The sequence below is a fragment of the Ornithorhynchus anatinus genome, chromosome X1, assembly GCF_004115215.2.
Source record: "Ornithorhynchus anatinus isolate Pmale09 chromosome X1, mOrnAna1.pri.v4, whole genome shotgun sequence".
NCBI lineage: Eukaryota > Metazoa > Chordata > Mammalia > Monotremata > Ornithorhynchidae > Ornithorhynchus > Ornithorhynchus anatinus.
The window spans coordinates 111,536,019-111,596,966 of NC_041749.1; the positions used below are offsets into that span (position 1 = coordinate 111,536,019).

The 60,948-nt window shown below is 49.0% G+C and overlaps 2 protein-coding genes across 3 annotated transcripts; both read left to right on the forward strand.

Moving 5' to 3' along the window:
* Positions 1-2,239: 2,239 nt before the first annotated feature.
* FAM32A (family with sequence similarity 32 member A) lies at positions 2,240-11,037 on the forward strand. The gene is made up of 4 exons (XM_029049871.2): positions 2,240-2,377; positions 9,696-9,834; positions 10,345-10,398; positions 10,950-11,037. The coding sequence occupies exons 1-4, from the start codon at positions 2,304-2,306 to the stop codon at positions 11,016-11,018; spliced, it is 336 nt and encodes a 111-aa protein (XP_028905704.1). The 5' UTR covers positions 2,240-2,303; the 3' UTR covers positions 11,019-11,037.
* Positions 11,038-20,803: 9,766 nt separating this feature from the next.
* Positions 20,804-51,150, forward strand: AP1M1 (adaptor related protein complex 1 subunit mu 1). 2 transcript variants are annotated; one of them, XM_029050572.2, is made up of 12 exons: positions 20,804-20,965; positions 24,730-24,886; positions 28,195-28,262; positions 35,713-35,843; positions 37,000-37,147; positions 39,431-39,557; positions 41,747-41,889; positions 44,733-44,804; positions 45,429-45,587; positions 46,801-46,926; positions 48,008-48,083; positions 48,700-51,150. In XM_029050572.2, the coding sequence occupies exons 1-12, from the start codon at positions 20,924-20,926 to the stop codon at positions 48,720-48,722; spliced, it is 1,272 nt and encodes a 423-aa protein (XP_028906405.1). In that variant the 5' UTR covers positions 20,804-20,923; the 3' UTR covers positions 48,723-51,150. The 2 variants fall into 2 exon arrangements, with proteins under 2 accessions (XP_028906405.1, XP_028906406.1); XM_029050573.2 differs by lacking the exons at positions 20,804-20,965; positions 24,730-24,886 and adding an exon at positions 34,849-34,925 and having other exon boundaries at positions 28,202-28,262.
* Positions 51,151-60,948: the final 9,798 nt, after the last annotated feature.

A 60,948-nucleotide genomic window follows, 5' to 3' on the forward strand; every position in this document is an offset into this window, starting at 1 on the left:
GGCATTTTTGGAGCGCTTACTGCGTGAAAAGCACTGTACTAAGAGCTTGGGAGAGCACAATTTAAAAGAGTCGGGAGAAACGTTCCCTGCCCGGAACGAGCTCAGAGTCTAGAGAAAATATAGCAAGTCTAGCTATTTGTTGTCAGCTGGGGGTAGAGAGAAGTTGGGCTTTGTGTGTGTGTGTGTTTATGGTACTTGTAAAGCACTTTCTATGTGCCCAAAAACTGCACTAAGCACTGCAGTAGATAGAAGATCATCAGGTCGGAAACAGTCCCTGTTCCACATGGGGCTCACAGTCTAAGTAGAAGGGAGGACAGGTGTTGAATCCCCATTTTACAGATGAGGAAACCGAAGCACGGAGGAATTAAATGATTTGCCCAAGGTCACAAAGCAGCCAAGTGGCAGAGCCGGGTTTAGAGGTCGTCCAATTCCCAGGCCTGCGCTCTTACCACCAGGCCAGGAGGTGTCTCAGGCCCTCATTCATTCATTCAATAGTATTTATTGAGCACTTACTAGGTGCAGAGCACTCTACTAAGCACATGGAATGGACAATCACCACCACCCTTCCACAACCCCAACAGGAAGGCTTCCTCAGGGCTGAGGAGGCAGCCCTCCCCTTCCAAAGCACTCAATCACCTTGCTCCCTCCTACCTCATCCCCGCTACTCTCCTACTACAACTACAGCCGGCCCACTTCGCTCCTCTCACGCCAACCTACTCACTGTCCCTCGATCTCATCTACCTCGCCGCCAACCTCTTGTCTACATCCTGCCTCTGGCCTGGAATGCCCTCCCTCCTCAAATCTGGCAGCCAATTACTCTCCCCTGGCCTTCAGGGCCTTACTGAAGGCACATCTCCTCCAAGAGGCCTTCCCTAAGACCTCATTTCCTCTTCTCCCACTCCCTTCTGCGCCGCCCTCGCACTTGGATTTTCTCCGTGTATTCACCCTTCCCTCCGCCCCACAGCATTTACGTACAGATCTATAATTTTTTTTATATTAACGTCTGCCTTCCCCTCTAGACTGTGAGCTCGTTGATGATAATAATAATAATGATGGCATTTGTTAAGCGCTTACTATGTGCAAAGCACTGTTCTAAGCATTGGGGAGGATACGAGGTGATCAGGTTGTCCCCCGTGGGGCTCACGGTCTTAATCCCCACTTTCCAGATGGGGTAACTGAGGCACAGAGAAGTGAAGTGACTTGCCCAAAGTCACACAGCTGACTAGGGGCGGAGCCAGGATTTGAACCCACGACCTCGGACTCCCAAGCCCAGGCTCTTCCCACTGAGCCGCGCTGCTTCTCTAAGCTCTTCTCTGCTTCTCTAAGCTCTTCTCTGCTTCGTTGTGGGCAGGAAACGTGTCTACTGACTGTTGTATTATACTCTTCCAGGCGCTTAGTACAGTGAAGTGGATATAATTATAATTCCATTGATCTATTCTGATGGTGGTGACGGTCATCCACTTGTTTCGTTTTGTTGTCTGCCTCCCCCTTCTAGACTGTGAGTCCGTTGCTGGGTAGGGATAACCTATTTCCGTTGCCGAATTGGACTTTCCAAGCATTTAGTAAGAGTAATAATAATAATAATGTTGGTATTTGTTAAGCGCATTCTATGTGCAGAGCACTGTTCTAAGCGCTGGGGGAGATACAGGGGAATGAGGTTGTCCCACGTGAGGCTCACAGTCTTCACCCCCATTTTCCAGATGAGGGAACTGAGGCCCAGAGAAGTGAAGTGACTTGCCCACAGTCACACAGCTGACAAGTGGCGGAGCCGGGATTTGAACCCATGATCTCTGACTCCCAAGCCCGGGCTCTTTCCACTGAGTCGCGCTGCTTCTTAGTCCAGTGCTCTGCACACAGTAGGCGCTCAATAAATAGGAGCGAATGAAGGAATGCTCCGCCCACAGTGGGGGCTCAGTAAACATTCTATTTATTGCTATTGTTTTTGTCTGTCTCCCTCGATTAGACTGTAAGCCCGTCAAAGGGCAAGGACTGTCTCTATCTGTTATCTAATTGTCCATTCCAAGCGCTTAGTACAGTGCTCCGCACATAGTAAGCGCTCAATAAATACTGTTGAATGAATGAATGAGTGATTGACACTTCCTCACGGCTGAGGAGGCGGGAGGGGGCAGAAACCGGAAGTGGGCGGGAGTGACGTCACCGCGTAGAGCGTAAAAGCGGGTGTGGTTGCGGGAGTGTCGTCATCGCGTAGAGCGTAAAAGCGGACGGGGGGGTCAACGTCATCGTGCAGTGCGTAAAAGCGGGTGGGGGCGGGGCTGAGAGCCCGGAAGCGAAGGTTTCCGGCGATGGCGGAGTACGAGCAGGTCCAGAAGGGGCCGTTGAAACTGAAGGGGGTCTCCGAGCTCGGCGTGAAGAAGCGGTGAGTCGCGGGGTCCCCGGCCTAAACGGGGGGAAGGTTCCGCCCCCCCCCAAGCGCCTGCTTATTTGAGCCTGTCGAACTTGGGTCTCCCTCAGCCTCCTCTAAAGTCATCGTAATGATGAAAATAATAACAATGTTGGTATTTGTTAAGCGCTCACTATGTGCAGAGCACTGTTCTAAGCGCTGGGGAGGATACAGGGTAATAATAATAATTGTTAAGCGCTTACTATGTGCAAAGCACTGTTCTAAGCTCTGGGGAGAATACAGGGTAATAATAATAATAATGGTGGTATTTGTTAAGCGCTCACTATGTGCAGAGCACTGTTCTAAGCGCTGGGGAGGATACAGGGTCATCAGGTTGTCGCATGTGAGGTCCCAATCTTCAACCCTATTTTACAGATGAGGTAACAGAGGCCCAGAGAAGTGAAGTGACTTACCCACAGTCACCCAGCTGACGAGTGGCAGAGCAGGGACTCGAACCCATGACCTCTGACTCATTCATTCATTCAATAGTATTTATTGAGCGCTTACTATGTGCAGAGCCCTGTACTAAGCGCTTGGAATGTACAGTTCGGCAACAGATAGAGACAGTCCCTGCCCATTGACGGGCTTCCAGTCTAATCGGGAGGCAGACAGACAAAAACAATGGCAATAAATAGAATCAAGGGGATGTACGTCTCATTAACAAAATAAATAGGGTAATAAAAATATATACAAATGAGCGGACGAGCACAGTGCTGAGGAGAGGGGAAGGGAGAGCGGGAGGAGCAGAGGGAAGGGGGGGGAAGGGGGCTTAGTTGAGGGGAGGTGAAGGAGGGGGCAGAGAGGCAGCAAAGGGAAAAGGGGAAGCTCAGTCTGGGAAGGCCTCTTGGAGGAGGTGAGCTCTCAGTAGGTAATAATGTTGGTATTTGTTAAGCGCTTACTATGTGCAGAGCACTGTTCCAAGCGCTGGGGTAGATGCAGGGTAATCAGGTCGTCCCACGTGAGGCTCACAGTTAATCCCCATTTTCCAGATGAGGTGACTGAGGCACAGAGAAGTGAAGTGTCTTGCCCACAGTCACACAGCTGCCAAGTGGCGGAGCCGGGATTTGAGCCCATGATCTCTGACTCCCAAGCCCGGACTCTTTCCACTGAACCACGCTGTTTCTCTAAGCGCTTGCTATGTGCCAAACTCTGTTCTAAGCTCTGCGGTAGGTACAAGCTAATCACGTGAGGGGCTCCCAGGCTTCATCTTCGCGAGAAGCAGCCTGGCTCAGTGGTGAGAGCCCGGGCTTGGGAGTCCAAGGTCATGGGTTCTAATCCCGGCTCCGCCACTTGTCATTCATTCATTCAATAGTATTTATTGAGCGCTTACTATGTGCAGAGCACTGTACTAAGCGCTTGGAATGAACATGTCGGCAACAAAGACAGTCCCTGCCGTTTGACAGGCTTACAGTCTAATCGGGGGAGACGGACAGACAAGAACAATGGCAATAAATAGAGTCAAGGGGAAGAACATCTCGTAAAAACAATGGCGACTAAATAGAATCGAGGCGATGTACATTTCATTAACAAAATAAATAGGGTAATGAAAATATATGCAGTTGAGCAGACAAGTACAGTGCTGAAGGGATGGGAAGGGAGAGGGGGAGGAGCAGAGGGAAATGGGGGGAAAAGAGGGTTAAGCTGCGGAGAGGTGAAGGGGGGGTGGTAGAGGGAGTAGAGGGAGAAGAGGAGCTCAGTCTGGGAAGGCCTCTTGGAGGAGGTGAGTTTTAAGTAGGGTTTTGAAGAGGGAAAGAGAATCAGTTTGGCGGAGGTGAGGAGGGAGGGCGTTCCAGGACCGCGGGAGGACGTGGCCCAGGGGTCGACGGCGGGATGGGCGAGACCGAGGGACGGTGAGGAGGTGGGCGGCAGAGGAGCGGAGCGTGCGGGGTGGGCGGTAGAAAGAGAGAAGGGAGGAGAGGTAGGAAGGGGCGAGGTGATGTAGAGCCTCAAAGCCTAGAGTGAGGAGTTTTTGTTTGGAGCGGAGGTCGATAGACAACCACTGAAGTTGTTTAAGAAGGGGAGTGACACGCCCAGATCGTTTCTGCAGGAAGATGAGCCGGGCAGCGGAGTGAAGAATAGACCGGAGCGGGGCGAGAGAGGAGGAAGGGAGGTCAGAGAGAAGGCTGACACAGTAGTCTAGCTGGGATATAACGAGAGCCCGTAGCAGTAAGGTAGCCGTCTGGGTGGAGAGGGAAGGGCGGATCTTGGTGATATTGTAAAGGTGAAACCGGCAGGTCTTGGTAACGGATAGGATGTGTGGGGTGAACGAGAGAGACGAGTCAAGGATGACACCGAGATTGCGAGCCTTAGAGACGGGAAGGATGGTCGTGCCATCCACGGTGATAGAGAAGTCTGGGAGAGGACCGGGTTTGGGAGGGAAGATGAGGAGCTCAGTCTTGCTCATGTTGAGTTTTAGGTGGCGGGCCGACATCCAGGTGGAGACGTCCCGGAGGCAGGAGGAGATGCGAGCCTGAAGGGAGGGGGAGAGGACAGGGGTGGAGATGTAGATCTGCGTGTCATCTGCGTAGAGATGGTAGTCAAAGCCGTGAGAGCGAATGAGTTCACCGAGGGAGTGAGTGTAAATGGAGAACAGAAGAGGGCCAAGAACTGATCCTTGAGGAACTCCAACAGTTAAAGGATGGGAGGGGGAGGAGGCGCCAGCGAAGGAGACCGAGAATGACCGGCCAGAGAGGTAAGAGGAGAACCGGGAGAGGACGGAGTCCGTGAAGCCAAGGTGAGAGAAGGTATGGAGGAGGAGGGGATGGTCAACAGTGTCAAAGGCAGCAGAGAGGTCAAGGAGGATCAGAATGGAGTAGGAGCCATTGGATTTGGCAAGAAGGAGGTCACGGGTTACCTTAGAGAGAGCAGTCTCGGTAGAGTGGAGGGGACGGAAGCCAGATTGGAGGGGGTCTAGGAGAGAATGGGAGTTAAGGAATTCTAAGCATCGATTGTAGACGACTCGTTCTAGGATTTTGGAAAGGAAGGGTAGTAGGGAGATCGGGCGATAACTGGAGGAGGAAGTGGGGTCAAGAGCGGGTTTTTTTAGGATGGGGGAGACTTGGGCATGTTTGAAGGCAGCAGGGAAGGAGCCATTGGAGATTGAGTGGTTAAAAATAGAAGTTAAGGAAGGGAGGAGGGCAGGGGCGATGGTTTTAATAAGCTGAGAGGGAATGGGGTCCGAGGCGCAGGTGGAGGGGGTGGTACTTGCGAGGAGGGAGGAGATCTCCTCTGAGGATACTGCAGGGAAGGATGGAAAAGTAGGGGAGAGGGTTGGTGGGGGGGAGGGGAGAGGCGGAGGGGTGACTTTGGGGAGCTCAGACCTGATCGTGTTGATTTTCGTGAGGAAATAGGTGGCCAGATCATTGGGGGTGAGAGATGGGGGAGGGGGAGGAACAGGGGGCCTAAGGAGAGAGTTAAAGGTCCAGAACAATCGGCGGGGGTGACGGGCATGGGTGTCGATGAGGGAGGAGAAGAAGCTTTGCCTGGCGGAGGAGAGGGCAGAGTTAAGGCAGGAAAGGATAAATTTGAAGTGTGTGAGGTCGGCTTGGTGCTTGGACTTTCGCCAGCAGCGCTCAGCGGCTCGAGCACAGGAGCGTAGGAGGCGGACAGAGGAGGTGATCCAGGGCTGTGGGTTAGTGGAGCGAGAGCGGCGGAGGGAAGGGGGGCGAGAGAGTCGAGATGAGTAGAGAGGGTGGAGTTGAGAGCGGAGACCTGATCGTTGAGAGTGGGAAGTGAGGACAGGGCGGCAAGGTGAGGAGAGATGCTTTTGGAAAGACGGATGGGATCGAGAGAGCGGAGGTCTCTGTGGGGCAGTAGCGAAGATTTGCAGGGGGAGGGAGTGTGAGAGAGGAGGCAGGTGAGAAGGTTATGGTCAGAGAGAGGGATTTCAGAGTCGGTGAGGGAGGAGATAGTGCAGCGGTAGGAGATGACGAGATCGAGGGTGTGACCGAGTCGGTGAGTGGGCGTGGTATGGTGGAGGAGGAGGTCAGCAGAGTCGAGGAGGGATAGCAGGCAGGTGGCAGAGGAGTCGTCGGGTACATCCATATGGATGTTGAAGTCTCCGAGGATCAGAGTGAGCAGAGAGAAGGAGAGAAGGAAGGTGAGAAAGGGGTCAAGGTGGTTGAAGAAGTCGGAGGTGGGACCGGGAGGGCGGTAGATGACAGCGACAAGTATCTGGAGGGGGTGGTAGAGGCGAATGATATGGGCTTCAAAGGAGAGGGAGGGGGGAGGAGGAGGGATAGTGCGGAAGCGGCAACGGGGTGAGAGGAGGAAGCCGACGCCTCCTCCCTTACCGGTGAGTCTGGGGGAGTGGGAGAAGGAGAGGCCTCCGCTGGAGAGAGCGGTGGCAGAGACCGTGTCTTCGGGAGAGAGCCACGTTTCCAAAAGGGCGAGGAGGAGGAGAGAGCGGGAGAGGAAAAGGTCATGGACGAAAGGTAGCTTACCTGTAATAGAGCGGGGGTTCCAGAGGCCACACTTGAAAGTAGCTGTGGGTGCAAGGGGGAGAGGGGGGGAAGGGCGGGGGGAGGGGAGGGTTTGGATGGGAAGGAGGTGGCGGGGCCCTGGACGAGGAGAGGGGGATGAGGGGTGGCGGTGGGACAAGAGGACTGGGATGGGGCGTGGGTGGGGAAGAGAGAAGGGGCAGGGGGTGAGGAGGGGGTTTGGTGGGGGGAAGAGTAGGGGGAGGGGGAAGAGGGGTAGCGCTGGTAAAGTGGGGTTTTAGGGCGGGGGAGGGGAGGGGGGAGGAGACAGAGGAGAGAGCGGGAAAGAGCTGAGCGAGAAAGGGGAAGGGGAGGATAGAAAGGGGCGGGAGGGAGGAGGGGGGGAGGAGGGACATGGCGAGGCCAGAGAGGTGGGTGGCAGCACTGACAACAATAAACAGTAACAAACGAAATCGGTAATATAGCAACATGATACAGTATGATACAATACAGTAGTGCTAATATAGCAACCTGATACAGTATGATACAATATAGTAGTGTTAATAAGCGGGCGATGACCAGGGTCGGGGGTAGGCTCGATTAAGGGGCGACCTGATCAAACTCAAAGTCAGGCGGCTGGTGAGGCCAGAGAGGTGGGTGGCAGCACTGACGACAATAAACAATAACAAGCGAAATCGCTAATATAGCAACATGGTACAGTAAGACACAATACAATAATGTTAATAAGCAGGCGATGACCAGGGTTGGGGGACGAGCCGACCCTACCCGATCAGACTCAAAGTCAAGCGGCCAGTGGCCGAGAGAGTCCCAGAGCTCATGACCACATGTCCCTGTGGCGGCGGGGGGCGGGGGGGCCTGAGGTTGTCCGGGGTGGGTGGCGGCCGTAGGCGGCGGCTAAGGTAAGGTAACATGGTGAGAACAAGGACATCGTCGCCCGGGGCGGGGGCGGGGGAGATGAATCACCTCAAGGGGGAAGAGGGAGTGAGGCCTTCCCAAAATGGCCGCCTCGGGCGGAGTGGGGGAGCGGTTGGGGAGCACAATGTCCCCAGGCCCGAGCAGGGGGACACAATGTCCCCAAAGGACACAGTGTCCCTAGGGCCGAGCAGGGGAGCACAGTGTCCCCAGGGTCGAGAAGGGGAGCGCAATGTTCCCGGGCCCGAGCGGGGGGTGGGTGGAATGGGAGCTGGGGGCTGGGGGTCTGCGGGGGCGAAGATCCTTAGTGTCGGAGTTCCCGAGCGGGGGTGCGGAGGTCCAGGTTGGGAAAGGATGAGGCGGGCGCAGGTCCGGGCGGTCCGAGGCTCAGCTCCCCGGGGGAGGCGGAGGAGGCGCAGATGAGTCGGCGAGTGGCAGGCGAAGGGGGGGGCTTGTCGGGAATCGGGGCCGGGCGGGCCGAGGCTGTGCCTCAGGGGAGCAGAGATCCCGAGCCCACGAGGTAATGGCTCCAAGGGTCCGGGCGATGACAAGGCTCAGCTTCCCGGGAGAGAGGGGCGGTCTCGGCATGGATGAGTCGGCGATCGGTGGCCAAAAAGCCGCTAAAGTCGGTGGTCGGTGGCCAAAGGCTGCTAAAGAGCTAGCCTGGAAACGGGGGGCAGGCAGCCCAAGGAACCGCCGCCTGGGAGGAGAGCTCCCGAGTCCATGTGGTGGCCGATTCGGCTGGGAAGAGGGGGACCGGCAGTGTGAGACTCACCCCCAGGGGAGCAGAGATCCCGAGCCCACGTGGTGATGGCTCCAAGGCTCCGGGCGATGACAAGGCCCAGCTTCCCGGGAGAGGGGGGCGGTCTCGACGTGGATGAGTCAGCGGTCGGTGGCCAAAAGGCTGCTAAAGAGCTAGCCTGGAAACGGGGGGCAGGCAGCCCAAGGAACCGCCGCCTGGGAGGAGAGTTCCCGAGTCCATGTGGTGGCCGATTTTCATTCAGTGGTATTTATTGAGCGCTTACTCTGTGCAGAGCACTGGACTGAGCGCTTGGAATGGATAATTCGGCCACAGATAGAGACCGTCCCTGCCTGACGACGGGCTCACAGTCTACTCGGGGGAGACAGACGGCAAAGCAGAACAGAACGAAACAAAAGCAAGACATCCTCACGATAAATAGAATCAAGGAGATGTACACCTCATTAACAAAATAAATAGGATAATAAATAATATATACAAATGTGCGCAGGGCTGAGGGGAGGGGGAGGAGCAGAGGGTGGAAGAGGAGCAGAGGGACGGGGGGGGGGGGCGCAGTCTGGGAAGGCCTCCTGGACGAGCTGAGCTCTCAGTAGGGCTTTGAAGAGAGTTAGTTTGGCAGAGGTGAGGAGGGAGAGCATTCCAGGACAGCGGGAGGACGTGGGCCAGGGGTCGACGGCCGGATAGGTGAGAACGGGGGACGGTGAGGAGGTGGGCGGCAGAGGAGCGGAGCGGGCAGTAGAAAGAGAGAAGGGAGGTGAGGTAGGAGGGGGCAAGGGGATGGAGAGCTTTGAAGCCAAGAGTGAGGAGAAGCTGTGTGACCTTGGGCAAGTCACTTCACTTTTCGGTTACCACGTCTGGAAAATGGGGATGAAGACCGTGAGCCATAAGTGGGATGACCTGATTGCCTTGTACCTACCCCAGCGCTTAGAACAGTGCGTGGCACGTAGTAAGCGCTTAACAAATACCAACATTATATTATTCATCCCCATTTTTACAGATGAGGGAACTGACGCCCAGGGAAGTGACTGGCCTGAAGTCACATGGCTGACAAGTGGCGGGGCGGGATTAGAACCCATGACCTCTGACTCCCAAGCCCGGGCTCTTGCCACTAAGGCACTAAGTACCTGTGTTGGGTGCCCTGTTCAAAGCTCCCAGGCAGACACTTCCGACACCTTCCCCTCAGGAAGAAGAAAAAGGACAAAGATAAGAGCCAGATCCTGGAGCAGATGGTGCTGAGTAAGAAGAACGAAGAGGAGAAGAAAAGGGGGCTGGATAAACGAACGCCGGCTCAGATCGCGTATGAGAAAATGCAAGAGAAGAGGGTGAGTATTATAAATAATGATGGTATTTGTTAATAATAATGTTGGTGTTTAAGTGCTTACTATGTGCCGAGCACTGTTCTAAGCGCTGGGGGAGATACAGGGTCATCAGGTTGTCCCACGTGAGGCTCACAGTTTTCATCCCCATTTTATAGATGAGGGAACTGAGGCACCGAGAAGGGAAGTGGCTTGCCTAAAGCGACACAGCAGACAAGTGGCAGAGACAGGATTTGAACCCATGTCCTCCGATTCCCAAGCCCGGGCTCTTTCCACTGAGCCACTCTGCTTCTCTATCTAGACCTTGCTATAAAGATCTTTCCTTTGCACTATAGGAATCCTCCTCCCCGCCTCGCAAACTTCAGTCGGTTTGCAACTGCTGTTTTCGTGGCTAACTTGGGTTACTAACAAGTGACACCTAGCTAACGGTGACTCAGATTTGTCCCTGAAATGCAGCTTCCCGAGGAGTCTTTATAGAATGGGTTTGATCGGAGGATTGTTTTTCATTCTCTTTAGCAAATGGAAAGAATATTAAAGAAAGCGTCCAAGACCCACAAACAGAGAGTGGAGGTAAGATCCAGTCGTTGCTGAGACGCATTGCAGATGTGTGTAGTTTTAAAACTCTTTTTATGGTGTAAATAAAGGGTTTATACCTTGGGCCTTTCAAGTGTCTAGGAAGTGTTACGATAATACCTTGACCGGGTGATCGGAAAGAGCCAATTCTGGGGGTTATTTCAAACTAAAGGGAGAGGAGAGTGTTAAAGCTGAGAGAACTTGGTGATGCAAACATCCACTGTTATGTAATTGTCTACCGACATACTGCAAAACCGAGGAGAGCATAGAATTAGCACCTGATTTCCTTCGTGTTTCGCTTGATCGATTCAACAGATCAATATGGAATAAATCTGATCTTGTGCGTTGTGAAAGTTTGGTATTGAAAAAATAACTTGTGATTATAAAAGGAATTTACCTTATTTGGCTTTGTGGAAAAATGTTATAAGTGCTAAAGTGATGAAGCTTTCATGGGCAAAGTGTGAACCTAATACAAGTTGTACAGGCTTTTCTTTTGGAGATGTCTTTTTTTAAAAAATGTATCATTTTCTTCTCCCTTCTCTTTATAGGACTTCAACCGACATTTAGATACACTCACTGAACATTATGACATTCCTAAAGTCAGCTGGACAAAATAAACTTCTTCAGTTTCTTGAATGGAGTAACATTTATTTGAAGAGGGTGGTGATGTCCTTATTTTCACATTGACATTCTGTAAATGTATTTTTAAATACCTGTGCTTTTTCTAGCAAGACGTCCCTTTCCCAGGGCCATACTAGTCATGACAAATGCAGTGTAGCTCTTAATGAAATTAAACTATCATTCTTCTGCCCCAGTTTTTGGTAGCATTTGCATTCATAGTTTCTAGTCTTTAAAATGAAAAACATACATATGTCCCTTCTATACGTCAAAGGTTATGCCATAAAACAGCTTTAGTGCTTATGACTCTCCCACCTCCGTGTCCAGAAAGTGGTTTGCTCATTTTTCCCTTTTCTCAGAACTATATTTTTTTTCCCTAACACCATAGATTTTTTTTTTTTAATTCACAGATGTCACGTATTTTGAAGCAGCATCGATGTGAGCAGACTCTTTAGCCAACTAACCAAAGGGGTTTATTTTGTCACTAGGTTTCCGGGAGGCAAAGCAAGAATCCAGTGAGGTTACTTCTGCCTAAATGGACAATAATAATCATTGTGACACCGGAAAAGAGCCTACTGTGTGCCAAGCATTGGAGTAGATATAACTAGAAATAGATCAAGCACAGTACATGACTCACACTGAGGTTCAAGGTTGAAGGGGGAATGGGGGAACTGCCATTTACAGGTGAGGAAACCGAGGCATAGAGCAGTTGTGACTTGCCTAAAGCGACAGCGAACATCTGGCAGAACCTTGGAGTAGAACCAGGCCATGTAGCTTCTCATAAGCATTCACATTTGAGGTGCTCCCTATCCAACAAAATGACAGGGAAGCAGTGTTGCCCAGTAGAAAGAGCCCAGGCCTGGGAGTCAAAGGATCTGGGTTCTAATCCTGGCTCTCCCACTCTTCTGCCGTGTAACCGCCGGCAATGTCACTTGGTAACTTTTCTGTGCCTCCGTCCCCTTATCTGAAAATTGGGGATTAAATCCTCCTCCTTCTGACTTAGACTGTGAGCCCCATATGTCTCTAACCTGATTTTCTGGTAGATACCCCAGTGCTTAATACAATCCTTGGTACGTAATAAGTATTTAACAAATATCAAAGTGATGATGGTGTTTATTAAGTATCTTGGAAATGAAGGAAGCTTCCCAACAAGCCCGTAACCTTGGCATTATCCCCAACTTTCACTCTCATTCAACCCTCGTATTCAATCTGTCACCAAATCTTATAGGTTCTGCCTTTACAACATTGCTAAAAGCCGCTTTCCTCTCCATCCAGACTGCTCCACGCTGATCCAAGCAATTGTCCTATCCCACCTCGACTACCGAATCAGCTTCCTTGCTGACCTCCCTGCCTCCTGTCCTCTCCCCATTCCAGCAGGGTGTTCCCTCTGCTGCCCAGATCACTCTTTGACAAAACCATCCAGTCCGTGTTTCCGGGGGAAGAAAACTCCACAGACTCTGCAATGTGTTCAGAAGGGTAGGTCAGAGACAAGTTTATTGCTAATAGCACTTCTAGGACTATTGGGGAGTGGGGATTGATGGACAGAGTTTCCTCTGTTAATCAAGGCCAGCTCGACTTCAGGCAATGTGGAGTTTCTTTCTATACAGTTGGTTTGGTATCCTAGTTTTCTTAGGTCATAGAAGAATATGCCTTTAAAACAAACAGCAGTTAATTCTTCTTGGGGTAATTATTAGACCCTGCCTGGTTCTCTCCATTATAAGGATCTTGGGGGAAAACACTACCGATAAGCAGGTTAGGAATCCTGACCCGGCTTCATCCTGGCTCGAGACCTTAACAAATCGAACTTCCTGATAAAACAGATAAGATGAAAGGAGAGAGGAAGCTAGTGATGTGCTCACTTTGAGTAAATGGCCAAAAGGGAACTTATCTTCCCACCCAAATCCTGTCCTCCCCCTGACTTTCCCATCGCTATAGATGACCCCACCATCCTTCTTGGCTCACGAGCCCGTACCCTTGGCGTTAGTTATCCTTGACTCCTCTCTCTCTCATTCAACCCACATATTCAATCCATCACTAAATCCTGCAGGTTCGACCTGCGTAACATCACTAAAATCCGCCCCGTCCTGTCAACCCAAACTGCTCCCATATTATCCCAATCCAAACTGCTAACATGTTCATCCAAGCACTTAGAACAGTGCCCTGCACATAGTAAGCGCTTAACGAATACCAACATTATTATTCTCCTATCCCACCTTGATTGCTCTATCAGGCTCCTTGCTGACCTCCCGGCCTCCTGTCTCTCCTGACTCCAGTCCATACTTCACTCTGCTGCCCCAATTATTTTTCTACAAAAACGTTCAGGCCGTGTTTCCCCACTTCTCAAGAACTTACAGGGGTTACCCATCCACCTCCACATCAAACAGAAACTCCTCACAATTGGCTTCAAAGCACTCAATAATAATAATGTTGGTATTTGTTGAGCGTTTACTATGTGCAGAGCACTGTTCTAAGCGCCAGGGTAGATACAGGGTAATCAGGTTGTCCCACGTGAGGCTCACAGTTTACAGATGAGGTAACTGAGGCCCAGAGAAGTGAAGTGACCTGCCCACGGTCACACAGCTGACAAGTGGCAGAGCCGGGATTCGAACCCATGACCTCTGACTCCCAAGCCTGGGCTGTTTCCACTGAGCCACGCTGCTTCTCTAACCTTGCCCCCTCCTACCCCACCTCACTGCTTACTACAACCCAGCCCACACGCTTCGCTCCTGTAATGCCAAGGTCTTACGAGGGTGTAGTGTGGTGTACATCTTGTGTTATGGCTGAAAGCTGGACCTACCAAAGAAGACAAGCAACTTCTTGAGCGCTTCTGCCAGGGTCGCCGACCGACCAAACGGTAGGACGAGATTCCCGATTATGAAATTCTGGAACACAGTTCACTGGCACCAAAGCAATGGTCAAAACAACAGAGCTGGATTGGACGTGAGGGAAACGGATGAGAGAGATGCAAGCATTTGCTGGAAGGTGAATTGGAGAGAAATTACAAAGAAGCGGTGAGGGCAGAAGAAATGATATAAGGGCATGCTAAAGGACCCAAGGACCTACGTCCTATTCCACAGTTTCCTTAGGGAACCACCGGATTAAGCGGTTATTGCTGTTGATGTTGATATTATTCCTCACCTAAGACTCTTAGACTTCCCTGACGTCACTGTGACTCCTCATTCCTCACCCTCCAGTCAGCCCATCCCAGTCCTCCCCTCCCAGCTCCCCCTGCTTCCCTGTCCCGGCGCCATCCCTTATCCCCCATCAGCTCACTCCCATCTAATCCCTCTCCACCACTTTTGCTGGCCCCTCTCCACCACTTTTGCCGGCCCCTCCCCCAGCCTCAACCAAGTTCAGTCTGCGGTACCCTGGCTCCAATATGGGAAAGCTTTCCTCCATCTTTGACCCGTTCCTCACCCAGTCACTGCTCCTCCTCGCCATCCTCGAAACCTGGCTCTTTCTGAACCATTTTGATCCCTTTCTCACCTTCCTTCTCTCTTTCTCCAACCCTACATCGATCTTTGGGGATTTCGATATCCACATAGATGCTCCTGACGACGATTCCGCTGCCTTTCTATCACTCCTCAACTCCACTGACTTCCTGTTCCATCCCAGCCTGCCCACTCTCCAACTTGGACACACACTCCAACTCATCATCTCTAGCCGTGCCCCCTTCTAGACTGAGCCCTTCGTTGGGTAGGGATTGTCTCTATCTGTTGCCGAATTGTACTTTCCAAGTGCTTAATACAGCACTCTGCATACGATTGAATGAATGACTGAATATCCTAACTCTGAAATCCCTCTCTCTGACCACAACCTCCTCACTCGTCTTCTCTCCCACACACTCTCTCCCCACAAATCTGTGCTGTTCCACAACAGGGACCTCTGATCTTTTGACCCCGTCCGATTTTCTCAACTCACCGGGCTCCACTGAGCCTCCGTACTCAAACTACTTTCCCTTGATGACCAAACTGATGCTCTCAACACTGCTTTCAAACATGCCCATGTCTCCCCTCTCCTAAAAAAAACCCTGAATCAGCCTCCTTTCTGACCTCCCTGCCTCCTCTCCTCACTCCAGTCCGAACTTCACTCTGATCCCTGGATCATTTTTTCCACAAAAACATTCAGTCCATGTTTCCCCACTCCTCAAGAAACTCCAGTGGTTGCCCATCCACCTCCGCATCGAACATCTGCTTTTAAGCACTCGATCACCTCGCCCCCATCGACCTCACCTCACCCCTCTCCTATTACAACTCAGCCCCCACACTTGGCTCCTCTAAATGCCGACCTACTCACTGTACCTCGATCTGGTCTGGCTCACCACTGTCCTCTCGCCCACATCCTGCCTCTGGCCTGGAACACCGTCCCTTTTCATATCCGACAATGACTCTCCCCACTTCAAAGCCTTATCGAAGGCACGTCTCCTCCAAGAGGCCTTCCGTAAACCCTCATTTCCTCTTTTCCCACTCCCTTCTGCCTCACCCTGATTTGCTCCCTTTATTCACCCCTCCCTCAGCCCCACACCCCTTATGTACGTACCCGTAGCGTACGCATCTTAATGTCTGTCTCCCCCTCTAGACTGTGAGCTCACCATGGGCAGGGAACGTGTCTACCAACTCTATTGTACTCTCCCAAGCCCTTAGGACAGTGCTCTGCACTGGATAAATTGGTAATGCTCTTTTTCAAACAATGCAATATAGCAGTAACTGTGATAGTAATCAATCTGTCAGTGGTATTTATTGAGTGCTTACTGTGTGCGGAAGACTGTACTAAGCACTTGGGAAAGTACAATACAGTGGAGTTGGTAGAGGAGGAGCTTACAGTCAACAGGAAGTAGTAGTTAGAGTACTTATTAAGTGCTTTATGCAGAGCACTGTCCTGAGCATTGGGAAAGAATATACGGGGGAAATTAGACACGGGCCCTGGAGAGTCTTACGCTATGAACAAATCAGGTTATGGAAACCGTTGATTCACTGAGAATTAATAGGTTAGGAGATTAGATGGTTCAAATCAGCATCATAATAATAATGGTGGTATTAAGCGCTTACTATGTGCAAAGCACTGTTCTAAGCACTGGGGGGGATAGAAGGTGATCAGGTTGTCCCACGTGGGGCTCACAGTTTTCATCCCCATTTTACAGATGAGGTAGCTGAGGCACAGAGAAGTGAAGTGACTTGCCCACAGTCACACAGCTGGCGAGCGGCGGAGCTGAGATTAGAACCCATGACCCCTGACTCCCAAGCCCGGGCTCTCTCCACTGAGCCACGCTGCTTCTCCGTTTCTCCGCATGCTTCTCCAGCGTGGTTTAGTGGATAGAGCACGGGCCTGAGTGTCAGAGGACTTGGGTTCCAATCCCAGCTCTACCGCTTGTCCGCTGTGTGGCCTTCGGCAAGTCACTTAGCTTTTTCTGTGCCTCAGTTACTTCATCTGCAAAACGGGGATTAAGACTGTGACCCCCATGTGGAACCCAGATGGTGTCCAAACTGATTATCTCGTATCTACCCCGGCACTTAGAATGGTGCCTGGCACATAGTAGGCACTTAACAAATACCATTAAAAAAAACCAACACAGTAGCTACCGCCCGTGACTGACATTCTCGATACAAATTCCTATATTGTTTTATATTATATTCTTCTATAATAGCATTGAGGAAATGGTACTTTACTGCTTTAAATACAGCACTATAAAGTTGAAAAAAAACAAACCGGTACCAGGCATGGTAGCGTTCAAAAAGGCTGGTATGTTATTTTATATAGTGAGGCTAGTGCTGTTTCGTAAGGCTGAGGGAGGGGCCGGGAAGCATAGCCGTGTCAAGCTACGCTTGCGTACACGCAACTTGCGTTACAACAATTTCTCCCACTGCCAGATTTCCAGTCGGACTCCCCTTGTAAGAAGCGCATGCCGTAATTCCGCCATAACAGTCTATCTAAATTGTGTAGCGAAAACAGACACTATAAAACTGAGTGCAATATTATCTGTATTCTACAGATGAGGAAACACGGCCAAGGAAAGGTTAAGTAACTTGCCCAAGGTCACGCAGCAAGCCAGGGGCAGAACTGGGACCAGAACCCAGGCCCGCTGATTCCTAGACCCTCAAAGCGCTTAGTATGGTGCTCTGCACACAGTAAGTGCTTAATAAATACGATTGAATGAATTTCCACTAGGCCCCACAGCCTCCCGTCCAGAGCCCTTTTCTGTTGTCATGACTTACTTGGTCTCCACTCAGGAATGTAACATCTTTCCCAGTTGTGAGGAAGCATTGCAAAGGACTGGGAATCTTTGAGTTCTAATCGTGGCTCTGCCACTTGCCTGCGTTGGCAACTGGGGCAAGTCACTCGACTTCTCTGTGCCTCAGTTACCTCATCTGTAAAAATGGGGATTATAAAATGTGAGCCCCACATGGGACAACCTGATTACCCTGTACCTACCCCAGCGCTTAGAACAGTGCTCTGCACATAGTAAGCACTTAATAAATACCATAATTATTATTATCTTGTCTGCTTTGTGACCTTGGACAATTTACTTAACTTTTCTTTATTGCCATTGTTCTTGTCTGTCCGTCTCCCCCGATTAGACTGTAAGCCCGTCAAACGGCAGGGACTGTCTCTATCTGTTGCCGACTTGTTCATTCCAAGCGCTTAGTACAGTGCTCTGCACATAGTAAGCCCTCAATAAATACTATTGAATGAATGAATTTTCTGTGCCTCAGTTATCTCATCTGTAAAATGGGGATTAAATCTCCGATTTAGACTGTGAGCTCCATGTGGGACAGGGACTGTGTCTGACGTGATTTTCTTGTGTCTTCCACAGCGCTTGATACAGTGCCTGGTACATAGTAAGCACTTAACGTGCTATAAAAATGAAAATTAAAAATTGTAGGTTTTGGGGGGAGAGGAGTGATGATGCATTTTGAAAGGAGTGTTTTGGAAAGGTGTTCTGAGCAGCTGAGTTGTAGAATAGAGGAAAGAGACTGAGGCAGTAATCCAGTCAGGAGGTAAGAATAATAATAATAATTATGGTATTTGTTAAGCGCTTACTCTGTGTTGAGCACTGTTCTAAGTGCTGAGGTAGATACAGGGTAATCTGATTGTCCCACCTGGAGCTCACATTTTTTAATCCCCATTTTTACAGATAAGGTAACTGAGGCCCAGAGAAGTTAAGTGACTTGCCCCAGGTCACACAGCAGACAAGTGGCGGAACCGGGATTAGAACCCACGTTTTCTGACTCCCAAGCTCGAGCTCTTTCCACTAAGCCATGCGGTTTTTAAGAGCACAGGCCTGGGAACCAGAAGGTCATGGGTTCTACTCCCAGCTCTGCCACTACTTGCCTGCTGTGTGACCCTGGGCAAATCGCTTCACTTCTCTGTGCCTCAGTTACCTCATCTGTAAAATGGGGATTAAAAGTGTGAGCCCCACATGGGACAAGGGTCTGTGCCCTAACCCCATCTGTCTGTATCCAGCCCAGCGGTGCCTTGGCACATAGTAAACGCTAAACGAGTACCATTTAAAAATACATATGGCGATCACAGGATGCCTGGAATTCCAGTGCATTTAGTGAGTGCTTAATTTAGAGCATGGTCTTGGGAGTAGGAGGTCATGAGTTCTAATCCCGGCTCGGTCCCTTGTTAGCTGTATGACCTTGGGCAAGTCCACTAGAGAAGCAGTGTGACTCAGTGGAAAGAGCCCGGGCTTGGGAGTTAGAAGTCATGGGTTCGAATCCCAGCTCCGCCACTTGTCAACTGGGTGACTGTGGGCAAGTCACTTCACTTCTCTGGGCCTCACTTACCTCATCTGGAAAATGGGGATGAAGACTGTGAGCCTCACGTGGGACAACCTGATGACCCTGTATCTACCCCAGTGCTTGGAACAGTGCTCTGCACATAGTAAGCGCTTAACAAATACCAACATGATTATTATTATTATTACTTCACTTCTCTGGGCCTTAGTTCCCTCATCAGTCAAATAATAATAATGTTGGTATTTAAGTGCTTACCATATGCAGAGCACTGTTCTAAGCGCTGGGGGAGATACAGGGTCATCAGCTTGTCCCACGTGAGGCTCCCAGTCTTCATCCCCATTTTCCAGATGAGGTAACTGAGGCCCAGAGAAGTGAAGTGACCTGCCCACAGTAACCCAGCTGCCAAGTGGCCAAGCTGGGATTCGAACCCATGACCTCTGCCTCCCAAGCCCGGGCTCTTTCCACTGAGCCACGCTGGGGATGGAGACTGGGAGCCCCATGCGGGCCAACCTGATCACCTCGTATCCCCCTGCCCCCAGCGCTTAGCGCAGTGCTGGGCACAGAGTAAGCGCTTAACAAATGCCACGATTGATTTATGGATTTATTTTACGGTGCGCGGAGCACTGTCCTAAGCACTGGGGAAGTACAATTCATTCATTCATTCATTCATTCAATAGTATTTATTGAGCGCTTACTATGTGCAGAGCACTGTACTAAGCGCTTGGAACGTACAAGTCGGCAACAGATAGAGACAGTCCCTGCCCTTTGATGGGCTTACAAGTCTAATCAGGGGAGACAAATGGTACCTGGCAAAGCTGCCGCGGGGATGCCTGAGAAGCAGCGTGGCTCAGTGGAAAGAGCCCAGGCTTGGGAGTCGGAGGTTGTGGGTTCGAATCCTGGCTCTGCCACTTGTCAGCTGTGTGACTGTGGGCAAGTCACTTCACTTCTCTGGGCCTCAGTTCCCTCATCTGTAAAATGGGGATTAACTATGAGCCTCACGTGGGACAACCTGATCACCCTGTATCTCCCCCAGCGCTTAGAACAGTGCTCTGCACCTCCTCCAAGAGGCCTTCCCAGACTGAGCTCCCCTTTTCCCTCTGCTCCCTCTAGCCCCCCTTCACCTCTCCGCAGCTAAACCCTCTTTTCCCCCTTTCCCTCTGCTCCTCCCCCTCTCCCGTCCCCTCCCCTCAGCCCTGTACTCGTCCGCTCGACTGTATATATTTTCATTACCTTATTTATTTTGTTAATGAGATGTACATCACCCTGATTCTATTTATTTGCTATTGCTTTAATGAGATGCTCTTCCCCCTCGATTCTATTTATTGCCATTGTTCTTGTCTGTCCGTCTTCCCCGATTAGACTGTAAGCCCGTCAGAGGGCAGGGACTGTCTCTATCTGTTATTCATTCATTCATTCAATAGTATTTATTGAGCGCTTACTATGTGCAGAGCACTGGACTAAGCGCTTGGAATGGACAAATCGGTAACAGAGAAGCAGCGTGGCTCAGTGGAAAGAGCGCGGGCTTGGGAATCAAAGGTGACGGGTTCTAATCCCAGCTCCGCCGCTAGTCAGCTGTGTGACTGTGGGCAAGTCACTTCACTTCTCTGTGCCTCAGTTACCTCATCTGTCAAATGGGGATTAAAAAAATTGTTAGCCCCGCGTGGGGCAACCTGATACCCTTGTATTCCCCAGCGCTTAGAACAGTGCTTTGCACATAGTAAGCGCTTAACAAATATCACCATTTATTTTAACAGAGACAATCCCTGCCCTTGGACGGGTTTACAGTCTAATCTGTTACCGATTTGTCCATTCCAAGCGCTTAATACAGTGCTCTGTACTTAGTAAGCGCTCAATAAATACTATTGAATGAATGAGGGAATAAGCGCTTAACAAATACCAACATTATTAAACAGGGGAGCGCGGATTGAAGAAAGCCTGATTGAACTAGAATCGTTTCCGGGTTAAAGAGCGGGGTGCCGCTGACGTCATGCGGCGTGACACGCCTGCGCGCCGCTCGAGGCGGCTCGAGCGGACATAACGGTTCCCGTGAGGGGGCCCTGGCCGGAAGTGGGGTTGGGGCGCCGTGTGGGGAGCGGTCCGCCGCCATCTCCATCGCCGCCCCGCTTTCCCTGAGGGAGCCGACAGCTCCGGCTCTACGCGCCGCTATGTCCGCCAGCGCCGTGTACGTGCTAGACCTCAAGGGCAAGGTAGGGAGCGCCCCGCCCCCCCCCACAATGGCGTCGGGCCGAGTCTTCTCTCCCCTCCATCGCCCCCCCTCCATTGCTCGGCAATTAGCCGTGGTTACCGCTTTGGCCGGAGGGCGGTTCTAAGGCCGGGAGGCGGGAGAAGCAGCACTGAAGAGAGAAGCGATAGAAAGACCCCGGGCTGGGGAGTCCGAGGTCGGGGGTTCGAATCCCGGCCCCGCCACTTAGCAGCTCTGTGACTCGGGGCAAGTCACTTCACTTCTCTGGACCTCGGTTACCTCATCTGTAAAATGGGGAATAAGACTGTGAGCCTTACGTGGGACAACCTGATGACCCTGTATCTACCCCAGCGCTTAGAACAGTGCTGATATTATTATATTATTATTATCCTCCACGATCCGGAGGGTCGGGCCCGAAAACCCCACTTTCCTCCCTGTGCCCCGCTTTGCGCTGAGGCCCACAGATGCCCGCACACATTCTGCCTCTTCATTCCGTCTTCAGACTCCCCTCCCACCCTCTGCTCCTCCCCCTTCCCCTCCGCACGGTGCTCATTTGTATATATTATTTATTACCCTATTTATTCTGTTAATGAGGTGTACATCCCCTTGATCCTATTGATCTTGATGAGGTCTTGTTTTTGTTCTGTTCTGCTTTGCCGTCTGTCTCCCCCGTTTAGATTGTGAGCCCGTCGTTGGGCAGGGAGGGTCTCGATCTGTGGCCGAATTGTCCATTCCAAGCGCTCAGTCCAGTGCTCTGCACAGAGTAAGCGCTCAATAAATGCGATTAATGAATGAATGAATGGACTGCGAGCCCTATGTGGGACCCGATGAGCTTCTATCGCCCCCAGCGCTTAGTACAGTGCTTGGCATATAGTAGGCACTCAACAGATGCCACAGTTATTGTCGCTGTTTTCATTTGCTTCCAGCGTTGCTGTGAGCAGATATGGTTTGTACCCAAGCTCGAGGAACCTGTCTAATAATAATAATGTTGGTATTTGTTAAGTGCTTACTATGTGCAGAGCACTGTTCTAAGCGCTGGGGTAGATATAGGGTAATCAGGATGTCTCACGTGAGGCTCACAGTTAATCCCCATTTTACAGATGAGGTTAACTGAGGCACAGTGAAGTGACTTGCCCATAGTCACACAGCTGACAAGTGGCAGAGATGGGATTCAAACCTGTGACCTCTGATTCCCAAGCCTGGGCTCTTTTCACTGAGCCACGCTGCTTCTCGTATTGAATGAATGAATGGACTGCAAGCCCTGTGTGGCACCCGATGAGCTTCTATCTCCCCCAGCACTTAGTACAGTGCTTGGCATATAGTAGGCGCTCAACAGATGCCACAGTTATTCTCGCTATTATCATTGGCTTCCAGCGTTGCTGTGAGCAGATCTGGTCCGCACCCAAGCTCGAGGAACCTGTCTAATAATAATAATGTTGGTATTTATTAAGCGCTTACTTCCCCTGTGTTTGCCCCAGCGCTTAGAACAGTGCTCTGCACATAGCGCTTAACAAATACCAACATTATTATTATATTATTATGTGCAGAGCATTGTTCTAAGCGCTGGGGTATACAGGGTAATTAGGTTGTCCCACATGGGGCTCACAGTCTTCATCCCCATTTTACAGATGAGGGAACTGAGGCAGAGAGAAGTTAAGTGATTTGCCCACAGTCACACAGCTGACAAGTGGCAGAGCTGGGATTCGAACTCATCACCTCTGACTCCCAATCCCGTGCTCTTTCCACTGAGCCACGCTGTCTAGAGCGGTAGGGCAGGACTCCCAACTCATTCTGCTTTTAAAACACTTTTTGGCGGGGGGTGGTGGTAAAATCGTACCATAGGAGGCATTTAGAACAGTGCTTGGCATATAGTAAGCACTTAACAGATGCCGTCCTTATTATTTGAATTTATGCACAAAGTAGAGGGTGTGATTGGCGATCTGAAAAGGTTTTAAGGCATGAAGAGAGAGAACGGGATCAGAGAAGGTCTATTCTTGTGTTGTGCAAGTGACCTTAATGGATGACAGCCGATTAGCCAAACGGAGGTGGGGTTAGGCATCTTTCAGTCCCCTGTCACCCGAAGTTCCTCTTTCGAGGCTGATGAAATCTCAGTGGATCTGAATTTTAATCGTAAAAGTTACTTGTAGTTTCCAAAGCCGCTTTGGGTCTTGGCTTATGTCAGATTTTGTCGAAAGGAGTGCCAAAGATCATTCTGGAGGGAGAAAGCAGTTAAATCATTAACTACATCTCCACCCCTCTTTTATTTGGCCGAGGTGTTAAGGAGTGTTACCAGAGCTGCCAGAAATTGAGTCTAACATCCCAAGCAGTGGAAGTTGGGTGTGAGAAGTTTAGGGGTGTGACCGCATACATTCTGTGAGAAGCAGCGTGGACCGGTGGAAAGGGCACAGGCCTGGGTTCCAATCCCAGCTCTGCCACTCGCCAGCTGGGTGACTTTGGGCAAGTCACTTCACTTCCCTGGGCCTCAGATACCTCATCTATAAAATGGGGATTCAATACCTGCTCTCCCTCCTACTTGGATTGTGAGCCCCATGCGGAACAGGGACTGTGTCCAACCTGATAATTTTGTGTTTACCCCAGTGCTTGGTATAGTTTCTGGCACATTGTAAGTGCTAAAGTACCACAGTTTGTTTGCTCATTCAGTTCCATCGGATTTGTTGAGCGCTCACTGTGTGCAGAGCACTGTACTGAGGGCTTGGAAAGTACAAGTCAGGAATAAAGTTGTTATACTACCATTGAAAGGACAGTAGGAGCTCTGTCAGAACTAGGAGCAGATCGGCAGGAAGGAGCAATGTCGTTACATCAGTTGCCTTACGGGAGAAGCTGTTCTTTAAGCAATTTTCCCCTCCTGTCCTTTTCTCTCTGACAGTAGCCATAATGGAAATGTTGCAAGACTCTTTCTCTCCTTTTTTCCTCTAGGTTGCTCATGCTACAGTCAGTGAAACAAAAACACGCCTAAACATTCGTTGACAACATTCAGGGGAAATTGCACCTAGAAAGAAAACCATTTGGGGGTGGGGGGGAATGGACAAAAAAAAAATCACAGGTGACATGGTAATGAGCTCCTCCTCTAGACCGTAAGCTCCTTGTGGGCAGGGAACATGTTTTCCAACTTGTATTCGCCCAATTGCTTAGTACAGTCCTCTGAACCATCCACAGCAAGCAGAGTATAAATACATTATTCGTATAAATGTCCGTCTCCCCTTCGAGACTGTAAGCTGTCTCTGGGCAGGGAATATATCTTGTTTATTGTTCTGTTGTGCTCTCCCTAGCGCTTAGTACAGTACTCTGCACCCAGTAAGCGCTCAGTAAATACGATTGACTAAGTGTTCAGTAAATATCATTGATGTTTGTCTCCCCAGTTAAAGTGTAAGCTACCTGTAGGCAGGGAATATGTCACTTCATTTTATCTTTCCCAAGTGCCCAGTCCAATACACCGAGTGAGTACTCAGTAAGCATTATTACCTCTACTGTCACTTGTTTCAAATTAAAACCCAAAAGCTTATATCTGTTCTGATTTACTTTACTGGAACAGACCAAAGATCTCTCCAATCAATAAGCCTCTGTCAGTCCAGTTGTTTTTTCAAGGGGTGCTTCTGAAGCTAAACAAAATCTCTGCCGTACCCGTGATCACCCAAAACTCAACTAATTTAAAGCCTGACAAAATGGTTTTTCATGAGAGATCTCTCTGTTCCTGGTGACTTTGGTGACTCGGGATGAGAATGCAGTCAGATCCTTTTTCTCCTCCAGGTGCTCATCTGCCGAAACTACCGTGGCGATGTCGACATGTCTGAAGTGGAGCATTTCATGCCAATTCTGATGGAAAAGGAAGAAGAGGGGACGTTGTCGCCCATCTTGGCCCACGGAGGAGTTCGCTTTATGTGGATCAAGCATAACAATTTGTATCGTATCCTTTTTGATAGAGTAACCTGGGATTTTCAGATTTTTCCTGTCAGGTGCCCTTTTGATGTTGGACTGGACGTTACAGGCCCTCCCCGAACCACCCAAAGATGCAGTTTCCCCAGGCCTCTTGCCCTTTTCCCTCTCTTCTCTCTCGACTCCTGGCAATTATAAATGTCTACCTGAGACTTGGTGTTCCCTTTCTTGTCCCCAGGTCCCGTTTTGCTGAAAAGTAGACTCGTACTGAAGCATTACAGTCCAGGTTCAGAGAATGGATTAGGAAAAAAAAGTAACAATAAAAGTCAAGATAAATGTTGAAACAAATTTTAAGTGGCTAAAAGAACAACATTGAGCAATTCTTACATTCCTCCCCGCTTATGAAGGCCAATGGTTATCTGCTTGACCTGGTTTTGTTTTGTGGGACGTAAATGAGAATGAAGGTTAAAACGAGCGTGACACAGCAAGCTCATCCGAAATCTGGTTCGAGCGCATCGAACTGTTTTCCGGTCAACTGTGTCTGTTGTGTAGCCGCCAGTAGTGTCGTCCCCTTGCTTGTGCTAAGAAGGTTAGGGACTTTATCCAGCAGACTTGGGCACGAGGAAATACTATTTGGTGGAATTATTAAACGAGAAATCAAGTTAAGGCCTGGTAAGCCCAGAAATGGAAAAGATCTTTCAAGAGTCTCCTGTAACTACGCACCGTTGTGTTTGAGCATTTAGGACTATATTCATGGATCCTTCAAAAGGATTTAATAATGGCAGCACCAGTTGCAGGTAGTGAAAGAGTGGGAAAGTAAGAAAATAAAATAAATGATACGTGACATTGACCAAACAAGCACCTGTTTGAAAACAATTTCCCCACGCTCACATTTCTCATCAATCAGTGGTATTTATTCAGTGCTTACTAGGTGCAGAGCACTGTTCTCAGTGTGTGGGAGAGTACATTACAACAGAATTAGCAGACACATTGTCTATAACGAGCTTAGAATTTAGAGGGGCAGCAGATGATACAAATGGAAGCAGGTTCATTCTTGGTCCAGCAAAGTGGAATGTGTTTCTGGTGGGGTGGGGGTTTTTGGGGGGGAACGGGGGGTGAGGGGGAGATGTCATTCTTCTTACCCAGGCAGGTGTGAATTTTTGGTTTTGTGTTGATGTACTGTTTTGGTTTTGTGTTTATAGTTCATGCGATTGTCAGCTACCACCCAGGGTTCCTGCTCTCTACCTGCCAGCCTGCCTGGACTCTAGAGATTGCCAAGAGGTTTCCTAGGGCAGGGGGAGGACACGACTGGAGCTTGGCAAATCCTGAATAGCTAACATTAATTCATTCAATAGTATTTATTGAGCGCTACTATGTGCAGAGCACTGTACCAAGCGCTTGGAATGGACAATTCAGCAACAGATAGAGACGATCCCGCCCATTGACCGGCTCACAGGGGAGACAGACCGACAAAAACAAAACAACTTAATCTCCGTAAATAGAATCAAGGGGATGTACACCTCATTAACAAAATAATCAGACTGACACGCTAACATTATAAGAACAAAAGAAATGCCTTTTAATGGAGTCAGACCAGTGGGTCCATGCAGTTTCATCTTCTGACTTCCAAGAAGCAATTAGATTGTAAATTCCCTGAGGGCAGAGAACCTACTTGTATGTTTCTAAGTCAGTCCATTGCTCTGTACACAGGGGTTGTTCCCATACATATCAGTCAGTCGTCTTTATTGAGCAGTGTAATAAAATGATGGTATTTAAGCGCTTAGCGTGTGCCACACACTGTACTAAGCGCGTGGGAGAGTACAGTATAACAGAGCTGGTAGACATGTTCCCTGCCCACAGCTCACGGTCCGGAGTCTACAGGCTAAATATGATGATAGACTTCAATCAGGAATCCATGGGTGGACCATTGGTCTGACCTATTAATGGCATTTCAACACTAAAAAAATCCTAACTTTTTCAGTCTGTCCTCATAGGGAAGCTTTGCCATCCCCAGCTCATATCAGTCGCTCTTTTCTGGACTTTCTCCAGGCCTTCATGTCAGATCTGTAGAATGGGAAAACTGTGCCTTTTACGAGCTCCTTGTGGGCAGGGGATACTGTTATACTGCACTCTCCCAAGTGCTCAGTACGGTGCTCCGCACACAGTAAGCGCTCAGTAAATACAGTGGGATGATTATGGGACTAAAGGTATGCAATTCCATAAACATTACCCTGGCTCTCCAGCACCAAAATCTTCAGATTTGATGCCAGGTGTTGGGTATGAAACCCAATTTTTCAATCACAATTTCTCACAAAAATACATTTGACTAGTACTGGCTTGGTAAAAAAAAAGTTTCATGAGAATTCAAATAGTATCAATTTATTTCTCTCCATAAAAAATTTCCCCCTTTGTTTTACTTTGAAGGACACCACTGTGTTCTGGGGGGGGGGGGTTATTTGGACAGTATTCATTCATTCAATAGTATTTATTCAATAGTATTTATTGAGCGCTTACTATGTGCAGAGCACTGTACTAAGCGCTTGGAATGAACAAGTCGGCAACAGATAGAGACAGTCCCTGCCGTTTGACGGGCTTACAGTGTAATCGGGGGAGACGGACAGACGAGAACAAGGGCAATAAATAGAGTCAAGGGGAAGAACATCTCGTAAAAACAATGGCAACTAAATAGAATCAAGGCGATGTACATTTCATTAACAAAATAAATAGGGTAATGGAAATATATACAGTTGAGCGGACGAGTACAGTGCTGAGGGGATGGGAAGGGAGAGGGGGAGGAGCAGAGGGAAAGGGGTAAAAGAGGGTTTAGCTGCGGAGAGGTGGGGGGGGGGTAGAGGGAGAAGAGCTCAGTCTGGGAAGGCCTCTTGGAGGAGGTGAGTTTTAAGTATTTGTTAAGCACTCACTCTGTGTCAAGCACTGTTATAAGTACCGGAGTAGGTACAGGTTTGTCAGGTTGGGCATAACCCTTGCCTTAAATGGGGCTCAGTCTAAATTGGAGGGAGGAGGCTTTAATCCTCATTATACAGATGAGGTTACTCGATGTGCAGAGAAGCGAAGGGACTTGCCCGAGGTCACACAGCATGCGGTCGGCAGAGCCGGAATTAGAACTCAGGTCCTCCGACTGCCAGACCTGTGCTCTTTCCACAAGACCATACTGCTTCTCATGCTTGATGTGCGTATTTAGTCTGTGCTAATACTGGGTTCGGTGGAACTTCTGAAAGTATTTGATTTCAGACTTCTCTTCACAGAAAGTAATGTTGATTTTTTTTTTCCCCTTCAGAATATGCTATTCACTTTGAAAACTCCTTAACAAATTTATAGTTGTTGCAACTTCTAAAAAGAATGCCTGTGTATCCCTGGTGTTTTCATTTCTTTATAAAGTGGTTCAGGTGAGTATAAAATAGCCGAACCGTTCTTTTTGTCAGACACTGCTGTATCCCAGTTAATGCCTCTGAAGTGGTTCCGTGAGAGTAGAGAAAATGAAGTATCGGTTTCCCTAGGAAATAATGTAAAGTGCATTAGTGTGTTACCAGCATCCCAAAATAATCGACCAAGATAATATAGATATGTAAATAAACTTATCAGCGTTATATAGTTGCGTGCTCAAATAGCAATGAAAATACATAGCAGCATGAAAGATTTTTGAATTAAGATGCAAGAAACTTTGTCTTATCCTTCCCACCCTATTCAACAAAGAGTCACCTTGTGCTAAAATAGTGGACTGATCCGTAGAGCATGAGCTTGGGATTCAGGAGGATCTGGGTTAATTATAATAATAATGGTGGTATTTGTTAAGCGCTTACTATGTGCAAAGCACCGTTCTAAGCGCTGGGGGGATGCAAGGCGATCAGGTTGTCCCACGTGGGGCTTACAGTTTTTAATCCCCATTTTACAGATGAGGGAACTGAGGCCCAGTGAAGTGACTTGCCCAAAGTCACACAGCTGGCAAGCGGCGAATCCAGGATTCGAACCCATGACCTCTGACTCCCAAGCCCGGGCTCTTTCCACTTAGCCACGCTGCTTCTGGGTTCTAATCTCGGCTCCGCCAATTCTTTGCTGTGCGACCTCGGGCAAGTTCCGTTCCATTCAGTCGTATTTATTGAGCGCTTACTGTGTGCAAAGCACTGTATTGAGCACCTGGGAGAATACAGTATAACAATAAGTAGACACATTCCCTGTCCACGACAAGCTTACAGTCTAGAGGGGGAAGCAGACTTTAATATAAATAAATGAATTACAGTCACTTCACTTCTCTGTGCCTCAGTTCCCTCCTCTGTAAAATGGGGATTAAGACTGTGAGCCCTATGTGGGACGGGGACTGTGTCCAACCTGATTATCTTGTATCTACCCCAGCGCTTAGAACAGTGCCGGGCATATAATAAGCGCTTAACAAATGCCATTACTATGCTAAATAGAGTTCATTATCTTTGCTGTAGACTGCTGTTTTCTAAGGCTAAATTGAGATGGACTTTAATCGCTTTTTTCCGGTTAATCAGAATGCTTCATAGATGGAGAGGAAAGAAGGTGTTTGAGCCAAAATAAACTTGGCAGGATTTTCTGAAAGCAAGAGAGCTCGTGGGAAATCCTGGCATTAAAATTCAATAGCCATGGAAAGAGCCCGGGCTTGGGAGTCGGAGGTCGTGGGTTCGAATTCCGGCTCCACCACTTAGGAGCTGTGTGACTTTGGGCAAGTCACCTCACTTCTCTGGGCCTCAGTTCCCTCATCTGTAAAATGGGGATTAACCGTGAGCCCCACGTGGGACGACCTGATTACCTTGTATCCTTCCCAGTGCTCAGAACAGTGCTTGACACATAGTAAGTGCTTAACAAATACCAATATTATTATTATTATTATTATTATTATTATTATTATTATTATTATTTTGCGAAAGGGAAGCAGCATGGCTCAGTGGAAAGAGCCCGGGCTTGGGCGTCAGAGGTCATGGGTTTGGATCCCAGCTCCGCCACTTGTCAGCTGTGTGACTGTGGGCAAGTCACTTCACTTCTCGGGGCCTCAGTTCCCTCATCTGGAAAATGGGGATGAAGACTGTGAGCCTCACGTGGGACAACCTGATGACCCTGTACCTCCCCCAGTGCTTATAACAGTGCTCTGCATATAGTAAGGGCTTAACAAATACCAACATTCTTATTAATCCTGGATCCGCCACTCTGTCCGCTGTGTGACCTTGGGCCTCCGGGCCTCGGTTACCTCCTCTGGAAAATGGGGGTGAAGACTGTGAGCCCCACGGGGGACAACCTGACGACCTTGTGTCTACCCCCAGCGCTCAGAACAGTGCCTGGCACGTAGTAGTAGGGAGCATTTCCCCCCGCCCCTAGTGGCGTCGGGCCGAGTCTTCTCTCCCTTCCCTCGCCCCCCTCCGTTGCTCGGCAATTAGCCGGGGTTACCACTTTGTCCGGAGGGCGGTTCAAAGGCCGGGAGGCGGGAGAAGCAGCACTAAGGAGAGAAGCGATGGAAAGAGCCCGGGCTGGGGAGTCCGAGGTCGGGGGTTCGAATCCCGGCCCCGCCACTTAGCAGCTCTGTGACTCGGGGCAAGTCACTTCACTTCTCTGGGCCTCAGTTCATCTGTAAAATGGGGAGTAAGACTGTGAGCCTCACGTGGGACAACCTGATCACCTTGTATCCTTCCCAGCACTTAGAACAGTGCTTGGCACGTAGTAAGCGCTTAACAAATGCTAATATTAGTAGTAGTAGTAGTAGTAGTAGTAGGCGCTCGAAAGAGCCCGTCATCGTGATGAAAGAGCGCTCTCTGGAAGGGCTTCGGAAGAATTGTTGGTTTCGTGTGTCCGCTAGGGGGCAGCGCCAGCCCAGCCCAGAATGGCCATTTGAGCTCGGAGGTGGGGCGTTCTGCGCCCCGGCCGGCCGATCATCTCTGGACCGCGGGGCACCCAAAGGGGGGAAGGAAAGGAGAGCGGCCCGTTGAATTGAAGGGGTTAAAGTGGAAAGAGAACTCGGGGCTGGGAGACCCGGCTCCCCGTCCCACCCCTTCCACCGATCTGGTGTGTGACCTTGGGTCGGTCACTCACCCCCACCGTCCCTTAATCTCTCCATCACGGGGAGGAGGTCCGCGGCCCGGCGTACGTCTCACACGCCGGGCTCCCGGCCGCGGCTGGGCCTGAGTTACCTCATCTGTAAAATGGGGATTAAGACTGTGAGCCTCACGAGGGACAACCCGATTGCCCTTTATCTCCCCCAGCGCTTAGAACGGTACTCGGCACATAGTAAGCGCTTAACAAATACCAACATTATTATTATTATTATTATTGTATCTAGCCTGGTACAGAGCACGGTGTTTTGGCACGTGGTGTCTCCTCGGTACGATCGGTGTCGCATCCTTCCGGCTGGCAAGCCGTATTTCGCTCCCTCCCTCGCAAGTCTCAGAAGGGGAGGTGGTACGGCTGTCACAGGCGGGACCCCCGGGGCGATCGGGAGGCTAGAAAGAATAGGGTTTGCATCAGCGCGGCCTAACGTTTGTGAGCCTTACCGGGTCGAACTGTGACAGAAAATGGTGTTGGATCCTCCTAAATTGTACCGGATGAGTGGTTTATCCTTTAGGGCTATTACGGATTCTGGGGAAACTTTCCTAAAAAACTGCTCTTAGGGGTCCTCCTTGCCTGAGAGGACTGTGTCCGACCTGATTGACTTCTGTCTACCCCAGTACTTAGAGCAGTGCTTGGCACATCGTAAGTGCTTGAGTACCATAATTATTATTGTGAGAGGCTGCTGAGTTGGTTAGCCTTTTTTAAGAATCTAATAACCATGGTGACCATCATCATCATTGTATCAAGCGCTTTCTATGTCCCAAGCGGTGGATCGGATACATATATGTGGTCGGATACATTCCCTGACCCTCATGGGGCTCCCAGTTCTAAGTGGGGGGAGAGAACAGTTATTTAATCTCCATTGTTCAGATGAAGAAACAGAGGTACAAGTGAACTTGCCCACAGTCACGCAAGAAGCAAGTGGCGGATTCGGGATTAGAACCCAAACCTCTTGACTCTCGGTTCTGTGCTCTTTCCACTGGGCCACAGCTCTGTTTAATCAATTACCTGAAAATTGTTGCCGGCCCGTTCATCCTTGAGGAGTTTAGTTGGGGGCGAGCAAGAAAGGACCCAGGCTTTGGGGGCAAATAACCTTGGTTGCTGTGTAAATTCCTTTTTGTGCCACTCAATCCTGGGTTCAGGCCACTTAAGCAGCTGGACACTTCCGCATCAAACAGAAACTCCTTACCGTCAGCTTTAAAGCACTTAAACCTCGACCCTCCTACCTCTCCTCGCTACTCTCCAACCACGACCCAGCCCGCACACTCTGCTCCTCCAATGTTAACCCTCTCACTGTGTCTCGAACTTGTCTATTTCGTCGCCGACTCTTCTCCCGCGTCCTGCCTCTGGCCTGGAACGCCCTCCCTCTTAATATTCGACAGACATTTACTCTCACCCCCTTCAGAGCCTGATTGAAGGCTCATCTCCTCCAAGAGACCTCCCTTAAACCCTCTTTTCCTTTTCTTTCCACTCCCTTCTTCGTCACCCTGACCTACTCCCTTCATTCATCCCCCGCCTTCCAGCCCCACAGCACTTATATACATAGCTGTAATTTTAAGTATTTATATTCATTCGGTCGTATTTATTGAGCGCTGACTGTGTGCAGAGTACCGTATTAAGCGCTTGGGAAAGTACAATACAGCAATAAAGAGTGACAGTCCCTGCCCACAGTGAGCTCACAGTCTGGGCGGGGAGACAGACATCAATACAAATAGATATGCATATAAATAAAATTATAGTTATATAGATAAGTGCTGTGGGGCGGTGAGAGGGAGGAAGAGCAAAGGGAGCAAGTCAGGGCGATGCAGAACGGAGTGGGAGATGAGGAAAAGTGGGACTTAGTCTGTGAAGACCTCTTGGAGGAGATGTGCCTTCAGTAAGGCTTTGAAGGGGGGGAGAGTAATTGGCGGATTTGAGGAGGGAGGGCGTTCCAGGCCAGAGGTAGGACATGAGTTGGGGGTCGGCAGCAAGACAGGCGAGATTGAGGCACGGTGAGAAGGTTAGCACCCGAGGAGTGAAGTGTGTGGGCTGGATTGTAGAAGGAGAGAAGCGAGGTGTGTCTGTCTCCCCCTTCTGCACTGAAAGCTCGTTGTGGGCTGGGAATGTTTGCTATATTGTATTTTCCCAAGCATGTAGTACAGTGCTCTGCACACAATAAATACGATCCACTTACATTCCCAGATGGGCCACGTTTCTAAGCTGGCAATCACCTAATACATTATTGTTCATTCATTCATTCACTCATTCAGTAGTATTTACTGAGCGCTTACTTTGTGCAGAGCACTATACTAAGCACTTGGAATATACAGTTCGGCAACAGATAGAGACAATCCCTGCCCAATGACGGGCTTGCAGTCCAGTCGGGGGAGACAGATGGACAAAAACAAGACAACTTAATCACGATAAATAGAATCAAGGCGATGTACACCTCATTAACAAAATAAATAGGCTAATAAAAATATATACAAATGAGCACAGTGATAATAATAATAATGTTGGTATTTGTTAAGCGCTTACTATGTGCCGAACACTGTTCTAAGCGCTGGGGTAGACAGGGGAATCAGGTTGTCCCACGTGGGGCTCACAGTCTTAATCCCCATTTTACAGATGAGGGAACTGAGGCACAGAGAAGTTAAGTGACTTGCCCACAGTCACACAGCCGACAAGTGGCAGAGCTGGGATTCGTGGCAGTGGCAGTGCTGAGGAGGGGGAGGAGCAGAGGGTAAGGGGGCTTAGCTGAGGGGAGGTGAAGGGGGGAGAGGGGAGGGAGCAGAGGGAAAAGGGAAAGCTCAGTCTGGGGCTATTGTTAAAATAGTGCAGAAGGAAATGCAGTTGATGAGTAACAATAACAACAAATTATGATATTTGATAAGCACTTACTATGTGCCAAGCACTGTACTCAGGCGCTGAAGGAGACATAATCAAGGTGAACCCAGTTCCTGCCCCTCATAGGGCTCACGGTCTGAGCAGGAGGGGGTTGAATCCAACTATATGTATTACTGTTCATGGGTAGGGCTTCCACGGGGGCAAAGAGAAGAGTGGTCTGAGATTAGTGGGGGCATGGGGAAGAGACGCACGACATTTCCATACACTCAGGCTGGTGATCTCTTGGGTGAGAGGAGGAGGAGAGATAGACCCAGGTGGAGAGCCAGGTGTATCTGAGGCCTCCGATTCCCTGCCTCTCCTGGCATCCTCTTCCAGCTTATCCTCTGCCCCGAAGAGTCAACCGCTGCAGCTGGGGTTGCTCTCCCAGATTTCGTAGCACATCCTTTAGCTCCGAGACTCAACGGTCAGTAGCACTGATCGACTGGTTCTGCATGCCAGGTGGCCCCCTGGACGTTCCTCCTCTCGTAGCTTGTGGGGGCGAGCCCCAAGGGCCCCGTCTCCTGCCGCCTTCTGCATCCCCGAGTCCCTTTCCGCTCAGCTTTTAGCCCATTACCTATCAATCAGTGAGTGGTGTTTATTGAGCGCTTACCGTGTGCAGAGCACCGTACCGAGCACTTGAGAGAATCCGGTACCACAGAGTTGGTAGCCACGCTCCCTGGTCAGTCGTCCCCTCTTCTAGCTGGAGCCACCCAGCCTGGCAAGTGAGGCGGGCGGGGGGGTGCGAATAACTTGTCTTGTTCCACGGTTTTGCCAAGGTCGGTCCCAGGTTATAAAGTGAAGGGGAGCTAAAGGAGTCAAAACGTTACAAAATAAAAATCCCAGCTCTGCCACTTGTCAGCTGTGTGACTGTAGGCAAGTCACTTAACTTCTGTGTGCCTCAGTTATCTCATCTGTAAAATGGGGATTAGGACTGTGAGCCCCACGTGGGACATCCTGATTCCCCTGTGTCTACCCCAGTGCTTAGAACAGTGCTCGGCACATAGTAAGCACTTAACAAATACCAACATTATTATTATTATTATTATTAAGTGAATCTGCAGAAACTCGGGATGGAAGGAACTGCGGCCTTTCGGGAGCTGGTAGAAAATGGCACATCTGAAGAGGAGGTATTTGCAGCAGGGTGTGGGGAAAGAAACCCAGGTCCAAGGAGCGTCCGCTGCCGAGCTGGTCGTGGGAAAGGCAGAGGTGCAGCTGTTCGATCAAAATTTCTGCCAGAGGTGTAGAACTTCCTATATCCCCCGGTGCAGATCTGCCCAGCTCTGGAAACAGAAGCACAGCTTCCGGAGAAATCGCGGGAGCAACGACTGGAGGGTGAAAGTGCCGAGTAAAAGCGTCAGTGGCGTTCGGTTGGATAAACGACAGAGGCAAACCTAAGGATAGGCCGGTGCTAGATGTTTGGCGGACCCACGCTCGGTTGGGTGGGGGGCTTACAAGAGAAGAGTTCCTCTCCTTAAGCCCCCTCTCCCTCAGCCCAAGCCCAGGAGCCATTGGTTCGTTCTCTTCCCCCAGTGTGCCTTCAACATGGAAGGAAGGAGGCAGAGAGATTCCCACAGGGTCTGGAGTCTCTCGGGGTTCTGGCCCTCCGCCCTCAGGGGTTCTACCACTCCCGCGGGGAGGGGCAGGGGCCAGGAACATAATAATAATGATGTTGGTATTTGTTGAGTGCTTAGTATGTGCAGAGCACTGTTCTAAGCGCTGGAGTAGATACAGGGTAATCAGGTTGTCCTACGTGAGGCTCACAGTCTTAATCCCCATTTACAGATGAGGTAACTGAGGCACAGAGAAGTTAAGTGACTTGCCCACAGTCACACAGCTGACAAGAGCCCAGCTTCGAACACATATAGCCTCTAGGGACTGCCTGGAGCCTAAATGGTCTCTCTCTTATCGTCGTAGGTGTTTTCTGAATATTTCAAAGAATTGGAAGAAGAGAGCATTCGAGATAACTTTGTTATTATTTATGAATTGTTAGATGAACTCATGGATTTCGGGTATCCTCAAACTACCGACAGCAAAATTTTACAAGAGTGAGTACTCGCAGAAAAATGCTATTTGCTTTGCTTAGGAATGTCCTCGTTGCTCCCAACAGTGGAAGGGGTGCGCGGTAGGGGGAAAGCGGGTGGAAGGAAGGGACGATAGGATAACTAGCACGTTAAAGAAAAAAAAATCAACCATCCCCATTTTGCTCCCCTTTTGGGGTAAGGCGCCCCGGGTAGGGAGTAAAGGAGAGAAGAAAACAGATGTGAGATAAAAATTTCTCACCGTGAAGTGATATTTCTATTGTACAGGAGAACTGAATCTTACTATAGCCTCGTGAAATAGATCGATGCTTAAAAGCACTCGAGGAAGTAAACCCAGGCCAAGGAGCAGTAATTATTACTGTTCTAAAGTCCTGGCACTCGTTCTGCAAGCTTCATTATCAAATGCTGATGAGTCCGGGATGCACTGAGCTCTCAACTGGTGTCAGGTGAGGGGAAGAGAGTCAGATGGCAGTCCCAACCGGCTGTTCTTTCAAAAGCAAGGCAGTCAATTTAATTGATTGAGTAGTCAATTAGTGGTATTTATCGAGCACTTAAGTGTAGAGCACAGGTGTGTACTAAGCACTTGGGAGAGGGCAATATAACAGAATTAGCAGACACGTTCCTGGCGTGTAATGAGTTTACAGTCTAGAGTGCTTACTGTGAGCAGAGCACTGGTCTTTAGCGCTCGGGAGAGGACAGTGCAGTAGAGTTGGTAGACCCAATCCCTTCCCTCAAGGAGCTGACAGTTTAGTGACCGACTAAGGGCCGCAGGGCTGGCTGCGTTTCAGATAATCACCCTCAAGAGCCGGGTGATTTCTGGTTTCCCCGGCCTCGCGTGCACCCTCGAAGGGGCTGGTTTGTATGGGTTTTGAATCACTGCAGAAGCCAAGACTTCCTTATATGACCAAAATATTTCTGTTCACATTCTTCCAGCCCGTTCCCTTTCATTGGCAGAGCCTTCGAATTTCGTGTGTCGTTGCAATAGACCTGGGTAAACAAGCAACTGATTTTTTTAATTTCCTGGCGTTTGTGATTTTAGGATACTTGCAGAGTCTTGCAAGCTTCCTTTCTTTTCACTTGGGAAGCTTTTAACATTAAGCAGATGACTGAAGTTGCCCTCTCTGTGCTTTGTGTTTTTAATGCTCATCGTTCGGTTGGAAAGATACATCACCCAAGAGGGCCACAAGCTGGAAACTGGGGCCCCTCGTCCACCTGCCACGGTGACCAATGCCGTATCTTGGAGGTCCGAAGGGATAAAGTATAGGAAAAATGAGGTGTTTCTGGATGTCATTGAGTCGGTCAACCTCCTGGTGGGTTTGAATTTTTGGTTTTGGGTGCGGTGGGGTGTTTCTGTTGTTGTTTGTTTTGGGGTTTTGCACTTTCGACAGGATAAATAGCGATCGAAATGACTGGGTTTATCGAGAATAGGCAATCCCGAACCCCACCCCTTATAGGATCAGATGAATAAGCAAGAGGTGCCAGTGTCCCTCTGTGAATTTCAACGGGTTTTAAAACTGCGGTCTCTAGTTCACATTAGAAGACCAAGAAAAATGCTTGACCCACACTCCCTTCTTCCAGTCTCTAACTGAATAAAACACCCTCTGTTCTGCTCAGGATTGCTTCCAAGATGAAAAGCAATCTAGGAAAAGATATAATTGTTGGTGGTGCGGGGGGAAGCATCATTTTCCTCAGCCATGTACTTAGAGTGTCCTGCTGAAATTGGGGAGGTTAAAATATCAGGAAGTGAGGAACCATCATAGTTAGGCATGCATGCACATGTATTGAAATCTTACATTTAGGCTCGTACAGGTCTCTGAAGTGGATTTGGTCGCATTGTATTTTTGGATGTGGGTAGGGTACAGTGTATGCGTACCCGCAGAACTGTCCATTCTGTAAGGGAATCACATGCTTGTTGATTTCCTCTTTTCTGTCATTTTTCCCCTCCTCTCCCTGAATTTCTTAGTCTCCTTGCACTCTCCCTCTTGTGTTCCTTTCATTTCTCTCTTCCTGCCCCTCCCCTCTTTTCCCCCCCGATCTGTCCCCTTTCCCCCTGCCCTAATCTCTCCTGCTGTCCATTGCCCATCTCCTCCCCCTCTCCTCCTGTTTCTCTCCTTTTTTTAAATCTCCCTATACCTCCCATTTCTCTCCTCTTTTTGTTATCTTCTTCTCCCACTGTTCCTTTTCTGTCTCCTTCCTCCTGCTTTCTTCCAGTCCCCCAGTTTTCCTCCTTCTCATCTTCATCTCCCTCCCCCCCCATCTCACCCTAGGGTCAGAAATGGGACCCTAGTGTCTCTCAGACTCCAGACTGATGGTGGAGTGAAAAGAGTCCCGCATCTGCCAGGAGACCCGTTTCGGGGTGTTTCCTTGGGCGTCCCCAGGATCCAAATAGGGTCTTGGGGATCCTCCTGCAACCTCAGTTCCCTGGCAGGAGGGGAACTGCCAGTTTGGCCTGTCAAACACCGGGGCTGGAGGGGACCGAGGGGACTCTAGGGTCCTGCTTTCACACCGGAAGGGGGGAGTAAAGGGAGTCTAAAGAGGAGACTTCACGAGCCGCCACCAGGATCGGAAATGGGACCCGGTCAGCCGTCAGTTTCCCGCAGTCCCCTTCTCAGCAGGAGTTGGGCCCAAAATAGCACATCCTCGGCCTGAAGACTAGGGCCACAGGGAAACAAAGGGATGTTTGGCTCCCTTTTCAGACTTTAGTGGTAGCTTGAAAAAGTTCTCTTTTCACCGCCTTGAGCCCCTTCCAGAATCTGAAATTTAGAACAGGAAAAGAAGCATGGTGCATGCCTTTCTGAGCTGAGCAGGCCCAATAAACTGTAGACCGTGGACTCAGTGGCTATGACACCCCTCCCCCGCCACACACACGCACACAAGTAATGTTGGCTTTACTATTGATGCACACGTGCACTGCACGACCCAGTTCCATTTTCTGGGACTTTTCACTTTCCATTTCTTGGTTCGTCTAGCCAGGGACCAGCTCCTCAGCTGACCTTCCTTGGTAAAAGTCAGGGATTTTTTTTCTACCGATGAGAGCCCTTCTTCTTGTGAAGCCCGGAAATAGTGCTCATGGCGACAGTGAGGTGGGGAGGAGGGGCAGTGGATAATGCGGAGTCTTACGCCCAAGGGAAAAGCCTTTCTCAGCCTCTAGGCGAAAACATCGAGAAAATCTAGCCCAGGTTCCCCAAACTACAGGAGAGGATTTGCTTTCTTCATTTATTTTAAATGCCCAAGTGACACTCTAGCCTCTCTACTCACAGACTTCACATTTACCTGTCACTGTCCCTGAGAGATTAGAAATTGGAAACAAAGAATGAAATCGACCTTTACGGCCTTCACAGCTCAACACTACGCCCGCTTACATAATCTTTCCGTAAAGTCGACTCTTCCATCCTGCCACCGAAATCTAACTCGCCGAGATTCGCTTGGTCCTGAAAGGCAGACCCGAGCCCTAGCAACTTCTGGGAGGAGAGAACTTCCTCTTCCCGCTCGGACCGGATTAGCGGAAGGTTTTGCAGCATTTGGGGATTGTCTCTCCGGCCACATCGTGACGGTTTTTTTTTTTTTTACTGCCTTGTTCTCTCTCCATTTAGGTCAGCGCCAATGGGAATGTGTTGCGTAGTGAGATAGTTGGATCCATTAAAATGAGAGTATTTCTCTCGGGAATGCCAGAACTGCGTCTTGGGTTAAATGACAAGGTTCTGTTTGACAATACTGGGCGTGAGTATATATATATATATATATATAATATATGTATGTCTGTGTGTGTGTATATGCACATATTGAGATCCGTGACGCCCTGCCGGTGTGTTTTGTGGGTTGTGTCCCCTAGGGGGCGCGACCAGTCAGGGTGGCGGCCACCGGCTCCCCAGACTAGGGAGCGGTTGTGCAGGCTGTCCCTCGGCTTGCTGGAAACAGCATTTCCATCCGCACCGAAGACTTAAATGATTAAAACTTCCATAGAGAAAGCAGAACCAACTAGGTTTTGGTAAACTTCTGAGAACGTGGTCAGAAGTATCGTTTGAGCTTTACATCTCAACGCTGCCTCTCTCTCCTCCCCCACCGCAACTGCCCCACACCAGCCTGTCCCCCCCGCCCCCCAAGCCAGCCTTTCTCTTCTCCCCCACCCCCCACCGGCTTTTCCCCCTCTTCCACCCCTAATCTTTCTCCTTCTTCTTTTCCCCACCCCCCAGCCTTTTCTCCCATTTCCTTTCTCCCTCTTCCTCCCCCCCCCACCACAAGCCTTTAATAATAATAATAATAATAATAATAATAATAATAATGTTGGTATTATTTGTTAAGCGCTTACTATGTGCAGAGCACTGTTCTAAGCGCTGGGGGAGATACAGGGTCATCAGGTTGTCCCCAGTGAGGCTCACAATTAATCCCCATTTTACAGATGAGGTAACTGAGGCACAGAGAAGTGAAGTGACTCGCCCACAGTCCCACAGCTAACAAGTGACAGAGCCGGGATTTGAACCCATGACCTCTGACTCCCAAGCCCGGGCTCTTTCCACTGAGCCACACTGCTTTCTCCCCCCGCCCCCCCCCAACAGGACTTTCTCTTCCCCCCAGCCCCTGGCCTTTCTCCCTCTCTGGCACCACCCACTCTCTGCCCCATCTAGTCACTCCATACCACAACTATTACTAATGACTTCTTTATCTCAGATATTCTTTCTCAAGCCCAGGGATTTCTCCAGCTTTACTTACTACCTCATTTCTCAGTTCATTTGTGTATACACAAGGGAGGTTGTCATGTGCTACACAGACCCAGCTATGTTTCTGTTATTTAGTAACTCCCAACCTTCCAGTATTCATGAAGCTAGAGTAGGTGACGTGCTGCTAAGAACCAGTTGGGATTCAGTGCATCTTGTTTTCCCCTCTGATTTTTAGAGCACTGTTTTCCTGACAGATTTGGGTTTTTGTGATGAGTCTTTGCATGCATGTTTGACTCCAGTGGTATATTAAGCCTAATAGGCCACTAACTAAATCAGGAACTGGGGCAAGTGCAATGAAATCAATCATCAGTTATGTTTATTGGGTGCTTACTATGTGCATGTCACTGTACTAAGCACTTGGGAGAGCACAGCACCACAGTAGAACAGACACGTTCCCTGCCCACCATGAGCTTAGAAGGGCACACTTCCCCATTATTGACCCTTTACCAAAAGGAGTAAAAAATCCCTTTTGAGACTCAGACAACACGGGGACTGCCTTCCCTGAAAAACCTGCGTCCTGCATTTCCCTTCATCAGTCAGTGATATCTATTGAGCGCCTTCTGCCTGCGAAGCGCTGAACTTAGGCACTTGCGAGAGGATATTCCGGTGGAGTCTGTGGACTTGAGGAGCCTACGGGCTAGAGGAGGAGACGGACGTTAAAGTTCAGCTAGAGGAAACGGGAGAGTGTAAGGATAAACATTCATTCATTCAATAGTATTTATTGAGCGCTTACTATGTGCAGAGCACTGTACTAAGCGCTTGGAATGTACAAATCGATAACAGATAGAGACAGTCCCTGCCCTTTGACGGGCTTACGGTCTAATCGGGGGAGACAGACAAGAACAATGGCAATAAATAGAATCGAGGGGGAAGAGCATCTCATTAAAGCAATAGCAAATAAATAGAATCAGGGTGATGTACATCTCATTAACAAAATAAATAGGGTAATGAAGATATATACAGTTGAGCGGACGAGTACATAAATATGTAAGTGCCGTGGGGGTGGGGTGAATATCAGGTCCTTAAAGGGTGCAGAGCCAAGTGCATAAGCAACACAGGAGGGAGAGCAAGTAGGGGAAATAAGGGCTTAGTTGGGGAAGGCCGTAGCCCCTGACAAATGTGTGGAAAGATCTGTTCTGCTCTAAAGCTGGTGTTGGTACTGTGCCTCTGGCAAAACATTTTCTTTACTAGGTGGGAAGAGCAAGTCTGTGGAATTAGAAGACGTGAAATTTCACCAGTGTGTCCGTCTCTCTCGCTTCGAAAATGATCGAACGATTTCTTTCATTCCTCCTGATGGAGAATTTGAACTCATGTCTTATCGCCTCAACACCCACGTAAGTTTGGTCATGAACTTCAGCATGTTCAGCTCGGTGAGAAAGTTTAAATAGCAATCCTCCGTCAGTGGTATTTACTGAGGGCTTACCCAGTGCTGGGCACTCTAGGAAACACGTTGGGTGCGTACAGCAGTGGTAAGACTCAGATTCCTTGCCCGCAATTTAAGGCGAAAGACAGATACAGATTATTTACAGGTAGTAGAAGCCCGAGGAAGAGCCAAGACAAACCAGGAAGCAGGAACAACATCAGGACAAAACAGCCGAGCAAATCATTGAATGTAAAGATAAATATATAAGTAAAACATTCACGGGCAGTGAATATTGAGGATGGGAAGAAAGTGCATTAGTGCAGAGGGTGGGCATCGGGTGGATGGGACTGGGGGGTGTTGTGAATTGGGAAAGACTTCCTGGAAGGGGGGGGCTTTAGGAGGACCGTATTGATGGGGCCAACTGTGGTCTCACCTATTTAGGGGATGGGGCAGGGGGTTCCAGGACGGGGGCCAGGAGGGCAGTTGAAACGGAGGCATAATTAGGAGAGCAAGAGAAGATCAAAGAGTGTGAGCTGGGGCGAAGCAGATGGAGAGACCCAGTAGGTAATCGATCAATCGATCGATGGTATATATTGAATGCTTTCTGTGTGCCGAGCACTGGACTAAGCACTTGGGAGAGGGCAAGGCAATAGAGTCGGCAGACAGTCCCTGTCCTCAAGGAGCTTACAGGCTAGAGGGAGGGGTTTTATAGCCAGAGCTGGTGGAGCACCTCGAAACCAGTGGGAAGGAATTTCTGCTTGATGTGGAGGGAAATGGGGTAGCCATTGAAGATTTTTGAGGAATTGGAACTATGTGGGCCAAGAGACACTGCAAGATGACTCGGGCAGCAGTGAGGGGGACGGACTGAGGTGGGGAGAAGCCGGGAAGCGGCGTGGCCTAGTGGAAAGAGCACGGGCCTGAGAGTCCGAGGGCCCGAGTGCTAATCCCGGCTCTCCTGGGCAAATGCCTTAACGTCCCTGGGCCTCAGTTACCTCATCTGTAAAATGGGGATTCTGCGCCCCATGTGGGTCAGGGACTGCATCCACTGTGATTAGCTTTGGCTCTATCCCAGTGCTTAGTACAGTGCCTGGCACATGGTAGGCCCTTAATACCATTACAAAAATAAATAAAAGCTGGAGGTGGGCAGGGCAGCAGGGAGGCTTATGCAGTAGTTATTTGTTACTACTCTTAAATTGAACTCAAAATGCTCTAAGGGATTGCAAAAAGTAAAGTTCCTACATAGAGAGGAAGCAGATATCATTATCAGTGGTTCTGTAGACTAAATTGAGGTATGGGGAGTCTATGATTGGTCCAGAGTCTCAAAGTAGAAGACTGAATCCGGATCACCTGATTTTCTCCCCCCATCCCATCTCATTACCTGGACAGGGAACTCTGTGGGAGTTTAGCTTCCAGCAGCTAGCCACCTTGGCGAAAAGGTTGTCATGATTTCCAGGCAGGAATCCTTAGCAGAGAAGAGCTGTCGTCCACTTATCTGTGCCTACCCTGGGTGGGAGATACAGTGCCTTTTTTGGTGGCCGTGTGAGATGATACCCAGGAGAAGGGCATCATTGGCAACCTGACCGCCGATGGTATTACTGCAGAAGGGGTGGCCACTGTTAGCAAGTTATTTGCTGACCTCTTAATATGTGCGGAGCACCGTCCTAAGCACTTGGAATAGAGATATGATAGAGTGGGTAAACCCCTTCCCTGCTCGCAACAAGCTTATGGTCTAGAGGGGGAGAAGGGCACTAATATATATATAAATAAATTACTGCTGTGGACATAAATGCCATCGGGCTGAGGGAGGGGTGAGTGAAAGGTGCAAATCTAAGTGCGAGGGCAACCCAAAAGGGAGAGGGAGTGGAGGAAATGAGGGCTTAGTCGGGGAAGGCCTCTCGGAGATGTGCTTTGAAGGTGGGGAAAGCGATCGTGTATTGGATATGAAGGAGGTGGGAGTTCGGGGCCAGAGGCGGGACATGGACGACGGGTCGGCAGCAAGACGGATGAGAGGGAGGTAGAATGAGTAGGTTGGCGTTAGAAGAACAGAGTGTGTGGGCTTTGAGAGAGGTAAGGTAAAAAGGGATGAGGTGATCGAGGGCTTTAAAGCTTGGGGTCAGGAGTTTCTGTTTGCTACAGAGGTGGATGGGCAACCACTGGAGGTTCTTGAGGTGTGGGGAAACATGGACTGAACGATTTTGTAGAAAAGTGATCCGGGCAGCGGGGTGAAGGACGGACTGAAGTGGGGCGAGACAGGAGGTTAGGGAAGTCAGTAAGGAGGCTGCTGCAGTAGTCGAGTCAGGATAGGATAAGCGTTTGGAATAACGTGGTAGCTGTTCGGAGAGGAGAAGGGGGGATTTTACTGATGTTGTGAAGGTTGAACCGACAGGATTTATTGAGCGATTGAATCTGTGGGTTGAATGAGAGAGGCGAGTAGTGGATAACACCAAGGTTATGGGCGTGTGAGACAGGGAGGATGGTGGTGCTGCCTACAGTGATGGGGAAGTCAGATGGCCGTGACCTTATAAACATGAATTTAATATGTTTGGACCTGTATTGTGGGCTGAAATTCATCTTAATGAGCATTCCACAATGGCAATTGTCCTGTTTCTTCAACAATTGCTCCTTTTTTCTTTTCTTTTTTTAAGCTAGCAAGCTTGATGTATGTCCTATGCCATAGGTGTATTGAAAAGAGTTGTTTTGGGCATTTTTGGTGATTGAAAATCTGGTTAAAAGCAGGAAGCCATCTCAGTGTTATTTGACCATGGTTTTTTAAAAAGCAGACTTCTCACTCACATCATTTGTGTTCCCAAACAGGTGAAACCATTGATTTGGATCGAGTCGGTAATTGAAAAACATTCCCACAGCCGTATAGAGTACATGATTAAGGTTGGTCACATCGACATTCTTCAGGGTGTTGCTTTTTTGCCATGGGGTGTATGGAAAATTCACTTTAAATTATGCATTTGCATGGTTTCCAGAGTGTTGTAAATGGCTGCTTCTCTCAAATACAAAGCAAAGTTTGATTCAGCTATGCTAAATGATAAATAGCAGTGGGGTAAGGTAATGGAAGAAACAGCGTCCTTATAAAAAGATGTTGGAGTTGGGCAGTGAAATTTACATCCTGAGTAAATTTTGAATCAACTGGAGATGTTTTGAAAATGTCATGGAGAACCAAGTGGTTTCTTTCTCTCTCTCTTTTTTTTTTTGGTTTTTGTTTTTAAAGTCCACAAATGTTTTGGCAGCGAGCTGACTAGAAATCAAGCTGATAGGGATTTCATTTCACTTTTTGGGCAAGTGTTTGTCTAGCGGTTCTCTTTTCCTTCCACTTTTATACATAGTTATTTCATCATATTATTACTCAGAAAAAGGTCCTTTTCGTTGGCCAATTTCCTGAGCCCATCTAAAGTAATGTCCTCTTTCAGTTTGCAAACCATTTGGGTTGCAAGAAAAAGGGGAGCATAGTGTTTTGTACCAAGGAAACCTGCGCTTTTTTTTTTCCCCATTCTCCAGGCAAAGAGCCAGTTCAAGCGCAGATCGACTGCAAACAACGTGGAGATTCACATTCCAGTTCCCAATGACGCGGACTCCCCCAAGTTTAAAACGACAGTAGGGAGTGTGAAGTGGGTCCCAGAAAACAGTGAGATTGTCTGGTCCATTAAATCCTTTCCAGTGAGTGTCTTCCAAGAACGAACACAACCCCCCCCCCCCCCCCCAGCCTCCCCTACCTAACACTTGTTGGGTTCTCCCATTTGCCAAGTGAACCTGAAGCCTCAGAAAAGTGTTGTGTTCCCTCTGACAGAGTGCTTGTCTCAAGCCCCTGAGCCTTCGTGACCCCATATGTTTTAAGAGTGCCAGGGAGACCCTCAGGCTGGCCCAAGGTGGCAAAACGGTGGAATCGTTCAAACTCCTGGTCTCTCCTACATACATATCTGTAGTTTCTTTATATTACTATCGACGTCTGTCTCCGCCTCTAGACTGTAAGCTCGTGGTGGGCAGGGAATGTGTCTTGTTAGGGTGTACCGTCCCAAGCGCTTCATACAGTGCTCTGCACCCGGTAAGTACTCATTAAATACGACTGACTGACGGAGATGGTCATCGAAAATTGGGAAGCTGCACGGGCAATTTAAATGTCATCCATTTTTCCTCAGCATTCAAACAGTCGTATTTTAGTGAGCGCCTGTGGAGCTGTTCTAAGCGTAGGGTTCTTCCATCTGATGCGCCTTCCTCGGTCTGGGTTTCCATTAGTTCGCCTCCCTCGCCCACATACTTTTGGACTTACTTTAGCTGTTTCGGTTTTACTTTTAGCTTTTCCATAGCATAGCGTAAGCTCATTGTGGGCAGGGAATGAGTCTGTTCCACTGTAGTATTATACTCTTCCAGTGCCCTGCACACAGTAAGCGCTCAACAAACAAGATTGATGGAGAATAATTCAGCACAGGTGGTTGTCTTGAACTGGCTTTTGCGTGCCTTGGCCATGCTCAGCCCTGCCCAGAACTGTAAAAGGACGAAGCCTCTGCCTCCTTAGGGCTAATGTGCCTAAACTAGCCCTTGTCAGTGGGTTTGTTCCCAATCCCTGAGCTCCTCTTCCATCCACCAGGTTTGGACTGTCCTGAGTGCAGGCTGTAACTGTGGGTTCAGTTATTTTTGTAGTCAAGACTGGCAGATAGAGTTTTGAAAGACGGTGATACTGATTCACTTGAAACTGTTGCAATCATGCCGAAATTGTGGTATTCTCTAGGTATTGACATGATTTTTCAGAGAACTCATTTCTATAAACAGATACGACTGGTTGTAAAGAGTCGGGGTGAAATTGTTGACACAATTTGTGGTTTTCCCTTGTGTAAACAGCCAGCTAACCTGACTCTGTCTCCTCTCTGGGCAGGGAGGTAAAGAGTACCTGATGAGGGCTCACTTTGGACTTCCCAGCGTTGAAGCCGAGGATAAAGAAGGAAAACCTCCCATTAGCGTCAAGTTCGAGATTCCGTATTTCACCACCTCAGGGATCCAGGTCTCTGTCTAACAGTGTAACTGGCCGGTTGGGCGTGTAAGACGAGATGGTGGGAGAAGGGGTTTTCTGTGTTACTTTTACATGTGTACTGCCATTTACTTGAGGTTCTGGTCATTCTCTTGGCCCTCCCCTCACCCCTCCTCGCTCGGGGGAAAAAAATCTGTTTTAGGGCAAGAGTGACATGTCCCAAAGGGGAAGCAGCGTGGCCTAGTGGGAGTCAGAGGACCTGGGTTCTGATCCTGGCCCTGCCACTTGTTTGTTGGGTGACCTTGGGCAAGTCACTTAAGTCCTCTGTGCCTCAGTTCCCAGCATCTGTAAAATGGGGATTCAATCTCCCCTCCCTCCAGTCAGACTGTATCTCGTATCTACGCTGGCGCCGAGTATGGTGCCTGGCACGTAGTAAGTACTTAAGGAGTACCTTTTTTTAAAAAAAAAGAAATAAAGCAACCGGTGCTACAGCTATTAGGATTTTTAAAGCTCTCCTTCCTCTTAAGTCTGTGGTGACTAATCAGGCCACAGAACAAAATGTCAAACTGGTGTTGACTGGAAGAGTTATTCTTCCTGATGCAAAATTCGCCTGCAGTTCAAACAAGGTCTTTGGTCACTGGTTTGGTTCTAGTTTAAAATACTGACTTAGGGAGAGAAGAAAGAGGGAGGGGCATATGTTTGTGTAATATTGCTTCACCCTTTCTCTTCTGATACGGGTTTGTTTCTTGTTTAAAACGTTGAGTGAGAGCGAGAGGTGGGGGGGAAGAGAGAGAGGGTAACGTCTCCTCTCCCTTTTCCTCTCAGTGTCGTTTGTTTTCTTTTTGGAAAGCACCCTGGAGCTCTAGCTATAGGTGCTATATCCATTTTCAGAATGAAGTGGGATTGGGGAATTGGGCACCCTCCAGGTAAATACTATACTTTCCCAAATTTGGGGCCATGAAGTAATTGGTATGTCTCTCCAGAGTCATCCCCCCAGTGAGTATCAGTCTCAAACCAAAAGGCATGAGAGTTTGGCTGTAAAAATGAAAACAGGATTTGATCCCGTTGAGATCAGAGAAATAAACAGCGGGTTCCGTTATACTTTTCTTTTTAGGTTCGCTACTTAAAGATCATCGAGAAGAGTGGCTATCAGGCCTTACCCTGGGTTCGCTACATCACCCAGAACGGAGGTGAGTTTAACGAGCTTCCACTTACTGCACGGGGCTATCTTGTCCGTGGTCGAACGTGACCGGAGCGCTGAGAGTCAGAGTAAACTCCAAGGATTTCAGTTGTCTCCCAAGACTGTACCAGTCTCCCACAACTCTGTGCTTCAAGCCCATAAGAAGAGGGATGTGTTTGGTTCCCAACTACCTAAAATGGAGCTTACCAGGGGGTTCCCCCCCTGCCACCAAGTTGTGCCGAGTTGAACTCGAGTTGCTTTTAAGGGAGTATCTTGAGTGGACTATGTCAGCGGTATTCCTCAAGGGCTGACTGTGCAGGGCACTTTACTGAGCGCCTGGGCAAGTACATATTTTCATTCTGAGGAGCAGAAGGAATTCCTTTCCCTCCGACGTTGGGGCCGGACACCATGAACAAGGACACGGTTGCCATTACTGGTCTTTTTAGGCTCAGTTTGCAAATAGCTGGTTTCCAGCGCTCTCAGTGGAGATCTTGGTATCATTGACTCCTTTAATATAAACAGTTTTGACTGGATACCTTCACTGGGGCGGGGGTAGGGGTGGAGTGTGTTTTATCTGGGAAATTGGAAAAGACTCATAATTTTCTAAACTTCTTTCTCATTTATAGATTACCAACTTCGAACCCAATGAGAATTCCCCCTTCCCCACCCCCACCCCCTCCCTGCCCCCCAGCCATCCTGGATGACAGAATCTTCAGGCCTAAAATTGGTTTGTAAAAAATCTCTTGTGGAACTGAAGGCTGTGAAAGTTGTCATCAACAGCGACCGTTCAGCAAGCCCGAATGGAGGAAAAGAAACATTTTAAGCAGACTTTTGCCATCTTCAGCCAACAGCCAACATCTTATGCCTCTAACTACTCTCTCAGCCTTCGTGCTCATTGTCTGGCCAGGGATTGCTGTTCAGTTAAGCATAAGGCATTTCCCACAACTGATTTGCTTGGGTAACTTTTTGCCAGTTTGAAGGATTGATATTGGGATTAAAAAAATGGAGTTAAATTGTGATATTAAGCTGTTAACTACCTTGTAACTGAAAGATTGATGCTCTAGATTTGCTAAAATAGCTCCTAAATGAGTCACCTTTTCACAGTGTACTCTGCTAGAATGAAGCACTGAAAGTGTTGGAAGCTTATTGCTTAGTTGGAGCTGCCTCGAGAGAATGTCAAAAAACAAAGTACCCACTTGAGTGTTTGTCCGTAAAGGGTTTTTTTTTGTGGGGATTTCTAAGTTTTTGGGGGGCAACTGTAGTGAGGCTTGTTTTGGGGGACGGAGAGGGACCCCTTGACATAATTTCCAGCACAAACACTGCTAACTAGTAACGGGGCATATTAAACTGTTTCTCCTAAAATGAGGAGGGAACATGGATATGTGTGTGGGTTGGAATCCATGTTTTTAGAATGGAGGGAAATCCAATACTAACGCTAGACAAAACTAGTAAAACCTAATGACCCTAGTGCATATTTTTGCCCCAGCAGGGTGTTAGCAGGGAGCGTGATGCCCCACCACCACCCCCTACATAGTGCTGTTTATTAACCAGAAATGAGGCTGTAAGGGGATTTTAGTTATTGTTTTTTTAAGAATAGAAAAACAGCGGTGTATAACGGTGGCCACCCGGAACCTTCTCCAAAAGGCCCACTAGAAGCATGGAAAAAGGTCCCATTAGAGTGTTGGGGATCATGTGATTACTGTAATTCTTGTGGCTTCACTCTGCCTCACATTTCAATAGGAAATGCGCCATTTAGTCGTGAGCGTACAGAAACAGTTACAGGTTGGCTGATCATTCCCATAGTTCTTCATTGGTCTGCCTTCAGGCCGGTAGCTTTGTTTACTTTTTTGAAGTACATTTTGAAGTGGGGCTAGGACTGTGGCTTCATTTTCCCTTAAGTGACCTGTGCCATTCTGTTCTTATACACCAGAGCAGTATTTTTCATGCTCTCTGCAGCCGATGGGTGATGTAGGTGTTGAAGATTGGCTTGTTGCCATTTGTTGGTTTTTTGTTTTTGTTTTGTTTTTTTTCTCTCTAGTACCAGTAAATTGACAGTACCTGGTGATTCATTCCACTCTCACCGATTGGCCTCGGGAACACACAAGGCTTTCAAAACAAATTCAACCTGGTTGTGAAAAAGAGGGGCTTTCAAGTACAGCCAGGCCTCCCCTCTATGTACGGAGTAAGTGCATTCTTAGAAAACTGCCACATGCCAAAACTCCCTGCGATTACTTGTTTTCCTCCTGCCTTCCCAGGCCTAACCGCCTCAGCGCAGGGCCCAGCCGAAGCTGCGGTTTTTCCACTGTTTTTGCTTCTATTTGATGGGTGTGGCAAAAGGATCAAGAGCCACCCTCTTTTCCTACGCTCCCCCCACCCTTCAGAGAGTGATGCTGAGGGGGTTGGGAACTGAAAGTAAGAACAGAATTGAGATTTCATTTTTTTTTTTTCCACACTCAGTCCCATTGAAAGGGGCAGTAGAGCGTCGCAGAACACACACACACACCCCAATCTGAGTATTTTCCCCTCCTTCCACATGGCATCAAGAACTCTTCCCGAAATGTGGATCTGAGGTTTGAATGCTGAATTTGTTCCCTAACTAGCATACCCCTCTGTAGTGAAGTTGTCTGGCGAGTCAGGGGTGCCTGGACTTGAGTGAGGATTATGAGTGAGAGCAGAGAGCGTGTTTGGGATAAATCCACAAAGTATTGTGAGTGACCGTTGCTATGCTCAGTTTCCAGACAGTCAAATCCATCATGCCGTATAGCATCCTTGTCAGTATACCGTTAAACTGATTTCGCAGTGACCTCCTCTTCTGAACAAACTGATGGCCCGCTTTTCAGGTCCTCTTTGAACAAATAAAACTGTTGCCATTTTATGTCTTAATTGACCCTTTTCAACGGTGCATTTGCCCAAACTAGGATGTATAAGCAGCAGTGGCCATGCCATCGGAGATGCACCATCCCTTTCCCAAAGCCAAATTTGATCTCCTTTTGTTGTACATTTGAAATAATCGTATCTGTCAGGCCACGCCTACTTCATTTCGTTAAGCTTCCAATAAAATGTAATGGGAAATTTCATACCGTGCCTCCTAATTTTATTTGGGATTGCCTTTTCTCTGAGGTTGCAAATGGTGGATCTTTTGAGGCCCAGTGGTCAATCGATCAATGATATTTACTGAGCACTTATTGTGGGCAGAGCACTGTTCTGAGCACTTGGGAGAGCACAGTACAGAGTCGGTTGACGTGATCCCTGCCCACAGGAGCTCACAGTCTAGGGGGGAGACGTACATTAAAATAGACTTGGGATGGGGTTTACATGGCCGGAGAGGGCAGCCGGGTTGAGCGAAGAGTGAGTTCAGCAAGGTGGCTGCATTTTGGAAGCCGCACCTCAACCAATCGTGACCTGAAGACCTCTTCCGCCCGACAAAGCCATCCTAGTCAAGTGGGCGTAAAATCTACGAGACTGTGAAATTTGGGGGTCTGCTTGGCTCTTCCATTAGATTGTCTGACCAGATTCTCTCTCTTGTCTACCCCCGTGCTTAGCCCAGCGCTCGGGACAAAGGAAGTGAGGAATAAATCCCGTAATAGTCGTAAGGGCCCCCAAGACTCCCTGTTACTTCGGCTGGGCGGTCCCAAGCACACCCTAGTACGATGTGCTCTACCCACAGCAGGTGGGTGCTTACTTAGAACTGATAAATGAGGGTGAGATTTTGCCAGCCCATACTGAAAGAAGCCTGGGAAGTTTCTGATGAGCTGCCTGTCCCTTTCAAATGGGATTTCACCGACATCTTTGCCAAAACTCCTAAACAGGAAACCACCCCCCCCACACACACACACCCCATTAAGGAATCCCGGCTCTGCCACTTGTCAGCTGTGTGACTGTGGGCAAGTCATTAACTTCTCTGTGCCTCAGTTACCACATCTGTAAAATGGGGATTAAGACTGAGCCTCACGTGGGACAACCTGATTACCCTGTGTCTACCCCAGCGCTTAGAACAGTGCTCTGCATATAGTAAGCGCTTAAATACCAACATTATTATTTTAAGCACTTAGTACAGTGCTCTGCAAATAGTAAGTGTTCAGTAAATACTACTGAATGAATGAGAACTCCAGTCTAGGGCCACAGAAAAGAGGGGAGAAACTTAGTCAATGGAGAATAGGGAGAAGCAAAGTGTGGGGTCATCTCAAACTGGAACTTTATAAAAACACCTCCAATGATCAAGACACTTAAAACAACACAGAACAATACCCTGCCTACCCCCACCCCCACCCTCTGGGAAAATTTGGGTGAGAAATGCACCCACGCGTGTTTATTAGCGGTTATTAGCTAGCGCCACTAACCAAGCTCAAAACTTTCACTCTTGAGACGTGTGCCAGTGATTTTGTTTGAAAAGAAAGATAAGCGTTCCTCAAGATGGAGAAAGCAACGTGCTCTGAAACTGCAACTGCAACTCTTTAAACAGTATTTGCTCACCGCTTACTCTGCGCCAGCCAGCGTACTAAGCACGCGGGGGGAAGATGTACGATAATCAGGCGGGAACCCGGTCAGTGCCCCACGTGGGGCTCCCAGTCTTAACAGTCTTAACCCCCGTTTTCCAGATGAGGTAACTGAGGCCCAGAGAAGCTGAGTGACTTGCCCAAGGTCACCCAGCAAGCAAGTGGTGGAGCCGAGATTGGAACTTTAAATGGATTCCAAGACTCTCCAAACACACAAGCTTTGGGAAAGCGAGGTCCGCCTCGTCTTCTACTGACCTGCAACTATTCATTTATTCAATAGTATTTATTGAGCGCTTACTATGTGCAGAGCACTGTACTAAGCGCTTGGAATGTACAAATCGGTATCTAGCGGCTGCCCACCAGCTCTACGGCCCTTTAAGTGAGGGCCACCGGGCCCAAGTGAAACCCCAGGGGCGAGCGAGAAGGGAGGGGCAAGCGCCCTGGAGCAGCGGCCTTCCATTTCGATTTGGGCCAGGTAGCCAAGTTGGCTACTGGTCACCGGCACTAGAGGGCGTAGGGAGGAAAGAAATATTACAAGTGAAATCAATGCTAGAGAACATGCTGCTAAACATAGTCGAGCACGTTCGTTTCCACTGACTTCTCGGTGTTGTTAGGGAAGTACCCTAGCAAGCATAACTAATAAAAATGACTGTCAAGCATTCTGCAAATATAAAGTGCTATATAAAGGCTTAAAAATAACAAACTTCCTTTCAGCTGGGTCCATGTGAGCTCCCTTGCATGCTCTTGATGCCTTAAGGGGGCCGCCGCACTCCGTTCCACGGGACGCGGCGTTTTGGGCCGAAGGAAAAAGGGCGACGATTCCACCGTATGGTTGTTTTTTTAAAACGTTCTCCTCAGATATGCAAACTTCTCGCGAGCTGTACTGCGTGCGGCATAGCGGAGCCAATGGACTGACGCTAAAAGGTTGGCTTCCTTGGTAGCGCAGCTCAAAGTTCATGACACCTCTCTTGCCTCTCCATCGTCGCATGATGTAAAGCGGTTGGGTTATTGGGTTGTTTTAAAAAAAAACAAACCCTCACTGCCCCTCTCCACATCAGCAAGGATCCCGCTTAACCGTAAGGGTTCTGGTCGCTAACCCCAGCGCTGTCCGATATTAGCTCAACCGCATTTCGGTGGCCGTGGTTTACAATACCCTTTCTTCCTTTTTTTAAGCTCGCTCGCTTGCTGGGTAGATCCTGGGCTGGTAGGTTGTACCCAGCCTACCCCGTGCAAGAGGCTCGAGGGGGCTTTACCAGAGAAAGGGAAGCCAACTCAGAGTCTGGGGGGAGAGACGAGTGACCGATGGCTTTTGCTCGGTCTGACTGTGCTCAAATGTGGAGCACCCTCGAGGGGCCAAATCAGAACTACGAGTCTGAGGTCTTCGTCCTGGTGGAAACTGAGGAGAAGTGGAAGGGCACAGAAGGATGAGAGAAAAGTCAACCTAGGAGGCAGATGGGGTGGGAAGGGGTGGTTGGAAGAAGAGAAGAAAAACAAAAGAGGAGGCGAAAAACTGCCTTTCGTGTCATTCACTAAAAAACACATGCCTTCTCCCCCCTCGCCAAGTAGGGGTGTGCTCGACACAGAGTGTCCAGGGCCTGCTTAAACTTTGAAATCAACAGGGTTGTTTTCTTTTCCACGTGTTTATACTTTTTGGGAAATCTCTTTTAAGATTTTTTTTTAATTTAAAAATGTATTTTGAAAGGTTGGTTTTATTACACGCTGTTACTGCCTCGGGCTCTCTGTCAGATGTTGGAAAAATGACCCGGAGGAATTCCAATTTCCACTAGTGTCCAAGAGAAACAGGTTACACCTGGTACTTACCCAGAAGGCAGCTGGGCAGCCGGACCAGTGCCATGTGAATCTCCAATTAGCAGGAACAGCAGCATTGCTGAAGTGAAAGTTGGAGAGATCAAATTGCAGCTTCCACATTCACTCAACCCTGGAAAAAAGGAAAGCAGATTTCATGAACTTTTTAAGCCACTGAATTTTCTCTTTGGTTTCCCTCAAGAGAAGAAACGGGAATTCGCCTTGATACAGATTCGCCGCTCCAGTAAAGCTTTTAAGGGCAAATTCCAAAGACTCCTTACATTGCGGGTCTTGATTATCAGCACCTACAGTATCGCTGGCTGGGGACCCTTACATCCGAAATCCGGTTTAAAACCCTCCACCTTGTGAGTTCTACCTCATTCTATGGCAGCAGCTAAATCAAGGGAAGTTAACTGACTCGTGTTTTTAATTTGTGTAGAATCTATCTGGCACAAATTCCAGTTTTCAGATTTCAAAGATTTCAGGTGAGGCAGAGCTCGTTTAACTTTGCAGCATCAGCTGAATTGCCAACTTCCTGTTAGAAAGCCTTTCTTATTTAAGCTGTTTTACTGAACAGATCTGCTCCCCTTCCTAACGTATCATAAGGAGGGTCTCTTCCTCTCCAGAGGTCCCTGGAATGTCTCCTGGGTGTGCGTGTGCAAGCTTGTGTGGATGGGGGGTGTTTTTTTTTCTGGCGCTGGTTTCTGGAAAGACAGCTGTCAGTGTCCTGACACACTCGAAGAACGGTGTTAACCTCAGAGGAAGAGATTCAAAAGCTGGAGTTGCAATTTGCTGCATTTGGCATGTGAAAGTGTTAATGATGCCAAAGCAGAGTTCAACCTGTTTCACCTCCACCGAGTTGGCTTTGAAGTCAATCTGGGGGATTCACTGCTGTGGAAGGGCATTAACTTCCCGTGAATAGAAGGTCACAAAGGAGCAGGTGTAGCAGCCGCTCAAGACGTTTATCCCAAGAGTCCATGGATCCCTGGCCTGCATCCGGGGCGGGAGCCATCCCGGTCCAGCGTTTGGGCCATGGCGATGCAAGGTTTGACAGCGCAAATAACAGGAGATGGTAGCAGAAAAGAGAAATGGTTTTTAGGATGTGCACCAGGGGAAACAAAATCTTGGTAAAAGACACAGAGAGGCTTTTATTCTGGTCCTGCAATTTTCCCCCCCTCCTTTGGTGAGAGATCTCGAAAAGTGTGTCTGTAGAAAGATGAGCCGTTACTCAAATGCCTGGGTGGTCTCCTATCCACCTCCCCAGCTCACCTCCCTTCATGCCAGCAATTTTGTTCTGACCCAGGTGGGGTTCCACAGAGAGGGGAGAAAGAAACTAGGGAAGCATATTATTCATTAAGATCAAAACCACCTCACCGTGGCTTAAGAACGCCGTCACGAGGCATCAAGGGCAAGGATGATAAAAAAATGAAAGCTTTCTCTACTGGTGTCAGGAGAAGAGGAAGGGTGCTTAAATGGTATTCGTTAAGCACCTACTACGTGCCAGGCACTGGACTAGGTGCTAGGGTAAAGACAAGCTAATCGGGTTGGACACGGTCCCTGTCTCACACAGGGCTCACGGTCTTAATCCCCATCTTACAGATGAGGTAACAGAGGCACAGGGAAATAAAGTGACTTGTCCAAGGTCACACAGCAGACAAGTGGAGGAGCCAGGATTAGAACACAGATCCTCTGACTCCCAGACTCATGCTCTCCCCACGAGGCCATGGTTAAATGTGCAGAGATTGTCTTCTGCAGGGTTAAGCAGGAGGAGAGACATTGTCCCTTTTTTCTCAACTTCCGCCGCCCCTCTTGCCCCACTTAACTCGGGGAAGCAGAGTTGCCTAGTGGATACAGCACGGGCTTGAGGGTCAGAAGGAGCTGGGTTCTAATCCTGCCTTCGCCCCTTACTGCTGTGTGACCTTGGGCAAGTCACTAGACTTGTGTCTCAGTTACTTCATCTATAAAATGGGGGGGGTTAAGACTGTGAGCTCCATGTGGGACGTGGACTGTGTCCAACTGGATTAGCTTGTATCTACTCCAGCGCTCAGAACAGTCCCCGGCACAGTGATGATGATAATAATAATAAGGAGTATGGTATTTGTTAAGCGCTTACCATGTGCCAAGCACTGTTCTAAGCGCTGGGGTAGATACAAGGTCAGTGCTTAACAAATGCCATTTAAATACAACAACAAACAACAACAAAAAACTAGGTACATATGCACCTCCCTGGACATGACAAGCCTCCATTTGCCCCTGATGGTCCCTGGGGTTATTTGGGGCGAGCAAGGGCTGAGAAGCTGATGGCAACTTTGTCCTGCCCCCTCCCTCAGCCCTTTTCCTGACTTAGTTGTGGGGCGGAGGTTGGGCCGGATTTTCCCCTGTCCCCTGTGCGGCAGGGACCAGTAGGGAGGATCAGCCTGGGTTGGCCTTTCCATATTTCAGGGGTCAGCCTCCCCAAAAAGAAGCCGTTCCAGGCCTAGTCTTCCCCCTCGCCCCCCCTCCCTAGCCTGCTCTTGGTGGTAGGCGCCATGGAGGGCTATTCCTGTTCAGGCAGGGTAACCAGTCCACTCCAAAAGGGGGAGGGCACGGTGGACCGTCCTCATGCTCAGAGCAGGCCCTCCAAAGCCCCCCGGGCAGCTAACTGGTGAATTGGACAAGGGGCAAAAATCTCACCTCTTCCCCTCAGTGCAGGTTTTTCCCCGTCCATTTCCCTGCCTCTTCTTCCCATGCCCACTCAGATCGAGCCCAGGGCCCATGACCTCCCAGACACCCCCCAGTGTGGCCCTTCCTGACTTGCGCGGCCCCTTCCCGGCAGCCTTGGGAGCTGAGCTGGGCCGAGCCAGGGGTGGTTGGTAGCGGTGGAAAAGCGCGCTGAGAGAGGAAAATTGGTAAAGAGAACCGAGACGTTTTAGTTTCCATTTCCCTCTCCAGAGCCCCCTCTATAGCCTACTGACAGAGGGACGTTTCGTTTTTCGGCGCTTGAAAGGTTGTGGAGCTCATCAGGTGAAAGTCGCTGGGTTTACACCGCCCTCTTATTTACCTGTCACTCTCAAGCGCCTTCTGGTCTTCTTCCCCAGGCACACTGAGCCCGCCCCACTCTCTCCTGGGACAAGTAAAGGAATATAAGAACCACACTAGAGCAGCAGGGCACTTAAGATTATAGGGCAGCTGTGGTCCAGCAGAGAGCCCTCAAAACCAGGAAGCCCGAAGGCTCTCTCTCAGCCAGCTTTGGCCCTTCTGATGTTGTTCCAATTCCTTTCTGAAGTCAAATATATCCAAGACGAAAGGCACAGTTTCATCAGTCTTTTCTAACAGTTTTCCTTCCCCCTCCCCGGCCCCCACCACCCCCACATTGCTAAAGCCCACCAACTTTCCTTCTCCTTTTTCCTTTCTCCCCCCCCCCACTTCACCGCCACCCTCAAGAGAGTGGCCAGAAGCAACCTCATCTCTGATTCACCCGGATCATTCACCAAGAGCTATCCCTGGCGGAGACCGTTAATACCGCCACAAATATAGCTGTCTCTAAGAAGCGCGTGCCCAGTCAAGGAGATCATACCGACCAATAATGCTTGGGGCTTTGGCTTCATAGAGCTCCTCGGGCCCCACTCGTGATCTCCTCTGCCTGAGCCGGGGTGGTGGGTCGGGGCGGGATGGGGGCTGAGCAGTGACGGAACGATGGAATTTGAACCCTGGGCCCAGAGCGAGCCGGGGGACCAAGCTGGGGTCAGAACCGAGGGCTCATTTCCTCCCAACTCGAGGAGCAAAATGGCGAACGTGGACCTCGAAATCTGATCTCTGAAGTCGAGAATAATACTAAGATTAGTAATAATTATGGTACTCGTTAGGCCCTTACTAGGTGCCAAGCACTGTTCTAAGCGCCTGGGTAGATACAAGGTGGGACACGGTCCCTGTCCCACACTGGGGCTCACACTCTCACCCCCATTTTACAGATGAGGGAACTGAGGCCCAGAGAAGCCAAGTGACTTGCCCCAGGTCACACAGTGGACCCGTGGCGGAGCCGGGACTGGACCCCAGGCCCTTCTGACTCACGTGCTCTATCCGCTAAGCCACACTGCTACTCCAGCTTGCCCGACTCCCCTAAGAAGGTGGCGTTTATGTAGAGGAAATATGTCCTCTCCAAGTGGCCCGGCCAGACTCTGCAGAAAGTCCTCTAGGGCCCGGCCTGTGCCGGCCACGCAACTCGAAGGACGTGCTTTTTACTTCAAGTTCTTTTGTCAGGATATGAGTTTTCCACTCAGATCAAATACTACCTCATTTCCCTTCGGTACAGCTGCCCACTCTGGGCCTCCTCAGCCCTCTCGGTCTCGCAACTCATCGGACAGGTCGTCACCAGCCAGCCAGCCGAGATGAATAACTGCAGAATGAGGTTTATTTTCTTTTCCTGTTAAGTTATTAAAACCAAAGTAGTGAGGCACATGGGCCAGCTAACGCTGTGAACTTCACAATTGTTAAGTTTGTTAAGAGGTCAGAGAGGTCAGAGATAACATTAGCAGTTAAGAACAGCGCTGTCCCTTTGCGCTATCAACAGGAAACATCTTTAGCAGCACAGGAACTGTAGCTCTGCAATTGGCCTGGTGAAAGAACATGACAGCGTGTTCTCCTCCTATCAGGAGTCAGATATTTTGGGAGCCGGTATATAAGCCACTCTGAGCACACAGAGTCTTTTGGATACTGAAAACAGGTTCATGTGGAAAACTCTGCCCATGTCCCGCTGCTGCTGCTGAAATTTAGCACTTACTGTACTCAGAGGCCGGCCTCAGCTTGCTATAGCTCACAACAATTGGAGGGCGATTCGTAGATGGGTCCAGATATATTTAGAACAAAAGTTCAGAACTTTTAAGGAAATAGCCAACAAAATGCATCTAATTTGCTCTCAAAAAGCACGTGTCTTAGCCGGAGTTTAAAAGAAAATGATGAAATCAGGGTAACCGTACAGGATTCTCTAAAGGCACAAATGTGGGTTCTCTTTTATTACTTTATGTTCTTTTAATCTGAGAGACTCTGGATCCAGGAAAAGCAAAAAGCAGAAATGAAATCAAAATAAAGAAGTGCTTCCAGCTTCTTAATACAAAAAAAAAAAAGCCCCCAAAAAACTGAATTGCATTTGCTCTCAAACAGTTCGTTTTGAAATGTTCTGTCATGAAGAACAGGCAATCTGACACAGGTGCTAGAATATGCAGAGTGGGCTAAAAAAGAATATATGTAAAGAGACCTCTAATGTCCCTTCAGGCACCTGCATACGAGGCTCTGGGGAGCTTCATTAATTTAACTAGATTATAAAACCTCAGTCAAAGTTCTAAGCACATTCTTGGACATGTGTGCAGAGAAGCAGAGAAGGTTAGATTGCAAGTGCTGCGTGCTCAAGCACTACCTCTTAGCATCCTTTGGGCCACCTGCAGTCAGTGAAGAGAATCAGACCGGGAAGGACGCCTGTAGCTCCTCCTCCAGCCAAGGGCATTATTGGTGTTTCAATAGAATAGCAATTACCAGACTTTAAAAAAAAGAAAAAGAAAAAAAGGAGTACCACAGTGAAAAACCAGAAGGCCAATGTTCGGTAGAGCACCAAACCCATCCATCCCTGGAAATATGTCCTTGCGTTGTTCAGTTCCCGCGGAAGTGGAAATCGGAAAACTTCCACCGCAGGCCTCCGGTACAGGATGGCACCAGTTGGTCCCGTAAGTTCCCTCCCAGTTTGGAACCTTGCCCCTGTCAACCCACTGGAAAAGCCATCTTTTAGAGCAACAGGTTTATTGCAGGACTAAAGGTGCTTGCCTAGTCAATCTCCCTGACTCTACGGGGTCTGAAGAAAGGGTCACGGGAAGAAACCCATCCTTCCAAATACTCTCGAGAGACGCGAAGACCGAAAAGTTCCAGTCTCCACAGCCGTTCCACAGGGCAAGCTGACAAGGCGTCAACCCCCCCTTGCGGCACTTGGCCTGGGTTCTGGGACACGGAACGACACTGGTTCCAGAAGGTAGAAACCAATCATATTTACTGAGCGCCTACAGAGCGCTAGGGAGAGTACAATATAATTAGCAAATGGAGACGTCCTTACCCCAGATTTATTTATTCATATCAACCTCCGCTTCCCCTTCAGACCGTGAGTTCCTCGTGGGCAGGGAATATGTCTACCGACTCTGTTGTATTGTGCTCTCCCAAGCGCTTAATCCAGTGCTCTGCACACAGTAAGCGCTCAATAAATACCATGATGGGCTGATTGAACAGTCTCCTAGCAACCTTGTCCTGTTCTATTTTCTTGAGAACTCCCTCTCAGGAGAAAGCCCCGTTAGAAAATGAAGCTTGCCTAGTCAACCTCCCTGATCGTAGAGGGCTAGAAGAAAGGGTCACAGGAAGAAATCCATCGTTCCAAACACGCTCGAGAGACCTGGTGACTGAAAATAATAATGATAATTAATAACTGTGGTATTTTTTAAGTGCTTACTATGTGCCAGGCACTGTACTGAGAGCTGGGGTGGATACCAGCAAATCAGGTTGGACACAGTCCCTATCCCACTTGGAGCTCACAGTCTCCATCCCCATTTTACAGATGAG

What these genes read in the sequence shown, in the direction of transcription:
- AP1M1 (XM_029050572.2), top strand. Translation starts at nt 20,924, where the DNA reads ATGTCCGCCAGCGCCGTGTACGTGCTAGACCTCAAGGGCAAG. An exon ending in CAAGCATAACAATTTGTATC is followed by an intron (nt 24,887 to 28,194) that starts GTATCCTTTTTG and finishes ACAAATTTATAG; the next exon opens with TTGTTGCAACTTCTAAAAAG. An exon ending in TTCTTTATAAAGTGGTTCAG is followed by an intron (nt 28,263 to 35,712) that starts GTGAGTATAAAA and finishes TTATCGTCGTAG; the next exon opens with GTGTTTTCTGAATATTTCAA.
- FAM32A (XM_029049871.2), top strand. Translation starts at nt 2,304, where the DNA reads ATGGCGGAGTACGAGCAGGTCCAGAAGGGGCCGTTGAAACTGAAGGGG. An exon ending in GAGCTCGGCGTGAAGAAGCG is followed by an intron (nt 2,378 to 9,695) that starts GTGAGTCGCGGG and finishes CCTTCCCCTCAG; the next exon opens with GAAGAAGAAAAAGGACAAAG. An exon ending in AGAAAATGCAAGAGAAGAGG is followed by an intron (nt 9,835 to 10,344) that starts GTGAGTATTATA and finishes CATTCTCTTTAG; the next exon opens with CAAATGGAAAGAATATTAAA.